This window comes from Epinephelus lanceolatus, chromosome 7, assembly GCF_041903045.1.
Source record: "Epinephelus lanceolatus isolate andai-2023 chromosome 7, ASM4190304v1, whole genome shotgun sequence".
NCBI classification, from domain to species: Eukaryota; Metazoa; Chordata; class Actinopteri; order Perciformes; family Serranidae; genus Epinephelus; species Epinephelus lanceolatus.
Window position 1 is genome coordinate 18,897,593 of NC_135740.1, and position 58,967 is coordinate 18,956,559.

Consider the following 58,967-nt stretch of genomic DNA (forward strand, 5'->3'; position numbering starts at 1 on the left):
ATGTATAGTTTGGAAAACAGTTTACAATAGCTGATTTTTAACAAGCTGCCTGCAGACAGATTTAAAAACACATGCAATCGTAATTAATGCCCTAAAAAAGCCAGCGCAGGACTCCCCGTCGCCCTGTTTGAGCCTCGCATCCTGAGCATTTCCATTACGCACTCCTGTGCGCTCACATGCCTTCTGGACGAGCCCTCCTGGCATTATGGAGCAGCGCGCAGGAAGAGCCTTGGTGACTCATGAGGACCACACTGAGGACGGCAATGAAACACGAGCTTCTGGCATCTTTATCACCTTTGGAAATTAACTTCTTAGGTTACATAAATCTATTAATAATCTAATTATCATGGCAAGGATCGCGTCTTCCTCCCACTACTCCACAGGCGGAGCAGGAGTATCAAAAAGTTCAAGACTCCCTCCAGTGAAGTCCTTTTAAATTTCTTCTAGTCTGTAGATATTTTTTCCCCCAACATTGGAGCATTCCCACCATGGCCGCTGCACCCTGAGGGGAGATGGATTTAGAGGTGAAGGATGAGAACGGGTCGAGCTGTTTGTCCCGCAACGAGAGTGACCGCGGACTGAGCGCTTCCTCCGCCGGAGTGTCCACTGCGCTGGCCAGCGTGCTGATCTTCACCATCGTGGTAGACATCCTGGGCAATGTCCTCGTCATCCTGTCCGTGTACAGGAACAAAAAGCTCAGGAATGCAGGTGAGATGAGGAGACGATGAAGGTTTTGCCATAAAGCCAAATAAATGTGCTGATGGAAACAGCAGCTTAAATGGTCAAGATATAAGAGACGTGTCTGCGTAACAAATTCTGTCAAAATTGATGTGAAAGAATTTGTTTAATTGTGTCATAAAATCGGTTTCAGAGCTGAGTGTCTCATCAATTACATCTCATCAAAGCCGAAAGGAAAGATGTCTGTCTCCATACAGTTTTTGAGATGCCCTGCTTCCCTCTCTTCATTCATAACTATAATTATGTAATATAGTGTAGCGTGTGACCTCTGTGCTTAACAATCAGGCTACTATCTTATGCGAGCCTCCAGTCTCAGTGTGTTGGAGTTTCCACAGCTTTGCCTGCCTGCCCTCATATTTCTTCATAAATAATAACATCCCTTTCCCCCCAACTGGCTTTATCCTTGGTTCTTCATCCCAGATAAATCACATTACATCAGGACCGGTAGTGTCCCATGAGCAGCCAAGGTGAGAGGTGCCTTTGTGTGGCTTCAGTGCCCTTTTGTGCAGGTTTTATGTTGAACACAACCTCGTATTTTGTTGTGTTGACATTTGGAAGTGTCCAGGCAGCAGTGTGAAGGTGAAGAAGATATTTATTATGGTCACTTTAGTGCCATTTTTCTTACTTAGCAAATGTGCCATCATCATTCAGCTGGCTCCTTTACACTGAGGCATGTAGGTGTCTCAAATAGCCTCTAAGTCAGGTCAAGCCATTTCCAGTTCATTTGGGAATTAGTACCTCAGTTATTTCTTTAAGTCTGGCTCTACAAACTAAGGGAGTGTGTGAAAGTGTAAGGTATGGAGGGGGTCAGAAAAGTTGGAAGGCATTGTACATTTTCTTTTGGCTAAAGGACGGAGAGAAGGATTTTCTGATCTATTTCTAACCCCAGATTTATATGTTATTTCAGCCTTTGCTTCCAATGTACTTTGGCCCTGTCTACACAAATAGATATTTTTGAATACTGATTCTTTTCCCCTCCATAAAAAAAAAAAATCTGTCCACTCAACTTTGGTTTTCAAAACATCGACTGGAGGTCTCATCACTGCTGATTCCACTTCAGTTCAAGGATGCACATGCTTTCCTTCCTATTCTCATCGACAACAATCCCACTCTGCAGCGTCCGAATTTGCTGGTCTGACCGGGTCTGATCCAAATCTGCCAGACTTTACACCCCTGACACTGAGGGGAAACAAAAACACTGGGTGCAGCCGATGCCTTTGTTTGTCTGTGAAGTGTTAAGCAGTCATTAGACCTCACAGTGCTAACAAAAGCATCAGCTATAGTTGTTATTTCTCGCATAAGCTCATCACACAAAGCTACAAAAGGCATGCACCAACTGAGAAGATTACATCATCATTTCTCTATCGCTCTGTTTTACACGTCAACACAGATTAACAGTGACCACAGTTTTGAAAAATCTGCACTTTTTAACTTTTATAAAATCTTTGTTTTGGTGACAAGTGGACAAGAGGTCAAAACAAGCAGGAAAATATCAGTTTAGAAAAAGATCTGTGCACGTGTAGACGAGGCCGTAGTTACACAAATAGTTGTAGTGTAGATTTCAGGGGGCACGCAGGGGACATATCCCTCTCAATATTTAGAACACGTGCGTTTGTCCCCTCACCCAATAAAAACATAAAAGTAGCAGAGGACTTTTATTTTGAAAAATATAAGACTTTTACACCATAAAATTGTGCAGACAATTGGTGCATAAAAAATCATCAGAATTTGAAGTGTTTGATGCTCAAAATTTTCTTGCCGTTGTTTCATATGCGTTCCCCCAGTGATGAAATGAAACTTACACCCATGCAAATAGTTATATAAAAAAGACAGCTTTCATGTGTGAAACAGAAGAATATCAAGGTTTTATTTTTGTCATCATATTCGACTAGCAGGTGATGTGACGTAGCTAAGTCCCTGAGCCACTATCTCAGTTTTCAGGAAACACTGAATACACTCTGTTTTGGTATATAGCCAGCACAGTGGTGCAGTGGTTAGCATTGTCACCTCACAGCAAGAGGGTTTGCTTTGAGCCCAGGGTGGTGGAGCCCTTCTGTGCAGAGTCTGCATGCTCTCCCTGTGTCAGCGTGGCTTTTCTCCGCGTGCTCCGTCTTCCTCCCACAGTCCAAAGACATGATGGTGCGGTAATTGGTGACTAAACTGTCCACAGGTGTGATTGGAAGCATGAATAGTTGCCTGTCTCTGTCAGTCCTGTGATTGTCCGGGAACCTGTCCAGGGTGTACCCTGCCTCTTGCCCAGTGTCAGCTGGGAAAAGCTCCAGCACCCCCTTGACCCCCAACAGCATAAGCAGTCACAGAAAAATAAAAGCAATACCACGTTTTTCCTTTCACAAGCAATAAAATGCTGGCTCAGTTCATCACACTCAGATAATTTGCTGCTTCAGTCTTATTTGTCCTGGAATGACTGGTGGCTTTTTTTGGCACCTGCAAGCAAATATTAGTGAACTTGAAGTACTGAGTCAAGTCAGTAAATGTCTAACTCCTCTCTATTTGCACTTTGTACAGACAAACCTTCCAACAGTTTTATCAAAAGCAAATCGGGCAGTAAACACAGCACGGTGCAAAGTTCCACAGTTTCACTTTAAAAAATGTGATTTGACACCGAGATATTATTCTAGCTGTTAGTGGGGGTGAGGATGTTGCACTTACTTTCTCTGGTCCACTTGCACTTGCTTTCCATGGTTTAAAAAACAGCCCCAGTAATTTTTAGTACAATCCCTAAACGAAGGCACTTGTGTGTGTTAGTGTCCATTTCCACATATAAAAAGCCCAGATAACATCTTTACAGTCTGAGTTTATTGTCTGGCATGAAAAAACTGAGTAGCAATTAAAGAAAAGAACCAAAGAAAAAGTCACAAGACACTCAGACAGCAATTAACATAATATATCGAAGCACTTAAGGGTTTATGACATCAGAAGCAGTCATAAAAAGACAACTCCAATTTTATTCTCCCGTTACAAGAGTGATAGAAAAGCACCTTTTGCTTTAACTGGACAAATTACACAAGCTCACCTCATGATTATGTTTGCCAAAAACAACTGAGCAGAATACAGAGATGTGTCTTCCACAACAAAGAGATGCACAAATAAAATGTCTATTTGATGTTGTGCAGCTTTCATTGTTAAGGTTCGGGAGATCAAGCACCGTGCATCATTATACCCAGCAAATCTTTAGCTGAAAGCAAAGTCAGGAAAGCCTACCGCTGAGGCAAAAGACTAAACTCAGTAATCACAACATGATGCTAATGAGTACATGCGAATCAGGCAGCGGGATTAGGTCAGCGACTGTTTGGAATAATGAGCTTTTAATTACAATTTCAAATACATTACATAACAGATCCAATGTGTTCCTGTGCATACCAGCCTAAAGCGGTTTGGCCAGGAGTTTAGGAGCCCGGGGAATAATTTGATTATCTGGTTTGCAAAAAAATGCCACAGTCGACTGGTCTCAAACAAGAGGGCAGGAGTAAATGGCCTGTTCAAAAGTCTTCGCCATGCTGGCAGACTACGGCCTGTGCGCTGATTACTGGCCTCATGTCACCATTCTCCCACTCTAATTGGACTGACTGACTGGTTCAGTCTCACGAGAGTCCTCACGAGAGTCCTCACCAGTGTCATGGCGTCTTTTTCGGTTTGCATGCGTGAGCAGAAACCTGCAACTCCAGCAGAGCAGTTTTGTTTTTAAGTGTCCTTAGGTGACTGAAATTGTAACTGCTGTTAGCCTATCATCAATCTGCTCCCTGTGCTTAACGAGCTATTTATAGGTTTGGCTCACTTTGTATGAATGTTTAATTGTACAGACTTTCGGAAAGGAAAGCACGGACGCAGCTGAAGAACAGCAAACAGCTGTAGAGAGATGTGTCCGCTATAAAAATCAGTATCTGTGATAGATGGCTGTTTTGTGAAGGTGCAGTATAAACACAATAACACCTCCTGGGCTGCAGACTGACTCATGTGTGAGGTCTAACGTATGATTTACAGTGGGTAAAGACTCAGACGTATATATTTTTGTGGAATTCAGTGTGTCAGGCACACTGCTGCAAACATCCCCTCTCTCCATTACACACTATTCAGACTGCTGGTTTGCTTCCTAACACTCTGCAGCAGGACCTTTCCGCTCTGCTTCACTTCAACAATACTCGCCTTGCCTCCGTATATCCCTCCGCTGCCCACCACTCACCACAAAAACCACATGCATGTGCGCACATTTGGTAGATAGTGGTACATCATCTGAGTGATGTATATTTGTCCCCATTATCTCCGTGTGTGAGGAGAACTGGTGCCATATGTTCAATTTTTGTTTAAAGGTTTACAGGTTCTCTCAAGTGCGTAAATGTAACAGGATCTATCCAGTGACTCTTCAAAGGGTAGAGCATGGCACCATAGGACTGCCAATGGGGTGTTAACACTAGAGTTTCCCACTGGGGTTAACCATACTAAAAATACACTCTGAAAATGCACTCATGAGAAAGGGAGGGAGAGGGACAGAGAACGATGAGCAGATGGAGGAAATAACGAGAGGACAAGCTCGGCTGTGTGTTTGTGCGCAGCTTGCACCTCCGTGGCAGGAGCTGTGGGTTGTGGGGTGTGTAAGGATGGGAGATTGAATTTTGATAAATCATGCACCGCATCCCCTCAGTCAGTCACTCTGCAGTCATGAATAAAACCTAAAACCTGGAGTGTCCAGAGGGGGGTTAATTGAGTCAGTGGACTTAGTGAGTCAAACCAGAAGCCAATTTAAATTGACAGCTCAGATCCACGGGGAATATCACTTAGCACACTACATTAAACATGTCTCCTTTTCCTGACAACAAAACAGTAGATGACATTTAGTTCTGTAATGTGGTCAGCATGGAGGTTGGATGTTATCAGATTAGGATTATTTGACTAAACCAAGCCGAGATAAGGTAAATGCACTGTTATGTTTACATTACATCCGGTATCTCTTTCTAATGCAGGAGGCTGCTTTCTTTCACATTTGCATAATCCACTATGGGTCCTTGTGTTTCCGGGATTGCGCCTCACGAGTGAGACGCCGTTGGAACCAGACGCTGCTTGTGTCCCGGTGGCCTGATTTCTCTTAGGGCCAGTGAGCCTTATTTACTCAGACATAGGGGATCTGATTGGTGGATGGCCTTTTGATGATGACGATGATGTTTTTGGCCGGGCTCATGGCGGGATGCATCACCAAAAGGCAGCTTGTGTCAGTTTAATGTGAAACTTCTTCGGAAAAATTCTCTGGCCCCTTGAACATGAGTTCACGAAGTAGTCACTACTAATTCATTAGCGCTAATGCCCTTGCCGAAAGGTTATTGTTGCTTATTTATGATAACATGTCTGACTAAGTCCAGTGTAATCTAATTTGGGATATGCACTTGTAGTAATATGCCTTGCTGACGTTGAGCTGGATCCAAGCAAAGACAAACCTCCTACACGTTTCTATGAATTCACCCGTCTTTCAAAAGGTGTATAAATATAGCCGGGTGAATCAAAGCGTAGTATATCACGTTTCCTGTATGAGTGGTGAGAGTGATGGGACGGTGGGTTTGACAGAGGGAAACATAAGCCCCTGAGATTCACGTGTGCACACAGCCATGCAAGTTGTCAGACTGAAGAAGCCAGGCATTCTTTTGTTTTGTCTTTTGGTTTGTTTATCACTTGCACCTACGCCTTCATTATGTACCTATTCTTGCTCCAGCACAACTCCTTTTTTATTTGACCTTGTTGTTTTTTTATTTCTTATTCAGAGCTATTCAGCTGGAATGAAGCAATGTGCCATAAATAAGTTGTATATGGAGCCTATTTTAAAACAGGTTTATATGCTGGGTGGGAGGCAGTTTTTTTGTTTAATATATTTTTGAATATGCTGCAGCCTGGGTGCGTGCCGGATGATTCTGGTGACAAATATCCTGTTCCACTCACGCAGAGCTCAATGGTTCCCTGCCGTAACGTTTTTGATTTATGTTTCATGCGCCACGAAATGTCGTGTGACAGACAATGAGAGGGAGATACACGGGGAATTCATGGGGTGGTCGCTCAGCTCTCAGGAGGGAGACGCTTTAAAGCAAGGATCAGTTGATTTGATGCAACATTTCACTTGGTCGACAGTTTTTGAGAGAGCGTGCAGTGGGATCAGATAATTACAGAGCCAATGTTGTCAGAGACGTTAAAGGCATGCTGTCCCCGTAGGCCTGCAACCAATCAGCATTCAGGTTAAGCTCTATTCAACCCACACTCGTTGGTAATAATAGCTCCAAAAGATGTCAGTGGACACTTTACTCTGGTGTTCAGGCGTGAGAATATTGTTGTTGGTCGTTTTTCTTACACCAAAACAATAATCGTTTTGAGTACTGTGAGTTTGGGCGTGATGAGCAAGTTGGTTAATTAAACAGCGAGAGGTACTGCTTGGTCCAGTGTTTTAATAATGGATGCCAACAAAACAAAGACAGTCATCTGGCCACTTCGCAGCAATCCTCTCAGTGGTGTTTTAGCACTTACCTCATCCTCTTGACGATAAGGGGGAGAGAGGGTTCAGCCAGACAGAGCTGTAAGGCTGCAGCGTGCCCCTGTCCAGCCAGCGCACATGATAACACTGAGCCGCATGATGTCAGCGAGGAATAAAAACCTCTGCACAATGACAAATGCACACAGCGAGCACTGTGAGCGTCACAAATATAATCTGACAGATTTGCCCACTGAGCTGACTCGAGGACGAGGAACAAATGCTTTTATTTTTATCTCGGCAGGCTTAAGAGATGGCTCGTGCTGTTTTAGTAACTTGGAAATTGACTGTGTCTGAATACCTGTGGCAGGCCTGTGGTGAGACATGCGACTGACACCTGATTTTCTTCTCCTTCTGAAAAACAAAACTCAAAAAAGTCCCCAAAGTTAGCAAAGTTTACAGGAATAAAATGACATTGTGTTTCATATTGTTATTTTCTTTATTACCACATTTGATGAATCAAGTTCAAGTGATTAAAATGAAATTAGACATACTGTAGTTGTGTTGTCTCCGGGGTGCAGGGGTTGTAACACGCTTTGAACGCAGGATTGATGGCCAACATGTGTTTTAAATCCGCTCCCTTCATATCTGCCAATCAACGCTGTTGTTTCAGCTGTTGTCTGAGTGAGCGAGAGCCTCACGCCTCCACATTTCAACTTCAGAAGGTGGTTTGTTATATCAACCCTGGAATCAACCCAGCGTCTGACACCAAATGTTGTTGAAGTGAGGCACATTATATATAATCCTTTACAGATTATTTACAGAGAGCATAAATGTTTATATCGGTCCAGTGATGTCATGGTGCATGAGAAGCTGGATAAATAATGACGAGCAGTATGTAATTATGTTTTTGGACTAGTTTACATGGAGCAATAATGATATAATAAGGACCTTCATCTTTAAAAAGCTGAACTGTATTTAACGCTGAGTTTATTTCTACTTCGTCACAAGTTTTGACTTCTAAAATGTGTAGCTCACACACACAATAGACCTTTTTATTGCCCATCTGCTCCAAACTTAAGGGAAGCTAATGCATCCTTTGCAAAACACCAATTCAATTGCACTGTGGCTGCGCTGCACTGTATGTTCTTGTTATCTATCATGTTATCTGACACATTACAGTTTGATTTATTGTTTTATTCTCCCCCACCCAGAGCAGCTTCACTATAACAATATCAGACGTCATTTTCTACAATTCATGTCTTCTGAGGAGATCCAGTGTCACACTACCATCAGCTCGGACCTTAGGAGGACAGGAACTTGATTGGAATCAATCGGAAACCATTTACGTCCTGGGTTTTATATGTTTAAGCTCAGTGTTCGACAGTCTATTCCCAGGGGCAGAGAAGCTTTATAACAAGAACAGCCTGATTTGAGCATTTTTTCAGAGAGGACCTGCCAGATATATCAGTGTACAACAACTCTGTTGTTTCCTGTGATGGTGTGTTGGGAAAGTAATTCATGAGTCTAAAAACAAGTCTACAACCATGCTAGCGGCTCTGTGAGGCTGTAGTCAGGCGCTGAGGTGCTCTGAGCTAAATGCTAACATCACAATGCTAACCTGTCACGTGTCGATTTTTAGCAGGTTTAATGTTGTCCATGTTTAACATCTTAGTTTAGCGTGTTCTCGTGTTGATATTTGCTTATCAGCACAGAACACCAAGTATGGAAAGCCAGAGGATCACCAGAACTATTACAGTTCATCCTGCAGGGGACGTGGATGTCAATAAATCATGGCTGCCAGACCCGGGTCTATGAGAGTGCAAAAACATGCATTGCACCCTCAATTTAATATTTTGCACCCTAAGTTGAAAACGGTATACAAAATAATTTAATAAATAACACTTAATGATGATAATGTCACAAAAAAAGTAATAATGAAAATGATCTAATTCACCAAACAGTACTTACCGTAAAACTTCAATTAAATGCCCAGTCCCTTTAATAAAACAGTTGTTTTGTTTTTTTTTTAATTTTTAATTCCCGAGGGGAAATTCAATTTTTTCACTCTTGTTATCAATTACACACAGGTCTGAACACACACATGCACAAACAGGACCTATACATGCACAAAGTGGAGAGATGTCAGAGTGAGGGGGCTGCCTTGGTCAGGCGCCCCGAGTGGTTGGGGGGTTCGGTCTTGCTCACGGGCACCTCGGTAGTGCCCAAGAGGTGAACTGACACCTCTCCAGCTCCCAGTCCACGCTCCATATTTGGTACGGACGGGGACTTGAACAGGTCCCAATGGACTGAGCTACTGCACTCAGGTTGTTGGTTACCCACTTGAGCAGTGTTAGTTAACTGCTTAGATCGCACATACAAATATAAATGTTTAAACTTTTGTCAATATGAAGATGCTACACATTGTTAGCTCAGTTGGATTCTCCACAATTCAACTGTTTAGGTCATTATACTGAAACCATGAGCGACGGAGAAGACCGAATTAATTCAGATTTACAAGCATGACGAAGAAACAAGTGGTGACTCCCTTCCCCTAAAGCCATCATAAAGTCAGAATATATGTCCATTCCTTGATTAAGCTTTAAGTTATTTATATTCCTTTAGTCTGTAAGGGTCCGCCAATCAAAAGAATCAAAGGGTTTTTCATAAAAATTAATCCATGCTTCAAATATTGTTTTAACAGGATAAAGTGGTGTTGTGTCAGGATGCCATAACTCTCTTGGATGCCCTGTTTGTCAGAGCTACTAAATAAATAAGTTAAATTTGATATGTTATTTGTTGCCTAATTTTTATACAAGTAATATTCATACTGGCTTCATAAACAATCTGATGTGTTTCCCATCTTTGTTGAGCAACAGTTTTGTGTAAAAGGAATTAGAGGCCTGTCCCATATAGGCCGGTTGAGTTCAGTGATTTAAGGAAATAATAGCCCGGGCTGAAGCCCGTATTGAAGTTTGACGGTAAATTACCTATGTGCATCAGTCGTATTTGTCGCAAACTGTGATGGCACAACATCGTGGCAGAAGTCATGCTGGGGACCAGAGATGGAGGGTGCAGTTCTGACTCATAAAACAAACTGTTGTAGGAAAAGAATAACATGCTGTAGACATAAGCTGTTTTGTTCATTTATTGCTGTTGCTGGCCCGCACTGTGGCTAGTAGTGCATGCACACTTATTTTAGATACACCCTAGGTCATTTTGTTCTGGAACTGGGCCTGATGGAAATGTATCCAAGAAATACTTCAAAACTATAAATGGGAATCTAATGGTTGCACTTAAGAAAAAAATCAGGGATCACCAATGTCACTTGGGGAAAACTTCATCCTCTGGGCACCATGAATATCTGTACCATGTTTAAATCCACCAGTAGTTGTTGAGAAATTTTACGATTGCTATTTGTAGAAATAAAATGAATAAAAATGTTGTTCGTTTTAAAGCAGTTACAGTGGGGAACAAAGGGGGCTGCAACACTGACAGAGCTGTGATGATAAAGCATCTGCCTCGGCTCAGATCAGTGCAGCAGAGAGTAAATGGTAAAAGCCCAAATGAGCCACAGAGGGCACAGTGAAGCGACTCTTTTATGATAGTAAATCACAGTCGTACCTCCTGTGACCCAGTTTATTTTAACCCGGAGCAGGAAGAGAAAAGGGAGTGCTGTATGCTTTTTAATAATACACAAACCTCTTCTGTTTCTCCAGGCAACATCTTCGTGGTGAGTTTGTCCGTAGCGGACCTGGTGGTTGCGTTGTACCCTTACCCTCTGGTCCTGACAGCCATCTTCTACGATGACTGGACCATGGGTGACCTGCACTGCCAGGCCAGCGGCTTCATCATGGGCATAAGTGTCATCGGCTCCATCTTCAACATCACTGCCATCGCCATCAACCGGTACTGCTACATCTGCCACAGCCTCCACTACGACCGCCTGTACAGCCTGAGGAACACCTGCTGCTACCTGGGGCTCACCTGGCTCCTCACCGCGATTGCCACGGTGCCCAACTTCTTTGTTGGCTCGCTGCAGTACGACCCCCGCATCTACTCCTGCACCTTCACCCAGACGGTCAGCTCATACTACACCATCTCAGTGGTGATCATTCACTTTCTGATCCCGCTGCTGGTGGTGTCCTACTGCTACATGAGGATATGGGTGCTGGTGATTCAAGTGAAACATCGGGTTAAACCGGAGCAAAGGACCAAACTGAAACCTAGTGATGTGAGGAACTTCCTCACTATGTTTATGGTGTTTGTTTTGTTTGCAGTGTGCTGGGCTCCACTTAACCTCATAGGCCTGGCTGTAGCTATAAACCCTGTACAAGTTGCACCCAACATACCTGAGTGGCTCTTTGTCACGAGCTACTTCATGGCTTACTTCAACAGCTGCCTCAACGCCGTCATATATGGACTACTAAACCAAAACTTCCGTAAAGAATACAAAACGATCCTCCTTGCAGTTTGCATCCCACGTTTGCTCCTCATGGAGACCTCCAGGTGCGCCACAGAGGGCCTGAAGAGCAAGCCCTCGCCGGCTGCGACGAACAACAATGTAGCAGAATTAAATGTATAGACTTGATGTTTTGCCTGGATTAAGTTTCTGTGGAGCGTCATTGCGGATGTGTGCCATGATTCACCCAGTGCCTTTTTGTAGGTTGTGTTTCATTTACCAGTTGTAAAGATTTAATCGTGTTTGGAGAGGACACTGCTGTCATCGTATTCCTTTCAGCCATGCCAGACACTGTTCCCTCATGTCGAGAGGGAAACAATCAACCTAATTGTCGGTGCATTACGATCTGTTTTGACACGACACTCTTGACAAACTGGTTAACAAGCAAGAAAAAAAGTCCAGGTAACTAGTAAGTATTCACCAAAATACATTTGGACAGTGAGTCAATACAGAATAGCTTATTATTTGGATGGGAGTCTTCACTTCTCAGGCAACATCCTAGCATGTGTATGTCATATGCACGAGATCGGCTCACTGCATCTTTTGCACAGAACGATTTTGAGTGTGTCAGCGACCTCGTGAAAAGAAAATAAATGTATTTTTTATTCCCACTGTGTACTCGCACTTTTAAATACATCACTTTTAATGATGGAAAACTTGAAGGCTGGTTGTTTTCCTTCAAAGTAATCCGTAATCCAATCTCAGATTTCAATTGAAGCCTTTTTATTCAATGCTCGACTCAATTTTAAAGGCTCTGGTTTGCAAGTTGTCATCTTATATTTTATCCTGAGTGTGTGTGAGTATCTCAGGCTCCTTCTCACTGGGACTGTAGCCTGTTTTAATTCATCATGATGCTGGTTCACCCTCAGGCTTGTCTTCTGAACAACGGTGCCCTCACAAAACACACTGGGTTTAATTCAAGAAAAAGGAACATCTGAATGGGCTTTGTGTGTTAATGGAAAGAAGTTGTGCCTTGTTGTTAGGAAAATTGAGTTCCCTCACAGTTTCAGTCAATTCCTCTGCTAAACAAAACTGTCTTTTCACTGCCTCAACTATCGCGTGGATCAATTTACCGAACTCGAATGTTCAAAGTCCCCTGGTGTCCCCTCTCAGATCTTGAATGATTGAGTAATCGCGGAAATTTTGAAAAGGGGAAAAGCAGATGATAAACAAAACAAGCTTTCTTGTTTATTAAATGCCTGGGGGACATGATACGCATCAGGAGCCAGAGATATAATTTCGTGTTAGAGCAAGTGTGCCTGAGCTCATGTCACCCTAGCCGAGATGAGCTCTGACAGCCTCCCAGCATAACTTTAACCCAGCAAACAAACTATGAGCGGTTCACCTCAAAGGGAGCCTCCAGGATGTCAATGTGACACATTCCTGATACGATGCACTGTTACTGGAATATTGAGGAGATTACAAATTCACAATGTCCAATTCAAAGGATTCATAAATATGTTCAGCATATTTTTACTTTCAGACCCGTTTTCAGATTTTTGTATTCTGCTGTGCTCTGCTGCAGCTGAGCTTGGATCGGCTGCCTGATGTAAATTAAACCCTCAGCTGACGATTACAGATGCAGGAATAGTAATTAGGAATCCCTGATCAGGTGCTATCAAGTTGCAGAGCAGCAGAAAGGCACAACATTATTCAGTCCTGCTCGCAATCTCACAAGACAGCAGCTCTGATGTGGAAGAAAGAAGCAGCCCACATGCCAGTGCAAGGTCAGCTACAGATGAGTGGTTAAAGGGGCTCGAGGGAAGATGACAGAGTCGGCTCGACCACACCACCGAGTCACAGACTAATGGCAGGGTCATCCTTCTTCTTTCTCCTCTCACCTTGCACTCTTAATTCTCTCATTTTCCTGTTCTTTTTTCACCTGAATTTATTCATCCATCTCTCTCCCAGGGAATAGTTTGGCATTTTGGGAAATATGTAGGGGTGTAGTGTTGCTGGAGCACAGAATGCCAAGAACTACACTTTTCCACTGCTTTCTCCAAGTGAGGAAATATAATATTTACAGCTCAGATAATCTATTTTTTAAGTGCTTGGAGATCCAATGATCACTAAAGCATATGTCATGCAAGACAGACAATAAAAATCTAATTGAATTGTCAAAGTTGTCATATTGACATTTAAAGGTCTCGTGCGTAGGATTTACTGCCATCTACTGGTGAGGGTGCAGAACTGAAACTTATTTTGTGTGCCAAGTGTGCAGGTAAACTACAGTTGCCAAGTCGTGACAACGCAACTTACTCCATATGCAGATACAAACGGCTCATTCTCAGGTTATAACATAACGATTCACATTTTCAGGGTGACTATAAACTAATGACAACATAGCTATAAAGGTATATCCCATTTTTGCTGATAACTCATGCACGCTGGTCCTTACAGGTATGTTGATTGATTCATAACTTCAACTTGTGCACTGAGTAACATGTAAGAAAACATTCCACCTTAAAAGTTGCCAGTAGCTGCCGACAGTAGTCTCTCAGCAGCACAGTGAATTTAATTATTTTTTTCTCAGTCTATAGTTAGTTAACTGTCATTCTCAGAACCCATCGGCTGTATTCGGCGTCTGACTTCCGGCGGACGGCGAATACAGCCTCTGGGGGCAGACCCCTGATTTTCTGGCATTCCGGTTTGATTTGGGCGGAGGAGGCGAATTTCCGTTTCCGACTTCCGTTTATATATAAGTAAATATGCTGAACCATTGTGATGGATTCAGAGTTTGCAGTGACGCCAATTATGTTCCGCCTTGTTAGTTCACCACATGGACCATTTAACCTGGCAACAACTGCAGCCGGCTCAAACGTGATTGGTCAATATCACACGGACTACAAACAGCCTACAACCGGAAACCAGGGCTCTTCCGCTCTTCTTCCGGAGGCAAGATCTCCGGGGTTTGCCTACAGACTCTACATTCACTGAATGTTGAGTAGACTACATTCACTGAATGTAGAGTCTGTATATAGAGACTAGTTAACTGTTAACTAGTAGAGATAAAAAGGCAGCAAAACATCATTTCATTTTATAGTAATAAACCCTTTTACAGCTGACGTCACAATGACGTTATTCTATTAGCTGAAAACAAAACAACTTGCCAACAAAAACACAGACAACTATGGTTAAATGCGATAACATGAAAGGACTGGACGGAGGCAATCATCAAAAATGCTCACGTGAGCAGTGCACACTTGATATCAGGTTAGGGTCAAAGTATTTACTGTTGCAGGGATGAGTAGCCTAACGTTACGTGTATTAAGTGTTATCATGTCCACCTAATCAGAAATTGGGGAGGTATTAAGAGGAATATTGGATTTCACTGTAATGCTATTTTTTTAGCGCATTAGCTAACGTTAGCTTTGATAGCAAAACAAACTGGAGGAAACCATTCAAGTTTCGTCCTCCTTTGTGAGATTGCCATAGTAATTAACCACAAAGCTTCAGCAATCCCATCACATCATCCATCCACTGAGTGAGAGCATACAGGTCGGCCAGTCTGGTCCCGTTTTGGGCCCGGAGAGTGAGTGGATAAATGAACAGTAAATTCCACTCCGGCAGTGGGAATGAGTATTTCTGAATGCACCACTCGCCTCATCTTCCTCCATTGTCTAAAACAAGTCAACAGTACTTGCTAACAGAGCCAGCTAATGTCTGTGGAGAATTGTTTTGCCTGCAGCTAGGCCCTGCTCACCCAAAAACGTCATACTGTTTACAAACAGTAAAAGGATCTACAGTGCACTAATTTATTTTAATTTCAATTATGAAGCCCAACGTCACAAATCACAATTTGCCTCAGAGGGCTCTACAGCATACCACATTCCTCTGTCCTTGGACGCTCCCAGCAGATAACCCAAAAAAACATTTAATGGGGAAAACCTCAGGAAGAGCTATTGAGGAGGGATCACTCTTTCAGGATGGACAGGAGAGGGATGCACAGCAACAACAGTAGTGACAATAGCTACAATGACATTAATTATGGTAATAGTATTATAATAATAATAGCAGTAGTAATTTGATTATTGATTGATTGATTTATATGTCATAGGTATTTATTATTAAATGATATGTATGAGACAATAGTAATCATGTGTATAATAATAGCAGTTGTATTAGTAGTAGACATGGAGTTATCGATATGCAGTTAATAGGACATGAATGTTAGCAAATGAAAAGGGAGAGAGAGAAGGGGCTCAGTGTATCATACGAGGTTCCCGGCAGACTAGGCCTATATCAGTCTAACTAGGGGCTGGTCCAAGGCAAGCCTGAGCCAGCCCTAACTATAAGCTTAATCAAAGAGGAAAGTCTAGTCTTAAATGTGGAGATGTGTCTGCCTCCCAGACCAAAACAGGAAGATGGTTCCACAGAAGAGGAACCTGATAGCTGAAGGCTCTGGCTCCCGTTCTACTTTTGGAGACTTTAGGAGCCACGAGTAACCCTGCATTCTCAGAGCACAGTGTTCTGGTGGCTTAATAGGACACTATGAGCTCTCTTATGTTGGAGCCTGATCATTTAAAGCTTTGTATGTTAGGAGTAGGATTTTAAATTCAATTCTGGATTTTACAGGGAGCCAATGCAGAGAAGCTAAAACAGGAGAAATATATATTTTTGTGTGTGTGTGTGTGTGTGTTCCTCATCAGTACATGTGCCACAGCATTCTGGATCAGCTGAAGAGCAATCTGATGATAAGAAATTGCAATAATCTTGCCTAGAGGTACCAAATGCGTGCACCAGTTTTTTTGTTTGTCCTTCAAGTTTGCCCTTGAAGTTTGTTTTATATGGAAGTTAAAGGACAAATCTTGATCAAATATTACTCCAAGGTTCCTTACAGTTGTGCTAGAGGCCAGAGCAATGCCATCTAGAGAAACTATATATTTAGATAGAGAGTTTCCGGGGTGTTTGGGGCCAAGAACAGTAACTTCAGTTTTGTCTGAATTTAACATCAGGATATTGGAGCTTATCTCCGTTTTTATGTCCTTAAGATATTTTTGAAGTTTGGTTAACTGATTCATTTCTTCTGGTTTGATCGGTAGATGTAATTGTGTATCATCTGCATAACAATAAAAATTTACGAGGGATTTCTAAACATGTTGCCTAAGGGAAGCATATATAACGTGAATAGAATTGGTCCGAGCACAGAACCTTGTGGAACTCTGTAACTAACTTTAGTATGCATGGATGATTCATCATTAACATGAACAAACTGAAACTGATCAGATAAACAGGATTTAAACCTGCTAAGTGCAGAAATTGTGTCAAATGCTGCACTGAGATCTAATAAAACAAGTACAGAAACAAGTTCTTTGTCTGAAGCAAGCAGAAGATCATTTGTAATTTTCACCAGCGCTATCTCTGTGCTAAATCCTGACAGAAAATTCGTTCTCAAGGATCTGTGAAAGAAAGGAGAGATTAGATACTGGTCTATAGTTGGCTAACACCTCTGGATCGAGGGTGGGCTTTTTAAGAAGAGGTTTAATTACAGCCTCTTTAAAGAATTGCAGTACATAGTCTGCTGATAAAGACGTGTTGATCATGTCCAATGAAGAAGTGTTAACTAAGGGTAAAGCTTCTAAAAGTAGTCTAGTTGGGGTGGGGTCTAAGAGACAAGGTGATGGTTTTGATAAGGAAATTGTTGAGGTTAGTTGTTGAAGGTTGGTGGGAGCAAAGCAATCCAAATACATATCAGGTCTTAAAGCCTAATGTAGCCTATGTAAACTACATAACAATCAAATAGAGCCACATCTTCACCATGCGCATGCAGTACTTAAACAAATAGCACAATAGTTTTTTGGCTTGAGTAAGATAAGAGGATTAATTACCACTCCCTTATTTGTCTGTTAAGTATAAAGCTACAGCCAGGAAACAGTTAGCTTATCTTATCTTAGCTTATCTTAGCTTAGCATAACGATAGGAATCAGAGAGAAAAAGCTAGCCTGGTTCTGTCTCATATAACATGTCATATCTTGTTTGTTTAATCCATGCAGAAAGGAACAAGTTGTAGCAAAATCAAGATTGAGACCACAACTTGTCATTTTAACACTTCAGTTTTTGTATCTGATCTTGAATATTTAGCAAAAGTTAGGAGTGGGCAGATCAACACTTTAATATCAATGCTATAGATACTATGTTTTCTTTTTGATATTAAGCTTTAGCATAAAAAGGACTAATACCAAAAAAGGGATCTATTCCTCTTTTCTACATTGTACAAATTTGTATCTCAAGATGAAATTGTCTAAACAATGTTTCATTGTTGTGAGCACATCTGGTGGATGTACTCTTTGAGTTTCCACTGCTGCTGTCATGTTGTGTGCACTTCAACATACTGTACATGTGGTTGCGTCCGACACATGATGGCAGTGATGGCTGAACGAAGGAGGAAAAAACGAGAGAAGAGAACGTGGAGCTGCAACAGAAAAGAAGGAAGGAGGGAAATGCCTCAGCTTACAAACCCCTGACACAGAGCAAGAGTATACTGGCAGAGACCTTTCAGAGAGGCTCAGGAGAGGAAAGTCCAGGTATATAGCCTAGTAGTGAAATCAATATTTAATGGTCAAATCATAAATTCAGTTTCAGTTAAGGTTACATTTTCATCATTAGCTGTTACTTTAGAAGAGGGGTTACTCAGCTCAAAAATCATGACACAATGCTCTTGGGTATAAATAAGCTGCTTCTAATAATGAAAAAGAAAATCTGTATTGATATTGATTTCTATGCTATGCTATCAGCTTTTCTGGCCCAACTTAATTTTGTGATATTGCCCACCCCTGTTAGAGATGCTGGGAGGAAATTTTCATGCTACTGAAAATATCCACTCCGACATAAACCGCAGTATAATGCAGGCTTTGTTTAGCATATAAATGTGTTGGATCCACACTGGGTAACTCGTGACCCTGGATTTCCAAGATACTATATTCAGTGTCTTTGTAAAAATGGGAGTTGGCCTTTTTATACTAAAAATATTGATAGAAAACACAGTGACACAACTCATAGTGCTCGGCGGATAAATCAGAGATACAAACCTGAGTTCAGGATGGATAGCTGAAATGACTAGTCTATCCACCCACACTGTCTGTCATTTTGCCTGTGATTGAATATGAAGGGCGATTGCTTGTGGATACATTTTTCTTTGGGTATGTTCAAGGACAGCATCATCTATCCATGCTGCCCTACGCTATAAGATTCATCATAACTCATGACTTTATTCTGCCAATTTCACATGTGACACTCTGTCTCTCTGTGACTTAAACTGTCTCCTGGGTTTCTCTGTAATATCATCTTCTTTTTTTTTTTGCTTTCACTTCGTTACTTTGTGTCTCAGGTAAGCTTTCTACAGCCAAGTCACACCATAAATCCCTATGTACTGTCATTTGGAGATATGTCAGAATTTAATACCATAAATAATGTCATTCTGCTGCCAAATATCAGATACAAAGCAGATATCCTTGTCTTTTTTTTTTCTTCAATAAATGAGAGATCTGCAACATCCACTTAATGGCAGTGAGGATTTATTGCCCGAACTGGAACAAGCACAAGGGGAGCCAGGCGTGAACTTGAATTTGTCTGAGGACATGATACTCTACCCCCTCCACAGCCATGTTTTTTTTTTGCATGCTTATGTCTCTCTCCTCCTCGGTGTTATGTGAGCATTTGTGGGAGCTAAAGATCATTTCCCAACACACAATGGAAAAGGAGTGAGGCATTATATGGCCCGACGCGCGCACGACATGATGGTTTTTCGCCCCGCTGGATGAAGCCGGTCCTAGCTCCCCTCGCTGCACAGAGGAATTTCTACAGCACTTGCACATCATTGCGTTTTACAGTGGTGGGGTCTCACAGTGGGCCTGCTGCCCCAAAAGCAAGTCTCCTAATGGATTTGTGCATCGGGTTTAGCACTGCCTGTGTTCTCATGCATATGATGCGTTCCTCCATGTCCCGATGGGCTGTGGGTCACAATACTACCAGGAGGTTTTAGGTGTCGTGGGGCTAAGGAAGCCAATGAGAGCAGGAAATGGGGATGATGGTGATTATTTGCATCAGATTTCTTGACTTTATTTTTAGACTGAATAGTATACAGCACAGCGGATTATGGATGAATTGGATGTAAATGTTTAATTATTTTTACTTGACAAAATGTTCCCATGCTCCTTGTTTGTTGATAGTAACCTCTGGTGTGCCATGGTACCAGCGGTGGGAGAAGTACACAGACTCTCTTAAGTAAAAGTATGACTACAAAATACCACAAAATAACAGTGTTTTCATCTACTTAAAGTTTCCAAAACAAAAGCACTAGATGGCACCTGAATAGAATTAGCCTACATTACTGATTTGTTAATATTAAAGCAACAGTGTGTGCAGTAAGTAGTTTCACTGCTGCACTTAGTCAAGGTGGAGCTAGTTTTAACTACCTTATGTACAGTTCAGCTGTTTATCCCAACCTGGAGGTCAGGCTCCCTCCAAAGGGTCACAAGATTAATCTGGGGGTTAGGAGAAGATTAACAGAGAAGGAAAGAAAAAAAAAGTTCTGCTATACTAATTTGTATCTACTTTTCATATCGACTTTCATTGAGTCTTTGTTTAATTGGGAAATATTGGATAATTTTAACTCGTTGTGCCATGTATAATACTTTTTCATTTCATTTTAGAAGTTAAGAATCTCTTTTTGGTGGAACATGCTGGAAAAATAAGCTTATTTGTGTTCTTGGCCAGAGATACATGAGAAAACAAAGTCTTAAAATGATTTTGAGTGATGAGTTAGGTTGGACTATTTCTCAATTGTGACCAGTGACTGTATATAAAGATGAACGTCATGACAGCCCCCCCCCCAAAAAAACCCAAACATCTCAAAACTCCACCTGATGACTGGCTGCAGTCTAGGTCATAAACTCTGCCCCTCTCCATGTTAGGATGGTAGGCCAAACTAAAAAATGTTCCCACAGATGGTTTCTGATATTTCAGGCAGTTGTTATCACGCTGGTGAGTGTCAAGTGTGTGTTTGGTTTTCATCATAGTAATCTGATGCTAGAAAAAAGGGGGGTGACGTCGTGATTGACAGCTGTGTGTTTTGATCAGTGTGCTCAGGATCAATGGCGCAGTTCGCGATTGGGTCAGGTAGATGTAAGGGCGGGAACTCAATACCACAGAGATTGTCACTGTGGCAACACATTCTCTGTCCGACTTTGTTACATATCGATGTTTGGTCATGGACCTTCCACGTCCTCATACGCCGTGAAAGGTCCCCTAGGTGCATTGGTTGTTGATGTTCTAGGACGCCATGTCAAGTTCTGCCTGTTACATGCATTGCTTTCTTTCAAAATACATTTTCGTATTCACAGGAAATTACAGATAACATAGAGTCTCTTTCAAAATAAACGCACTACGTCAGTACAACAATGTGACTTGACGTTTGTTTTCCTCTAACAACTAACACTGGGACGGCTTTTTTCGTCAAGCACCAGATTTCAACAACTTCGGAGTGAGACCGGGTTGACTGTGCAGACATCACCAAATTGTCTAGGATATTTTGTCTTCATTTTTTGTACTGAGTGAGGTAGTGAAGACACGTCGTCCGTCTTTGTGACCAGTAACTTCCCGGAGTCTCTGCTGGCTGCCAGGCAACTGGTCATGACCAAGAAAAAGTCTGACACCCCTCAATAAAGCAGATTAAAGAAACAAGATTCATTGTTAGAATTAATAACTTTAAGAGGTATTGGCTGGCAGATTTTGTTATGTTTGCAGAGAGCCAGACTATCTGTATCTGGTCATGGTGCTAAGCTAAGTTAGCCTAAGCATATAAACATAAGAGCAGTATCAATCTTCTCATCTAATTCTTAGTAAGAAAGCGACTAAGAGTATTTCTTATTATGTTGAACTCTTTCTTTCATGGTGCATTGTATTTTCTGAACTTATCATCTTAATCTGAAAGGCACGTAGTAACTTCAGTTGTTAAATAAAGGCAGTGGCCCTGAAAGGTAACATAAGCCCAGTACTTGAATAAATGTTGCCTGCCAGCATTGTATGGTCCAAGAGGGAAATACGAGCACATAAAACACATGTGAATACCAATCATCTCATCATTAACAACTGTTGTAAATGCAGCAAATGACAAAGCTATGAATAGCATGTAACTATTTTGAAAGTGCTTTTTTTATTCTTACCCTACTTTCAATTGGAAACTTCAATACCAGTGACAGTTACAAAGCTTTGACACTGTCTCGTTTGGTCAAAACAACAGGTGTGGAGTGTGGACTGCTTCATGTTTGACATAGAGGACTGGTGACACATGGAAAAGCCTAGCTAGTGGAGTGCAGATAGAGAGAGCCATGGGAAATACTTAAAGGAAGGTCAGAGGTCAAACTCTATTAGGAAGGACAATTCCGTATTGAACTTGAAACAGATGACCCCCTGACCAGAGCTTCACACTGTTATTCCACTGAGAATCCAACTTCTGTCGAGCTTCAATTTTAGATGCGGTTGTTTTATTAAAGTTCCTAATCCCACTGTAACGGGGTGAACATGCCTTCTGTGGTTTGTGGTCTATTCCCAAAGCTCGCTGCAATAAACCGTCTAATTAATTTTTAGTTTTGTGTCCGTTTCCAGAGAAAATAAAAGCCTGGTGTATTGGGAGGATGTAATTTTGATCTGGAATAATTTTTGATGACCTGTTTATGAAAAGAGGTCACTGTTTATTTTAGAATCATTGCCAGCTCTGATGCTGATTGAGATATTATGAAGATAGTTTTCTCTACAAGTAGAAAACATACTGGGAAATGTGCCTTAGCATCTGTACAAACAGGTGTTTGTTCTGAATCAATATCTTGTTTTAAAAACAGTTAAGTGAGGTGCTTTTGCATGTGGGTAATGTGATCTTTTAATAAATACTGTCACTCTCGGTGATGGAAAGTAATTAAGTAGCCTATATCTGTTATGATATTATTTCATCAATTAGACTTAGAAAATATACCTTATTTAAATAAAATAATAAAGTAAAAATGGTGCCACATTTATCGGTAATTGCAATCTACTTATATATAATATATATTATTCTGATATGGGCCATTCTGCTTAATGAGTACCTTTATTTTTGGCACTTAAATATATCTTGATGCTAGCACTTCTGTACTTTTACTTCAGTAACATTTTCATTGTACCAATACTCTTATAACAAAGTCTTTCAACAGTGCGGTGTGGTATTACTACTTTTACTTCAGTAAAAGATCTGAGTACGTCTTTCACCACTGATGACATTTATAAATATTAATGATTCATAATACATTCATTTTTAATTGCATGCTAAATAGGAAGATAATCCAGGCACCAAAAAAATAAAATAAAATAAAATAAAATCAACAGGGAACGGCTAAGGGAAAGGTTATTTAAAAGCCTTTACTATAGTGGCTAAATCATTAAAAAAGCCAAAATGTTTTGACCACTGTCTTTAGCAGGGGCTTTTAAGAAAGACAGGATGAATTATTGCATGCATTCATAAAAACAACAACAAAAAAAGTCAATTTCTAATCTGACTTTATCGTCTTTTTAGGTGCAAGTATGATTAGGTTTAAGGTTTTAGCAGCAAAGCCTATTAAGAATAATATCAATACTAATACTCTTAAGCCTTTATTGAACACCAGAGGGGAAATTTGGGTGTTGCAGCGGCACAAAGACAGAAATAAGTACAGATAAATAAGTACAAGAACTATACAGCAGCAATTACACAGACAGAGTGACAAGTTACAAGATAAAGGGACATGTAACATGTGTACTCATGATGTCTGCACATGTTGCTGATCAGTATATAAAGATATGTGTTTGGTTTTACACACAGGCCTTTCCACACAATCTGTGGGTCGCTGTATAAATGAGGGAAGGTTTGAGGGACTCTGCTGAACCTCTCTCCTCTGTGCTTCCTGTGTCGCTCCAAAGTGCAACATCTAAAAAATCAGTAGATAATTATTTAAAATTGCACATGGTGGTTCATCCAGCAACATATCTGAGAATAATATGATTCACTGTGACAGTCCTCTGAGTCTCCAGAGCCAGTGCCGTCTTGTTGTTTTTTTGCTGTGAGTGAAATTACCACAGACAGCATACTGATTATTGTGAACACACATCACTGGATTGTTCTTAGTGGTTTCGGCTGGTCCCTTTTGTGAGTCAAATGAAACGTGTTTTAGGGGAACCTGCTGAGCGTGGCACCGGTGAGCGCAAAGCCAATTGGAGCAGAAACTGCACTCCTTGACGCAGCGAGACTCAAACTAGAAGCACAGCCAGCACACGACACTGAATGTATACCGTTGGCACGAAATGGACTAAATGGCTCTCTGTCACATCTGCAATTAAACAGGTCGTGTTTTACGGTGTTGAATTATTCAGGAACACAGGCTGAACAAGCACATGACATGACACAGGGCTTCCATAAATGATCTTTGAGTGATGAACCTACAAGTTTACATCCATCATTCCTTTGCCTCTATTTTTAGAGCCTGGTGATGGGAATGGAAAAAAAATAACAGAGATGTCAGGATGTGAATGGACAGCTGTGAGACATTAATATGGAAGGAAACATGTTTTAATTGTTGAAAAGTGTTTTATGATGTGTTTCATTTCAAGGAAAAATGTGATAAATATCTGATTTAGAAATTGATTTCTAAAAGCTATATATGTCTTTCTGAAAATAAATGTATCAGTTATTATGCTGATTTGACCATTGCTGGTAAATGAGAATGATTCTGCTACATTTGGAAAAAGTACACCACCTACCTTGAATCCAGGTTGATTAAAATTCCTCAACAGGGCAGGCTTGTGTCTGTGGCTGTTTTCACCCCTCACAATCGATCATCTATTTTAAAAAAGAGTGCAGTGATCAATTCTAAGAGTCCAAAGAACTCTGCCCTAAAGCTTTCCTGTAAACAGATATTTTGAATAAATAGACCAGACAAGATGATTCAAATTGCATTTCTCCTCTCCCCCAAGGCCAGAGACGACACTTTATGACTCTGAGCGAGACACTCCAATTATACCACAGGTCAGTTTGGACAAAAGAGTCTGCGAAATGAATGTAAGCCTAATGTAGCGTAAAACAAATAGGTTATAAAAAGGCTTCAAGTTACACTGAATTGCAGTCTACTTTAATCCATTTTAAATACGCAAGGCAACAGGAAAACAAGTTATCTAAAAGCAGTACACAACCTTGATTTACCCGCACAAATAAGATCTCTTCTCAGGACTGTGTGAACGTGAAAAGACTGTGCTCAACTGATATCTCCTAATTAGCATGTATTTATTAAAAAAGGTGACATTTGAATTCTTTACAGATGACAAGAATGTCCTTTCTGTATTCTGTATAAGTTATATTGAATTTAAAACCCTTAATTAAAGCCAGTTTGTTTTGCTTGAACCTTCACACATCAAAATATTCTATATATTTTTAAAATGATTGCAGAACAACATAACAAAGTAAAATAAATCAGTGACACCCGAATAAAAAGAAAGTCAAGTGTTGCTTTGTGTACGTTCAATTGGAGTGAGAAACCAAAGAAATAAAATTTGAAAGTCGGTTCGATGACCCACCTGCACATGGGCTACAATGTATGATCGAAAATGAATAACAGTTGAAAGTATTCGAAATGTCCTTCCCCGTCTAGCTATGATGCTAGTTAGCCAACTTTGGCTAAAGCTTACCTGTCGAGGAGAAGAGTAGCCACTTAGACATCCGATTTCAAATTCTTCTCTGCTTTCAACCATCTCCACCATTCAAAAGCATCTCCTATATAGACCCTCGCTTTGCCTTGAGTTTTGTCTTGGTGTTTTTGGGAATCATAACGAGGTCGTTTGTGTTTAGTGCACCATCAGCCATTGTAGCTCAGTCGTAACTGTAACTGATGCTGAGACTCTACTGACTGCGTGACTGGTAGATGGCAATGGGTGGCGCAACAGGCCAAAACACAAATTCAAAACATAAACATGATTTGCAGACCGTAATTTTTTTTTTTTTAAATGCGAATATTCTGGCTGTACTATTGTTGTCGGTGTTATATTAACATTAATCCTTACTCTCTGTGACATATTAGGATGATTTTACAACTATTTGCTTTAGATATCTTACATATAGCTCCTTTAAACCTTATAGGCTACTTTAGTAATGCAATTCATTATTTATCTTAAATGATTGTGGATAGAAAATTTACTTCTTCAGGTTGTAGTACAGTTTCATAAGAATCTCACAAGTGTTAAAAGTTAAATTCTAATTGCTTAAGTATTACTGTTTTATGTTACTTTGTACCTCTATTCCACTAAATTACAGAGGCAAATGTTGTATTTTTTTTACACCACTTTCTTTACCTGCAAGGTTTAGTTACTTTGCACATTACGGTTTACATACAAAACATATGATTATTTTAAAAAACTAGAGACCATTTCATAATGGGATCACAGCTGCAAAACAGCAGCCCACGATGTAAGACAAATGTGGGCCAGGGGTGTGAAATGGAGGGGCAATGGCCCTTTCCCTACATCCTATCCCCCTACTTCTGGCCCCCTTGCTTGGACCACTTTGACCGTGGCCTTCATTTTGATCTTAATTACACACCTGTAAAGTTTCATGACTCTATCTTGTATGGTTGCTCCCCTATTTTGTTGACAAAATCTGTCCAAAGACAGATAGCTAGACTCAAAACAGCGTCTGTGGTAGTTCCCACAATAGGTGTCACCAGGACGACAAATTGCAAATTGACCATACCAACCATTGCAACAGTGGTCTGGTAATGAGATGGATTATTACAAATAAAAATATTTGACAGAATATAAAACAAATTACCCAATTTTAATGACCAAGAGCAGTAGTTCCCAACGGTGCAGCCACTGGGTCCAGATTTCTCTTAAGTCATTAGTTCAAGGTCCACACAGTTAGTACATCAGCATCATACTTGCGTTTGGCCATGCCATCGAGCTAGTTTGCTGTCTCTGTCAATGAGCTGTCCGTTATTCACACACTACAGCAGAAAACAGCACTTCAAAATATAAGCTCTGTGCCAGAAGATCACAGAAAATTGACACATTAATGAGTCACTTGCGATCCATTCAGAATGGACCCACCCACTTTTGGAACAGGACCCACCAGTTGGGAACCATTGACCTAGAGTACATTAGAATAGCCTAATTTCCTACTCATTTGTGTATCACTGATATGCTAATAATTCATTATAGGGCTACAACAACAATATATCTCTGAATTGGACTGATGCATAATAGTTATGTGTGGACTTTTTGACTGCAAAGATTTAGCACATTTTACTTAAAAAATCATTTCCCCTCTGAATAATTATAAAATTCTTCTTCTTGAATGCTTAAAGTTCTTGAATGTCGTTAATTAGAGCCATATTTCGTGTAAATAAACTCATATATTATCCAGAATACTCTTAAGGACATGAACCAGCTTGGACGTGAACTCTAGTCTCGCGAGACTTCTGGTCATGTGACGGCCCCATGATCATATGCGGAAGGAAGGATCTCAAACAACACAACACAACACAGTCAGGGGGATAACGCTAACATTTTACAGAGTTTATTTCCCGTTTTTAATCTTTACCTCGCCTCCTGTCAACCCAGCAATGGACGGATCTGTAAGAGCAACGTCAGACGCCGCAGCCGGACCGCAGCCTTATTACAGAGGGTGAGAAATTAATCAGTTGCTTTAAATGAACGGCTAACCTTAGCTAGCTAGCCTGTTAGCTTAGCTGACAGTTAGCCTCGCTGTCTGTAGAGTGACGCCCGCCCCCCTCTTTGCTGCTTGAGGTTAAACATGCGCCAAAGTTTACAAAAGACTTGTATTTGATGTGGCATTACCGTTGAACGGATAATAAATTATCGCCAAGGGACACCCCCACATCAGTCGTTAGCATGCTGGCGTCCCAGTGCTCCTCAACAGTAAGGTCGTTGTCTTGTTATACCTCTGCTGACTGTTGAACTTGTGTTCCTCTGCAGAAATGAAAGCTCCCTGGTTTCAGCCCTCAAGACACTGCTGTTCTTCACTATCCTGATGGTCACGCTGCCCATTGGGCTTTACTTCGCAACAAAGGCGTATATCTTTGAGGGTGAGCTTCTTAACACTCCCTTGTTTGTGTTTGCATGTCAGTCTTTAAACGTTTGTCTGGTTTCAATGTTAACTTAGATGAAAAGAAGTCACTACCACAGATGTCCTCTTCACCTTGTTGCGTGTCTTTTCATTGCACCACATGAAAGCTTTGCATAGTAACCACAGTCTGACTGATACTGGAGTCTTTGAGCCGATACAGAGAGAGTTTAAAAATCCAATTATTGTATTTCAGCTGGTATTTTTTTTTTATATAATCACATGAAAAATAATACAGAAGTGTTTTGTGGTGTAGTGCAGGAGTATTTAATTCAAATGCAAAGAGTTCCAGTTACTAAAATTTCCTTCTAGCAAAGGTCTGAATCTCCTACTAACTAAATCATGGGTGCCAAACATACGGCCCGTGGGCCAGAAGCAACCCGCCAAAGGGTCCAATAGGGCCCACTAGATGACTAGACATAGAGGTACCAAGTTTCAGGAGCAAATTAAACAATGCATTGCCTACTCCATCTAAAATTCAGCCTCAGAGGCTCTCCCACCCTGACCAGACTACAGCTCTGTGATATATCAATGAATTCTTACTGTGATAGTGTTTAAATATATTTAGTCTCACTCACCAGACCTTTCTTTTCTTGAAAAGGGCCGACTCTCACTTTAAGATTGGAGAAAAAAACGCCCCGGCTGCTTGTACTTCTTTCAACCAATCACAGTCGTTCTGGGCAGTGCCACAGCAACAGTGCGCTTGCAAAAATACTGCCGGGGGGAAACAGGTTTTGGTGTAACATACCCACAAAAATATCGCCTACAGGACGCGAACCATGGCAGAAAAATGGCTACATCCCCACAAGATCAAACACCACAAAAGTTAGTAAAGGACGTGTTGAAAACGGTTGAAAACTGCTACACAACCAGAGGTGGTAGGGCAGGACTTCAGCGGGTGGCTCGTTCCGCCCAATGAGAGGCTGATCTATGCAGCGAACTTCCGCCCACTCAGACTAAAATATATTAAACATTGTGTAAAATATTGTCAATCAGCAGCTTCAGTTCAAATCAGACTGTATCACACCTGAATCAGGAAATAAGTGCATAAGTGCACATGTAATGACAGTGAGAAGTAGACTAACTCAATGTGGAAAAATGTGTACTCAATATAATTCTTTACACAGATCAGTGAAAACACTGGAACTAATGCAACATATAGGTTATTGTGCAATGGTTTTATTGGTCCGGCCCATCTGAGATCAAATAGGGCTGTAAAATGAGTTTGACACCCCTGGTCTAAATTATGTCCTGTACCCTACATCTATCAAATAAAATCAACCACGTGCATTTCTGTATCACTTCAACAATACTGTTAATTTTCAAAGTAGGATACTTTTCACACATACAGACATATTGAACTTGTATGAAATACAAGCACTGGCTCTACAGTACTTTTACCATGAATAAAATTAGTCCGAGCGCAATAAACTCAAAGCCTACATTTCAAGTAAAAGCCTGTGACTGCCCTGCCGGTAGTCTGAATCTTGGCGTGGATTCAGCGCCATTCCCATGCACATGTGTAAGTGTTCAGTGATGAGCCTGGAACAGCACTTGGTTTTAGTAATGTCCATTGCTGAGAAAGCTGACTCACAGCTTTAAGTCGACCCAAATATGGCCGTGGTGTGTAGGGCTACTTTGGTTAGACCAGAGAAAAGAGTCTTAGACACAGTCAGTAGCCAGAATCTGGTGGAGTCAGTTGCTTCATGCTCCACGTTGTCATCTCTCTCATGTCAATGATTTGATTAGCTTAATTGAGCTATTGCCCTGTTAACAGAATGAAATGCACCCACAGCCTCAAACCACAACCAAAAATAAAACGCTCCATTAAGATTACATTTCATGCTTATTAATCTGTCAGACACTGGTCATGGGTCCAGTAGAACTGTCACCCAGTCCAGGTCTGGACTGCTGTCCACCATTTGGTGATGCCCGTTATAATGGCATCACTGTCTGTAAACAATCACAAACAATTTCCCATATCTCTCTCCCTTCTTTTCCATTCATATCTCCTTTGCTTACTCTAATAAAGGCAACACATGCCCTAGAAATACTTTAACAGATATTTTACTTGCCAACCATATCATCACATAGAAGGAAGGGTGCGTGCAAAATTGCTAATGTTACAGCTCAGTTGAGGAGGACGCTAATAATGTTTACATCATGCGCTGTCACGAGCATGAGCCGCTCATCCATGAGTAGATGCATGCTTCCTTCTGTGCTGTGATACAGTTGGCCAGTGAAAGAAAGAAAATAGTTCCGACATGAAACTGCTCACAACAAGGTCCGTGGATTATTACCAGGTCATGATTTCTGGAAAGAGACACTGCTGTTGAGTTCTCAAATGTATTTTAAGCCAAGTGCTGTCGAGCATTACATCCAAGAGAAGGCAGACATCTCTACGGTGATATCTTCAATACTCGGCAACTCACACCAAAACTATCTAGGCTGATAAATAGCACTGTGGGTTAGAGATAAAATATGTATCTTTGACTTTTGGGTGAACTGTCCCTTTAAATCTAAGCTTATGAAAGTTGTGTGCATCCTGATTACGTTTGACATAAAATACGATTTAAAGAACAGGCACTGTAATGCAGCTGCTGGTCGTCGTCACTGTTAACTGTTCTCCATCTCATTTCCCAGGTTCCATGAAAATGTCAAGCTCTGACAGCTACTTCTATGCAGCCATTGTAGCAGTGCTTGCCGTGCATGTGGTTTTGGCCTTGTTTGTTTATGTGGCCTGGAACGAAGGCACGCCTAAAGGGAAGGGCAAACACGATTAAGGCATGTCCTTATCAGCTCATAAGACCGGAGGAGACGGACAGAGACGGGCATGGATCCGCAGCGCCCCCCACCACCGCCCCACCCCACCCCTCCACCATGGGCTCCAGCACTAAACACGGCACCATCTACCAACCAGACAGTTAGAGGATCTGGTTTGCGCTTAGGCTTTAACGCAAGGTTAAAGCATGAAACTTCCGTATAATTCCCCGGCATGGGGGGAGTGGAGGCTGTTGGGTGTGTTTATTTTCACCAGCCTCAGCAGGTCCGCTTTTTGACTTTTTGTTGTCTGAAAATGTTACTTTTGTCAACAGAGGGCCGCCCCTATTTTTAAGAGGCTTTGTTATAAGCTGCCATTTGGTTAAGTGCTCTAAGTCCCTTCACAGTCAGAGAGTTTTTCGTGTGAGAAAACATCTTGGGTTTTGGATGATGCGTGTGCACACTCTGTATGTGCTTGTAATGTGTATGTATGAAGGATTTGATTTCCAGAATGCTCGACATCCATTCTGTGAATATTTGTGCTACTGAATTAATCATCCTGTTCTCAAATTTCAGTTCTTATCTGGATACATCTAAAGATGACTCTTAACTTCTGTAACCCATAATGTGCTTAACACTCATGCTGTATTTTGGATCAAAATCTTCTTAATGTCTTGTCTTTCAAAATTATCACACTTATCTGTTTGTCCTCGTAAACAAGTGTTTTTTCTTTCTGTTTTTAAGTGTGTGTACTGTAGCTCAGTGATGTTTTGGAACTTTGAATTAGGAAATTATTGCAAGATCAAGTTGTATTTAAAAAAAAAAAGTTTTGTATTGAAGATGTTTGATGATTTGAGGATGTCAGTGAGGTTGTGATGCAGATGAGAAGCTTGACCTGTTCAAATAAACTGGAAAGACTGTATCTTTTTAGTTGCTTCACATATTTGTACGTGTCAAATTGAGCATAACACTTATTCGTTTGGTACTACTGATGTTCCCTTCAAAGAATACTGTACGCCAGTGATACAAAATGAGATGTTAAAAGTCTATTTTTATGTAGACGTGATGGTTCTCAGGGTTTTTATAGGTTTATAGTGAAACTGGGGCTTAAGCCTGTCATGTATGAAATATAGCTGTGGTCTCATAAAATCGTTCTTATCTTTGAGAAGATGCAGTGATGGAATCTAGGATATTCATTTTTTATAAATGAGGTCTGTGCGCGTGATAAACAAGCTGTGCCACACAAGAGGCCATGACTTCCCCTACCATCTGTTGTGTAAGCCACACCAAACCAAAGTGTGTGCACAGAGGCGTGCGTGTGTGTGTACTTTATTTACTTAGAGAATTTTTATTTTCTGAGGAATGTCAGCTTAGCTTTATTTATGCAAAGTCAAAATCAGCGCTTCCATTGAAAACAAACAGCATTTGTATGCAAATAAACAGTCTTTGTGTGGCTGTCTTTGTCACAGATGGATAGGTTTGTTATAGTGTTTATCCCAGAAGCAAATTTAACTGTCACAAGCAACAAGCCTGACATGGTAAAACAAAACGCTGCAGTGAAACCTATTAAAATTGATTGCCTAATTCATCCTCTTTCAAAGCAGAATGCACATAAAGGCCTTTTATTGTGATAAATATTTTACATTGCGTGCACAGACATGAAAATATTCCACTTTCTAAATTGGTTACCCTGATTTTTTCTTTCCAAGGATTATAGAATCAAGTCGCCATAAAATCACAAGCTTTCTCTGAAGTCTGCTGAGACACTAGTTCATGAGCTACCTTATTGACTTCTGCAGAGAGTCTCAGCTGTCACATGGTGGCAGCAAACAGTTAGCCTGTCCCCACAGACACCACAATATGAAGGCCAAGACAAGAAGTGACAGACGCCGAGCCATAATGACGTTTTCTGCCTCAGAAACCATGTCAGCAGCTGATTTCTGTTGATTATTTGTCCGCGCTGTGTGAGTCTCTTCTCCTAACAGCGCATTTAGTAGAGCTCCTACACTGTATTCTGCAGAGTTTGGTATTGTTGGAGCTGTGCGGTCTGCGTTTAGTTTAACAAGGCTGGTGTTGGTGATGAGGTGACAGGCCTGCAAGCAATCAGACTGATTCAGTCAGCAAACATCAGAAGCCTCGTTTTCCTTTTGGCTGATATTTCATAAGCTTATCCTTGCAGCGACGCAAAGTTGGTGCAAGGGCAGGCTTTGCTGCTGGCTCTTTGTCATTTATCACACATTAGCAGGTTTGGTGTGTAGTGTGAGTGTGATGGAAAACAGGCCAGAGAGCGCAAAACACTTATTTGAGTCAGAGATGACATGAACACTGCAACATTTTGATGATTATATTCTGTGCCTCCTACTTCTCCTACAATGCAACTGTACTGTCTCTTTGTATACATCCTTATTGAAGAGATTAAACTGATTATATAGAAACACATCATAATTAATGCTCGCTATTTAATGCATTCAGTCATTTACCATTACAAAATAGGTGTCTCTGTTTTTCCTTTGCCCAGCAGATGGCGTGCCCAGCAGACACAGCCCTCACATGAACAGCATGTCAGTGTTTTAGTGAAAGCAAAGGGAGAGGGCAGCAGAGTACTGTGATAAAGTAGGTGGAAAATGATATGAAGCATTGCACCCCAGGGAGCAAAACAGAATAAAGTGATAGAATAACTCATCTGGACACATAAAATTATATCCACCATTACACATAACCAGGGCGGTGCTTTTATGGTGTGAGCCTGTGCTGTTATTTCCCATGAAACTCTGCTCAGGTGCTTTTGAGAGAAAGTTACAAGCTTCAGCACAGAGGAAACAACAATGTGACTTATTTATCCCAAACATGTGAAAAAAATGACAGTATATGAAGGTTTATAAAAATCCACAATGTATGTAATTATTGTGCAGCTGTTTATAAAGATCTGCAGAAATCTAAAGTGTCCCCAGTCTTGACACTCCTGATTGGGCTACAATTAAAAATACTACACTAAAATATCCTCAGTCGAGCCCCACAGACTTTATAAATTTGCTGAAATTGAATTTTGTAGGTTTTTGTTGAATTCAACTTTATACTGTGTTGTGTGTGTGTGTGTGTGTGTGTGTGTGTGTGGTATTTTTAAATATCTATCTAAATACTATCTAAATAGCACAGCATCTCTAACTAGTAAGGTAAGCTAAATAAGCAGCCACTACACAATGACTGAGTGACATCTAGACCTTTGTAGCCATTTTACCCTCACTAGTCTTTAGGGACTGTACACAAATTTTAAGAGGGGGGGTTAAAGGGGGAGGGTTATGTGTGTAAGGAGGCAAGGTACTGTTGTTTTTCTCTCCTGAAGAGAAGGTAGAGCAAGTATCTTTCAGCAGCTCCCACCTTAATTTATTCTGCATCTTAACAAGAAGCAAAAAAATAAAATGTGTCCAAAAATGTAAATGTGTGACACAAAGTGAGAGTGATAGCTGTTAAATTAAACATTCAGTAAAAGGAGGCAATGCCTTGTTATTTTCCCCTATAATCTATGCAGTTGCTAATTCCATCTTTATTGTGCCATTTGATGGCCATATGACAATTATTATTTCATTAAGGGTCCATACACATGCCAGGTTTTTTGTGCACTTAGATCCATTGTTGTCAATTTAGACGTGTAGAAGGTATTTTCCAAGGCTTGACGGCTGTGCCCTGAGATAACCAAAGTACGACTTTTGGAGTGCAAGAAAACACGGCCCATATCATGTGACGAAGAACAACCAATCAGCAACCAGCCAGCTTGTTTTGGAGTTGCATATTTTTAATTTTGTATTTTTGCTCTATGATGTGTCTGAAACTTTCTGTTGCTGCCTGTCTTGGCAAGGACCCTCTTGAAAAAGAACTTTTTAATCTCAAGAGGTTTTTCTAGTTATGAAAGGTGACTGAAAAAATTTGAGCCTCAAGGAAACAAAACAAGATATAGATTTTCCAGTGCTTTTATTTTTCAACATAATCCCTGTCAAGGGCGACACACTTGCTCCAGTGGTGCTGCTGAAGCGCTTTTATCCCAGTGGAAAAGAACTCTTCAGGTTGGGGCCCTACACACTCTCCCCGCCACGCTTAAATTCCTGTACCTATCATTCGACTGTGGTATATGAATGGGCATTGTCATGTAAGGTATTGAGCATATCTTAGTGGATTTCAGATGGTGACATCTTTTGAGATGAAGATATCTGATCACTCCAATATCTCCATTTTCAACAAATCACTGACAATTCACCTCAACAATCTGCAAAAATAAAATAAAAAGAGTTTGACTACTCATTTACTAGGTCACCCCCATAACTAAAGGTTAAATTTAAAAAACAAAACAAAAAAACAACAGACAGCAGACATCTCTTCTCCTCCGGAAATATCAGTCTATGCTAACTGGAGGAGAAGCTCATCATTTTAGTGTATGGCTACCCAGAGCTGGAGGACCTCACATACTTTAATAGCCTACACACTTGAAAACAATGAAGATCAGCTCTGATCTTGAGTTTCTGATAAGCAGGCTATGATATGGTGCTGGTTACGGTCGCTCAGCAACGTCAGGCACACACCTTTAAAGCTGGAAGTAGGTACAAGTGTAGCACCCAGCGCCTGACCTCGCATTCTCCAGGTGGTAAAAGGCACAGCATGAGTCCCAGCCCTAAGATATTAAAGTTTAAAATTAAGGTACACACCTTAAATTATTTTATTAATGATAAGATGAATTGAATCAGTCCAACAGTGTTATATTACTTAACTGCAAAATGTGAGGAGAGTGTTGCAATTGTTGTGTTAGTCAAGGGGAGGACGGACTCCAAAGAAAATATTGATAACATTGGCGAGGTCCTTGCTTTTTGAAAACACAATGTTCAGCCCGACTCCCCACCCAAGTAATTTTTGTACATTCCCTTGGATGAACTGCATTGAAATCACCATTCTCGTGTAGTCATGAGTGTCAGAGGTGATCATGCTGCTATTAATTCCACTCGCGGAGCTACAAAATACAAAAGCCACCATTGATCAAAGTCATGGCAGTTATGTACAAAAAAAACCCGACTCCGTGTCATCCAGTGTTAACAAATCACAGACTTTTATTACGTGATTCAGTCAAACTCGAAACCTTTAGATTACAATGCTCTGATGCAACTACAATTTCAAATGTTGGCCTTACACTAAAAGGATTTCATTTCAAAGTGCTGGATATCCATCTATATTCATAAACTCCTCTATTCATCTGTCAGCGTTTCAGAAACACACAAGCCTTTTTCTCCGAGATGATCACTTTATTACATCTGAAGATGATGTATGTCTTAAAACAACTGCGACTAACCTTCGTGTTTTATTCTCATTTGTAAAAGTAGATGTGACATGTTTCAGAATCAAACACTATTCTAGTTTACTCACTGATTTATGGAGTCATACGTTACAAATAATTCTCCTGACTGTTTTGTCTGGAAGGTCTGAAACACATTGTTTCTGGCAGCACAACACACTAAACTAAAGAAGGGTATGCCCAGACTACACTCCATCATATGTCAACATGTCAAGAATTCTTTTTTAGAAATTGTACTCTTTTGTTTTAACATATTTAAGTTAAAAAACCTTCCTCCCTTGACACATAAAGCACTGACAGAAAATGATGAATGTACAAGTCCAAAACTATGAGGCAACATCCTCGTCATGAACATGCTATGTCGTTAATTTCAAGGTTTCCATACCAGGGGTGCCTGCGTGGTGCGCTTTCCTGGCAGACATGAGTGCAAGATGTGCATGTGTTGGATACGCAGACAGCAAAGACTTTACACATGACATGTTTATTCCCGCTCCAGCACGTCAGTTTTGGACAGGTTGAAATGTTTGTGGGTGCATGCTGATGACTCAAACTACACCTGGTGGATCCTCACTTCACAGATTCATTGTGTCCAAAATCAAAAAACAAAGGCTCAGTGTGTCTGCAGAGCTTTCATGTACTAAATGTCGGAGCTACAGTGTTTAGAAACTGATTACCAATATTATAGTGTCTCCTCCTGAGTTGATTTATGTGTTTCAGGGATATAAAACAACAGTTGCAACACGTGTCCCAGTGAAATGATTCCCCCCTTTTTCCCTGCTCAAGACTTGAGATTATAAATGCACTGCTAGCTTTGCAAATTTAAGACAGATTTATTTCAAGCAGTTTTACAAATATGGTTGTCACCAAGTGCTTTACAGAAAACAAACGGCACAAACACAGATATAAACAAGGATAAACAAAACAATGTGCTTATAATTATGTACTTGCTGGCTGTCGCAAAAAAAGAAAAAAAAAATGAGGCAGCACAAATGTGGGAACTCCTGAGACCAGTGCAATTTATTTATTTTTGAGGCGTGTCCTGGAATTAGGTACAGTATTTCCAGTGTCCAATGTGTTGTCAGATATTGCACAACTTCTCACTTCAAGTCTAAGCAAGTGAACTATGCTAAATGGTGACCTCAAAACGGTTAAAGGAAGTTAAATTTAACTATTCGCCCTATCTGATTTCCTCAAATGAGGTCAGGCCAGTGCTGAACAAGTTTCTGCCCTGGATTCTGTTCCCAAAGTTTGAGCAATTTCATACACGGAGGTGCATTTTTTGGGCTCATTTACATTCATGTAAAACCTGAGCAGACTGCGTTTTTTTTGTTGATTTTGTTAGGTTCTCAGTAACAGTGAATAGTGGAGAAATTCATACCCTACACAAATCAATAAAAAAAACTCTAATGTTTTATCCAATTACGTTTTTTGAAAGAAAAAAGGGCTGGGACACTTCTCAGTGGAGCACAACTTCCTTGAAATGTGATTATTGACCCACATCAGTCTTCACACATCCCTGTACACCTGCAGCTTCTCCGTGTGCCCTGTAAATGTCACTCCCATCTAAGCTGGAATGAGTCAAACCTGTGCCCTCTTAAAGAAGGGGGAGTCAGTACAGCATGTATGAATGCTTCCAAACAACATGTGATCCCCCTCGCAGCAATTTAAGACACCCTCAGAGAAACATAAACCTCCTCATATCTGCAGATCGTCTATTCTAGTCTTGTTGTTGCTGTGTTTGGCACTGCGGCCGGGCCTGGCCTGCGTAGGTGACCCAGGGGCTGATCCTGCTCCCTTCTTTCCTTTCAGGTCACATTCCTCTGGCTTGCTGCTGCTCCTTTCTACTGCCAAGTTGTCCTTGTTCTGCTTGTAGGCCGCCTTGCTGTGGTAGGGGTGGAAGGACGAGTCCGTGCCCTCGGAGAGAGGGGAGAGGTTGTAGCCGGGGACGGGCGGGTAGGCCGGCTGGACTTGGTGGAAGTAGTCTTCGAAGCTCGGCGCGTACGGCACCGCGGCCTCGCTGGGCTCCTTGGAGAGACTCACAGGGGACTCATCACCTCTCCTGAAGGTGATGCCCTGGCGACACTTGGTGAAGCCCAGGTGGTAGATCTCTATGAGGTTGAGGAACAGAGAGACACTGGCCACTCCCAGCATGAAGATGATGAAGATGGTTTTCTCTGTGGGACGGGATATGTAGCAGTTCACCACGTTGGGGCAGGGCGGTCTGTCACATGTGTACATGGGCCTCAGCTCGAAGCCATACAAGAGGTACTGAGCCACAATGAAGCCGACCTCAAACAGAGTTTTAAAAACCACGTTAAAGACATATGTGCGCAAGAGCTCCCCCTGCAGGCGCACACGTCCCTTGTCGTCCCTCACCAGAGCCTTTTTTTGGTCGTGCTTTTCTAAATGATGTGCATTGTGCTTGTCCTTGTCCTTCTGCTTTTCCTCCATCCGCACCAGGTGGAGGATGTGTCCCAGGTAGATCAGCGTAGGCGTGGACACAAAGATGATCTGCAGTACCCAAAAACGAACGTGGGAGATGGGGAAAGTGATGTCATAGCACACGTTCTCACAACCGGGCTGCTTGGTGTCGCAGGTGAAGCCCGACTGCTCGTCGCCCCACACCTTCTCTGTTGCGGCGCTCAGGATCAGGATGCGGAAGATGAACAGGACGGTGAGCCACACCTTCCCCACCACAGTGGAGTGCTCCTGCGCTTTTTCTAAAAGCTTTCCAAGCAGGTTCCAGTCCCCCATGGCTGCGTGAGCTCAGATCTGGGAGTGGAGGTACAAAAAACAGTCAAAAATAGTTTGCTCAGTTTGATTTGTGAGACATACAATAATTCTAATCCAGTGGGCAAAGTAAGCGTCAGTGTTACTGATGACTACAACGTCTCCTGAACGTCTTCAAGCAGAGCTCAGACTAAATAAGTCTCCAGGGGAGCCAAGCTGCTAACCGAGTGTACAACTGAGAGACTCTGCTCCTGAGCAGGTAGTGGCCTTTTCCACGTGGACGCAGACAGGTTTATATTTACTTTAGGAGGGTATATATTTGGCAAGTGCGGACAGGGGGGCAGACAGGTTCCAGTCATGACTCTGCGGCTCCCGGCCTTCATGGCCCGAGCAACGGGAACCTGATCCACAGACGCGGTGTAATCAAACACCAGGCAGATGTGGTGGAAGTGAGAAACAGTTGAGTAACGTCGCTACTGTCAGCTCCCGTAACCCATTATGTTATAAATATATTCCACTTCTGATAAACGTACTGTACAGTAGCGGGACAGCACATTCAGGGTCCGCTACTGCGAGACAGAACTCATTCTGATAACTGCTGAACTGTGGCAGGTGATGTTTGGCAGCCACCATAAATAAACCTAGCTAATGTTTTAGCAACTTTAAACAAATTCACCCCACAGACTATGTAATCCTCCACGATAAAAGATAATACATAATATGATCAACATTGTTAAAAAAAATTGCAGACGTGTGGACAGCTTCTAACATTGAGTTCAACATTTAAATTGTCTTAACTCCCAAAAGTACGTCAATCCACACAGGTTTAACTCTACAAATAATCACAGAAAATCCACATTTACTGGATAAACCCACCTTGTCAGCTCATGCATCTCCTGCGGTGAAGCCCTGCACGTCTTCGAAGGTCCATGAGGCCGCCTGCTTGGCTGACAGGCCTCAGTGCAGAGCTGCTGTTCGGGCCCCGGCAATGCCCTTGAATGGACAGGAAAAGTGGGCTCCCGCTGGCCACCACCTCCGTTCCACACCGACAAACCCACCGACTCAAGTCTTCTGTTTTCAAACACAGCTCAGGCAGGAATCAGGATCCAGGCCTCGGGGTCTTCCACTGACCACAACACACACACATAACCTGCTGGACACACTCTCAACCATGTCTGGCCTGCCCTCCCTCAACAGAGCCCCCCTCCCCTACCCTCTGTGGTTAAATTTGGCACAGGGTTCACTCTCTAATGTAAACTATTAAAGCCCCTCTACTCGCCTGTAACAGTGAGTGACGGGGTAGCTGGCCAATGAGGATGTCCGCTAAGTCTGTCTGGCCACAAGTGCTCTAAATTTAGCACGAGGGTCTCTCCTATCATGGGGGGCACGGTTTGGAGATGAGTAGCCATTTGCATCCTCAAGTTACAAATCACAGTGAGAGGAGGGAGAAAAGTTCAGTTTTGACATAGTCAGGTGTCAGTATTTTTACCCATTTAGTAAAACTTTTTGAAACAAACTCAAATGTTGTGTGTTTGCTAAATAACTTCAAATACCGTCAAATTATCAGGCAGTTTATTTCTTTATATTACATAATGTACACAAATAGTTTCAACCCATATTATCTATTAACCGGATTGTTTACCTGGGTGTAAAGTCCTTTATGCAGGTATAAATGTCAACATCAGGGTTTGTGTATGAACTACAGTTTGTATAACTTTATAAACAGATACCAGCTTATGGGACATGACATTTTCAGGACCAGAGAGATGCTAAATAATATTATACAGGGTCATATTAAATAAAGCAAGAGCAACTGTCTGTAATAAAGTAGGACAACCATAAACATTTTTCAGAAACCAAGAAAAAAAAGAAGCTACAATGAATTAAGTAGGCAGTATTTACAATTAAATACAAAGATATACAAAGATATATGTACAGTACTGGGATATTACAAGGTTTATTGACATACACTTTTGCTCTGTGCACTGTTCTGACTACTCTGACGAGACAACACATATTACTAATAGGTCAGTACTTAAGATATGTTTGTGGAAAACTGTTTTTAATCACTTGCTTAACAATGTTATCTAGAGACAGTCGTCCATATCTGGACAGTATTTTGAAACTTTCTTTGGTTCTCTAGCACCAATAATTCTAATGTTTCCATATCAGTATGCTTAGTTACACAATAGTTACAGCTGTGTGCAGTTTATTAAAGTCAAATAACTTAAAATGTCTTATAAAATCTACCACTGTTGGCTGAGTGGGCTGTTACTGACATTTAATGGCATTTACTCACATAACTGCCCTAAAGCAGTGGTTCCCAACTGGTGGGTCGCGGTCCAAAAGTGGGTCGCGGGTCCATTCTGAATGGACCACATGAAAGAAACACGCTATATTTTTAAGTACACTGAATTTTCAGCGCAGAGGTTTTATTTTGAAGTGCCGTTTCCTGCTGTAGAGTGATAGAATAACGAACAGTTACTTAACAGAGACAGCAAACTAGCTTGAGACATGGCCAAACGCAAGTAGGACACTGAATATATTAAACACCTAACCTGATCTAAGGTCAAAAGAGAAATCTGGACCCTGTGGCCGAACCAGTTGGGAACCACTGCCCTAAACCGTCATAATCTAGCTTTGACTCGGACTGGAAATAAATGTGGTACCTATAAACAACAATTCTGATGTAAATAAAAAGTTCACTTTCTATCCAGCATTTAAATTCTACTGTAATTTCTGCATCTTTAAAGGACCATGCCAGTGATTTTGCAAATCTTGGCTGATTTACCAATTGTCCTATATTACTACTAAGCTAATTTTATTTCACGTATGTCTTAGGAACCTTCTATTTTTTGTGCCGAAGCTACATTATCGTTGCACGAGAAAGCCTCTGAGATGTGGCTGAATGAAATATCAAAAATCTACTGGTTGGTACATTCATTCGCGAGTTATAAACTGACATCCAAGAATTAAGTTTTGAGAAACTTTTTTGATGTGAAATCCCAAATACTCATGTTATCTTTTTCAGAACAATGTTTGCTTGATTAGCTTAATTTTCATGAATCATAGCTTGTAAATACGACTGGTGGTTTCTAACCTGTGCACCAACCACCCACACCTGCAGGATTTTCAAACAAATCCATAATTTAATGTGTTAACAGCGACAATGACAAGCATGGTTTCTTCAACTCAAGAACTTTACAGCTTGGCAAGTTGCTTCACATATTGTTTTTTGGATAAAACCACCAAAATCTGACAAAAACATTTGAGTTTTTGGCAAATTTTTGACACCAACTTCAGCTATGCATGATTTGCAATAACACTGGTATGGTCCTTTAACCTTCACTTCTGGCTCCAAGTAGTTAAGAAGAGCTTCAACAGCAACTAACATTTGTGTCAGTAAAACTGAGCAAAGAAAAACAGATGACTTAAAAAAGCGATTGACTGAATGACACATAAATAAATGGCCTATATACAAAATATGTAACAACACTGAGCAACATGCTCCATGGACGTGTGATTACTGCTGATTAGTTCAAAGGGAGCAGGAGAAGAAGAGTCTCAGAAAGCAGAACACCTTTCACCCTTCTCGGTCGGGCTCTTTTTGGTCACAGCGAACTTAGACTTGAGAGAATGATCTGCTATCAGCTGATTGATTTCATTTTGCCTATAAGAAGACAATCTTTGACTTATCCAAGCTACTTTGGACTCGTCCTCAGGGCCTTGAAAACTCTGTTTGCAGGCCCTGCCTATGAGGTATACCACCTCGGCCAGGTTAAGCAGCACACACACCCCAGACACTGCCAGCATGAACACAGTGAATATGGTCTTTTCTGTCGGTCTGGAGACGAAACAGTCCACTGTGTTGGGGCATGGGTATGAGTCACACTTCACCAAACGCACCATCTTAAAGTCAGGATAGATCAAGTAGAAGATGTAGAGAAAAGCCACCTCAAAGATGATTCTGAAGATGATACTGATCATGTAAGTCCACCACAGAGCTCCGGTGATCTGAAACTTCTGGTTCTTGATGTGTTCCAGTTCCTTGGGGCTGCCACGGCCCGACCTCTTCAGAATCTTCTTGTCAATGTGGCGTCGGTGGGCCACATGCATGGCCACCAGCAGAGCGGGGGTAGAGACCAGAATGAGCTGGAGCGCCCACAGGCGGATGTGCGAGATGGGGAAGAACTGGTCGTAGCATACGCTGTTGCAGCCAGGCTGCTGGGTGTTGCAGGTGAAGCCGGACTTCTCATCTCCCCAAACGCTCTCAGCGGCGACCACCAGGACCAGGATGCGGAAGATGAAGATGACAGAGAGCCAAACTCGTCCAATGCCGGTTGAGTGCCTGTTTACGCCGCTGATCACGGCATAAAAGGTCCCCCAGTTCATTTTCGACTCCAGGACTGCAAAAAATGAAGGTTTTCAGTCAAGGTTACACTGATGTGAGCCAAGGCTTGAAGTTAACTTTTATTACCATGTTATTAATGTGAAATAATATAAAGTAAAGGAATTTTATCAAAATGTCTCTCGAATTTCTTAAAAAACACCATTTAGCCCTTCGTATTGAATAAAACTCACATTTGTAGCAACGAGTTATCAGTTTAAATAACTCAAAATTATTGTTGTCGTCCACAACAAATTTAGTAAAAGTCTAACTGTAACTCTGACTGTAACAGAAGTTTTTAGAGGTTTACCAGGCTCAGCCAGCGGTGCAAGCGGCGTAAGCAGCGCCGGGTCCAAAGATGACCATCTTGAGGTGTGGTCTGAGCATCAAGCTGGCAGAGTGAGGAACAACAGAAAAGAATTGCCAAGTAGCAAGTTGGCCGTATAAAAGCAGGGGTGATGGCCTCCCGCCGTGCGCCGTCACAAGACGCAACAGGACGAGGCCAATTGCGAAACATTCGCAGAGCCACGTGATGTGCTCACCCTGTATTAATACTGTACTCCCAAACTGACCTACAGCCCAGTTGCAGACAGACTGACAGACTGCCAGCAAATTTCTCCAAGGAACCGGCAAGACATCCATCTCATTATGAGAGTTTTTTTTTTTTAAGACAACTGAGAGACCTCTGTTGTTTGTGAGAACGGCTACAGACTTCATGAGATTTACCAAAAAATAAACTTAAAATGATCACACTGACACAGCTGATTCATTCAAACAATGTTACTATAAAAGGTTATGATAATTTAAACAACATGGCAAGTGTTTGTCGAGTCGAAGCAATGGAGCATGTCAGTCACCCCTCACATAAAATCTGACCTCACTGCACACTGTTAGTAGAAAACAGAATGAAATGATGGAGCATTTTACCTTCAGCTGTGGTGGTACACAAAAATGTGTACAAAGAAGAAATGAATTAAAATATTGTGTTTTTTTAGCGAGCCAGAAGGCTGGATTGAGAACACCATGCGTTTGGAAAATGCTAATCATTCCTCCGCCACTAGCCAGTGCCCTGCACCGTAGCAGTCATATGCTCTTATATAAACTATTTACATACAATGGCGGCCTTTATTGGGCTGCAACAAGACTCTTTAGAATTCAGATCAAACGCCTCGATTTCCGCCTACCCCGGGCAAAAGAAGGAATCTGTGTGGACACAAAAGGCCTCAGCCTGCCACATTATTTATTGTGCTTGGCAGGGCAGGGAAGTGAAGGAAGCTTTTGACCTGAGGCACTGTCATTGAGAGCACACAGTCACTAACAGGTCTGCGGATTCATCCGGAAAATACACGAGCTGTTTAAATAATGCAAAACACTAATGTGGCAGAAAATGAAAGCCAGTCTTAAGGAAAAGATCATTTATATACAAGATATAATTAAAACCATTCGTCTCATTTGTTCAAAGCGATTTTTGCAATGTAACCATGTCACAAATGTAAATGCTGCAGTACTGCAAATTAAGCAAATAAATTCTAGTTCTGAAAATTAAATTAACTTTGTTTTGTGCCAGGTGCTGTTCTTACTGATGTTTTTAACAGGGTGACTCATTATCTTTGCCTAAACTTCTTATGACCAATAATTACTTTTGTATACAGCATGGGTCATCAACAGGGGGCTCGCGACCTCAGAGATACTGCAGGGGGCTGCCAAATTATTGTTTCTAATTGGTTTTTTTTATTATTAAAATATGTCTGAATATAGACATTAATATTAATCCAAAATATTATTAGCAAAGATAAATCCCAACCTATCTAATTTACAGTACACAACACTGATGACTATGAATCCTTGTCAGATGAATCCATAAGAATCTATCAATAATTGTTATATTAACAGTTTAGTATTGTATGTTTATACATGGCATTTGAGGCCGCCCTACATGTTTAATATGCAACTTACAATATACACATAGTGGGGGTTCCTTGCTCCATCTCTCTTTAAGCAAAGGGGTCTTTGGCCTGAAAAACATTGAGGACTCCTGGTATAAAGTATTATTCCACTGTTTTGATAATAGCCTTCTGGGAGAATATGACATATTTAATCACACAAATTGTACACAAATTGAGATAAATATCCAGTCATTTGGGTTAAGGGTTGCTTTGCAGTAATGTCTAGAAAACACAAGTTAGCTGAGGCATTGGTTCCCAACCTGGGGGTCATCAAAACTTCACGGGAGGGTCACGAAGCCTTCTTGATTTTAAGGGGTGCTTTCAGACCTAGAGTTGTCTTGCTTTGGTCTGAATCAGGGACTTATTTTGTCACAAAGTTGCATAATTGCCTAGAGTTGGTTCGTGTTCTCACGGCAGCATTTACAAGCGGACCAGATCAAATGCCTTGCGTGAGAAAGCTGCTGTTAATTGGTCAGAATTTCCATGTCGGAAAAATCCAGGAAGTAAACAAAACGTTGAGAGGAGTACACTTTCAAGATAAATGCAACACTTTCTAATGTCACAATGGAGGGACAACTACGCAGGTTGATTTTAGCGCTGGTCATCGTGGACTATATTGCTGTAAGTGTTCATTTTAGTCAAACCATACAGTTTGAAAACGAGGCGCGGCTCCAGCTAGAAAACAATGTTTTGACGCATTGGATGTGCTGAATGTGAATATTAAGGCAGTACAGGAGGAGGTGCACATTAATAATCCTCCAGGACTGTAACATGCTCATGTTTAACCCAAACAATGTGTCATGTGACTGCAGCTGGTTCGGATCGAGGTCGGGACACATTCTCACCACAAACGAACCACACCAGAGTTCGTTTGTAACTGGACCAAGACCACCTTTTCAAGAAGGTCTCGGTCTGGTTGTTTTGGTGGGGACCCGAGTGCGATTGCTGTGTTCACACCTGCCCAAACGAACCACACTTAGGGGGCAAACGAACTTGAGTTCAATTGAACCGAACCAAACAGGGCAGGTGTGAAAGCACTCTAAGAAACTTAAAAATATATATATAGTTGACTTACATTTCAGCATTTTAATCATTTCTGTGAAGAAAACTAAATCAAATTGTTACTTTTAAAGTTCAGATGATTCAAGATATAGAGTTTTAAAAAAATCTCACGGGGCATGATGAAGATCTGAACACAAGCTATATTCTCATTGCCTTCACCTTCTGCTAAACAGCCTCATCCTGCTTTAGAAAAGCACAGTTAAAACAACCAAAGGACTAACAGAGAAATGACCAAGCAAATGCCAGTGTTAAAAATAATAATTAAAAAAATACATAATACAGAGAATCCTATAAAAAGCAGTAAGACTCATTTATAATTCAGCATTCACAAAAAATAACTTGCTCAGTATTCAACAAAATTACTCATTTCACAAAAATTTTGTGCAATTACTGCGTTCCCTGTTCGGGTTTGCGTACTGTACAGCTTATCCATTGTTCTGTACTGTTATTGTTATGCATTGAATGCCACATGAAATATCCATAAAATGTCACTTGGTCAGAGGTCATCAGTTAAGTCAATAATAATCCTTATGGGGTCCCTTAAGAAAAACGGTTGGGAACCACTGACACACGTGAATAAACTATAATTCCTTTTACCAGTATCAACTAAGATTGCTCACTTTGTTCTCGTCAAATTCCTCCCTACAACAGTGAAACAATAATTTACAGTAGCGACAAACTGAATGCAACTGAAAACACAATGTGGTCATTTGTCATGTACTATCAGATGACCTACAGCGGTTCACTGTGCCATGAGCGTTTCTGCGTCACGTATGACAAACGTAGTGGGTGGGTTTGGGAGGCCTGGTAATTCTTTGAATGAACTCGACCTCATTTACATTCCCTCTATAGACGATACAGTACTCCACAATATAGAGACAGAGAACGTACAGTTGTAGGTAACGGGTTTATTATGAGAGCAGAGATATATACAGTGTACATTCAAAATAATAGATCTGCCATTGTATAAGAACTCAACATCAACGAAGGCAACATGGCTCTGATAATGAATATGAAATGAAAGCGATACATAAACAATTAAATAACATTAGACCTACTGCATGTGGCACACAGACAAATCAAGCATCACTTAATAGATGGCGGGTTATCTGACTGAACTGGCACCGCCTAGTGGCTGGAATAACCTCGTCATGGTTAAAGGAAAAGTATGAAATAAAAAGGGGAAATGTTCTAAATAAAACACAATGCACCACAATTAGGTATTTATGTCCCCATACATTATACATACTTAAAAAAAATCTTTCACACTATTCTATCAATGCTTTAAAGACAATAGTCACAACTTGTCTGACTCTAAAAAAATAGAATCTGAGTAAACAAAAAAAGAAAATCTTGAGTTCCAGTGATGTGACAGAGAACACAATGTTAAGACCTAAAAATACACAAGGAAGCTGATACATGCTCCTTATTGTGTACTAATCCAGTCAATGCCTTTCATTTTATTTTATTAATATTCATTTTATTGTTTATTTAAATATCCTTGATTTGTCCACGTACTGCAAAGTGCCAGTCGCAGCAGCTTGTCGATATGTAACCTGAAAGTCCACTGTATGTACAGATGGTCGACTGAAACTGGATGATTTATGTCTCATTTAAGAATCATTGAATATTTCAGTGTTTAAATTTGCGTGCACAATGGCAGGGCTGCCATTTGTGTTTTACATTTCACACCGGTTTGCTGTCGGACAAGCCGGACACCAGCAAAACTACACACATTCCCTGCTGTCTGAGTTACTTCCTATTCTGAGTATAGCACGAGATGAGGTACTTCTCCCACTCTGAGTCCTGTCTCATCTTCAGTTGAACAGTGCCTAAAAAGCAGAACACAAGACAGAGTGAAAATGAGTGCTGCTCTGGTCACACACAGACTATACTGCCACCTACTGTAGATACACAACCAGGGGTAAACAAACTGTGACTCTTACTGTTTTTCATGAGGCCGACATTCTTCAGTTTGTTATGTTTCGCATGTCCGTTCTGGGCCAGCCTCAAAGACAGTGATGCACCCCTCCTGAGATGAAGATAACACCATTGTGCAGTTATTGTGCAGCTATTGGCTCTGAAACCTTACAGTATACACACATAATAAGGTCAACATATGCATGTATTAAGTCACTGTGCAATTTGAATTCGGAAAAATACACAACTTGTGCAGTTATGGCTGGTGAAATAAAACCAAAGGGCATACCTGTTGGCAGGGACATCTGATACATCAATTAATTTTAGTAACAGCTTTTTCACCTTTAACAATTCTAAATTTACAATTTACAATAAACTGAGTGTTTCATCCTTAAGTACCTCATAGCTCCGAGCTTTCCCTTTTCCAAGTACAGCTCAACCGTAACTTTGGGCCCCTGTGGGTAAAGTCTGGCATACAGCGTTCTGTTGTGCACCATTGCTCTGAACCAGCCCACTGCCTCCTCGGACCAATCACTCCCATTCACGGGCGTCACCTAAGGGGGAGGAAACAAACAAAAAATAACCATGAACTGAGATAATTCATTTCCTTTATCACTGTAATAGATAAGGCTGTGACTAATCATGTGGACAAGTGCCAACTGTCTTGAGTCTACACTCTTGCAGCAAAGCAAAGCATGTTAACCATTTCCATGTATGCAAATCCTGAGAGGGATAATCTGCACGCCTGTCGCTGGGAATCTTAACGTGTTCATCAGTGAGTGCTTCATGTGGTACTCTAGATACATGTGAATCATGGTATCTGTAGGGAGCCACTCACATTTGCCAGTGAGACCTGTACAGCCTGAAGAGGAAGGACGGTCATTTCTGGGGTCAGCTCCTTGATGTTCGACAGCAACAGGCAGGTGGTGTCACCGTAGTCCAGCCTCTTCACCTCCACCTTGATGGATGTCTCACCCCCAGTACCATCAGTGACATTTTTATCTGGCATCCAAAAGATAGAGGTGAGGTTAGACTGAAGGAAAAAAAAAAATCCAGAAAGGAACTCCCAAGTGGCTACTGGCAAGCAAAGTGACACTGCTACCATCTAGAGGTATGCATTTGCAAAACCATTCCAATACATAACACTGAACCCACCTCTGCTCACTCCACATATCTTCGTCACCTGAGCCCTGCACCATTGTTCTTGCTTCGGGAACCAACCCATTACTTGGGTTCCAATGTCTGGAATGCAGTTCTGCTCCGCATATGAACTACTGGCTTTCCAGCTGCTGCAAATGAGAAAAAAATAATGACAACCAGAAACATGTGGATTATTAAAAAAGCAGAAAAAAAAATCTACAAAGAAAGCAGTAATGAACAAAAAAAAGGATAAGTGGCTCTTTAAGTTCTGTAAATGTGATCAGAGAATCAGTGAGGGCTGAGAAAAGCTGAGAAAAAGCAGACAAGCGATTAGAATCCATGCTGAACGACTTACTCTGTGACAAGGGCCTGCAGCCTCGTGGTGGAGTCTGCCTGCTGGACGTAGAAGTTGCCTGGGCTGACAATATGAGACACCACAACCTCAGTCTCTTCAAACCTCCGAATATGGAACTCAGGGATGGTAATACCATTGGTTACTGGGGTTTTTGCATCAGCAGAAATGCTCTCATGCTTTGGATCTGTTTGGGTTTCCCACTGGACGTTTAGACAGGAGTGCTCCACTTGAGATGATATACTCTGACAGTCTTTATCTTCCAAGGGGCTAGCATCAAGGTCTCCCTGTCCCATCACTGCGAAGATGTCTCCGATATCCCACAATTCAGTCTTTGTTGCAATCACACAAGTATAGGTCAGAGAGCCACTTGATTCAACTCTTTTTACTCTGAAGATTGGGGCTTGGTTTTCTATGTCTGCACATAATGTTTTCGGTGCAAGTGCATTGATCAGATCATCTGTCTCATCATGTCTAAATTGGTAGCTTTGTGTTTTGATGGTAGGACTCTGCAGCAAACTTTTACTCCACTCCATGACCTCCAGTGCACCCATGTTCTTAGCTTTTGCCCTGAGGAAGTGGAGCAGCTGAGAGGATGTTTGTTTTTGGTGTTGCACCTGGACATCATCCTCACATCCCCATCTAATTAGCGGTGTTATTTTCATTGGTTTAGGGTTACTGTTCTCTGGGAGTACAGCTTGTATGGGAGGTAGCAGTACTGGTGGTGGTCTCTCTGGGTTAATCCCGGGTCCCTCAGTGATCGCAGGTGGAAGAATCACAGCATCTGATGGGCGTTCCTCTTCTTTAGCCGCTAAGTGAGAGGATGAGCTTGTGGTCGCAACGGCGCTGTTGTAGCTGGATGAGATGCTGCATATCATGTCATCCTGCTGGACCGCTGCAGGCTGGGAGATGAGGAAATGTTTCAATTGCTGGAGGGACAGCGTGGCTCCAAGCACCTGGACTGCTTTGGCTATGGAGCTTGCCATGAGCGAGTTCTGCAACATGGGCCCAAACTTGACAACGTGTGTCATTAGGATCCCTTTGTCTCGGAGTGGCTGAAGCAGATTTGTTCTCAATCCGTTTTTGACAGAGGGCTCGACACAGAGTTGTTGCTCTGTAAAGATTAGAAAAGCAGGAAGAGAGAGTGTTTGGTAAAATGAAGGAGCAGACTGAATACTTGATTAATGATGGTGATGGATAAATAGTTTTGAGAAGTTACTTTTGAAATGTAATCCAAACAGATCAATACTTAAAAATATAAAATTACCAGGCATAAAACAAACACAAAAGAAGCAGGTCCTGTTTGCAGTGGTGGAATGCAACTGAGTACATTTGCTCAAGTGCTGTACTTAGGTGCAAATTTGCTTATTATTAGTTATGCTACTAAATACTTCTACTCCACTACATCTCAGAGGTAAATACTGTACTTCTTTATTCCGCTGCATTTGTCTGACAGCTTTTCATTTCCTTCCCATGCAGTGAAAACCAAAAACCTCCAGGGGCTGTATTCACAAACTTTCTGAGAACACTCTGCGAGAGCTCTTAACTTAGCACAAATATTATGAGCAAGGAGTCCTAGCCTCAGATGGATTTGGGAAAATTCTCAGAGCAAATCTGAACAAAGAAGGGACAGAAACTTTTACCTTAGTGAGGAGGTGTTGTTGACCCTATTACTAGGTATGATGCATTCTTTTGAAAGATGAGATTGTTTGCCCATTTGTGAGCCTGCAAGTGTGGACATCCAGTGGAAATTAAATTAACTGCATCACAATGAGACTGTGGATGCGCTGTCATTGTTTGTGTGATCATTCTGCTGGTGGAAGGTCGAGACAGACTGAAGTCATCACAGCAGCACCGTTACGTTTTACAAGTTGCCGAATATCTTAGTGTTGTGATGACTTATTTCTGGTGTTACAATGTTACTATGTTGGGTAGGAGATTGAATGAGATCAACCACAAACCTTATCTCTGCATGATCTAATGTGTAGCGTTACATTAACTCACTGTCATTCTGCGTTTGGAGAACATTTCTTCCTTTGCTTAAGAAACTCTTAAGCACCCTAAAAGTCCTCATTTAAACTGCTAACAGTTTTTCACCTTTGGAGCTGGAGATGTTGTGTGAATAACTTTGATCTTTACGAGGATCTAGTCTGAACTGTGAGGGCAAATTCTAAGAAAACATCGTAAATCTAAAAATTTTATTAGAATTTTGTCACAAGGAGCAACTCTTCATACCAGGAAGCTTTGCGAACACAGCCCCATATGTGTGCCAATTGTTAATGTTTTGGTAAACTAAGGGATGAAATGTTGCTTTGTGCTATGTCTTAAGCTTAATAAACTCTTTAAAAACCACTTGAATCGGCTGGAAAAGGCATCATAACCAAGCCATAAACAGGGCTGTTTTTATGAGCACGTGAAAAGTTGACTTATTAGAGATTGTGGTTCTCACAGGACAGCGACTCTACGAACATATGATGACCTATGTTGCAGTGCCCTAGATTAAGCTGTCCAGCTGTATATAAAGGTGTTAAAAAACATACTATTACCTTTAACATCTACAGCAGCAAAATGCAACACACACATTAATGCAGCAGTAATATTATTCCAAAAACATCATATATAACAGTAAAACACAGACAGGGAACATTTCACTGCACAATGAATACTTCTATTTCAGGAGCTCTGACTTTTATTTTGCTTATAAAACTACTTCCATACTTTTACTTAAGTAAGGTTTTCAATGCAGGACTTCTACCTGCAGTGAAGTGTTTTCACAGTGTGGTATTAGTACTTCTAAAGTACCTGAATACTTCTTCCACCACTACCAATCTGTGGATTAAGTGTGGCAAAAGCTGCAGCCAGATTGCTTTGATGTTGTTAACATAATAACAAAGACGATCTCTTCTCACAACCTTTTCTGTGAGGCACCACTTCTCAGTAAATTTACTTTTAACTGTGCGTCTACCATGTTGATCTACCCCAGCAATATGCCACCGCATACTTGAAGACTCTCTTTGCAGTTGGTGCGAAATTCTCCTGTGTGAAACCCGACCAGTACCACTGGTAATCGAGCCAAGTAGCGAGTTAGATAAAGCAAGCATAAGCTTGGCAATGGTGGACAGCGAGAGTCAATTAAAGAACTTCAATACAATTAATGACAGTCATACCTTTCACTCTGCAAAATGCATTTTTGAGTTTGTATCGAAGTAGGCTTTTTTCAGCAACCCACAAATGGCAGCTGACCTAAATTATTTTATTGGCCAATGTAAATTTTTATTTACATTTTGCAAGTGCTGGGTGTTAATTTTGGACCCTGAAAGAAGGGCGTCATTGTCTTGCAACATGGCCTTGGGGTGGTAGGCTGGTCACAGCACTGCATGGCACAATAAGGTTGCTTGGAGCAATGTGCATTGATTTGATTGACAGACGAGAGGCAGTGCAATTTCAGTCAAGAGAACCAGTCAGAAACAACACTCAAAATTTGAGCGCATACTGCAGTATGAATAAAGCCTGTCTGGATGTAGAGATAATGCCTTGTAAGCCATCTTACCCTTGATGGTGTTACACTCAAATTTGTCCCAATGACTTTGCTGACCTGCGTTGTCCAGATACATGCCAAAAGAGGGCATTCCTGCATGATAAAGAGATGCAAAGCAATGCAATTCATGTTATTTCCTATATATAAGCTTTTAACATAAAACACTATACTGATCACCAACATTTTGATTGATTATAATTAAATTTATTCTGTAATTTAATGCCGTAATGCTGTTACATGTAACAAGTTACTCCCCACAAATCATTTATATTATATCAAGAAATGTGGTACGTTTGTCTCACACATGAATATGTGCAATGTCACATCAGCAGCTAAAATTGCATGATTAATTCTTGACTTACCAACTGTGATGTCTTTCAATAAAGCTGAGAGCTTGTCCATGGCTTGACATTTTGTATCCAAAGCCTTTGTGAGATCACTGAAAACACTCGTGGGGAAAGATGAATTCAAGAAACCTTGAACCTCTTCATAGGCCTGAGGAAAAAGGGAGGCAAGCTGACGTCATGTTGACAGCAAGAAAGGTTGTTTGTTTATTCAAAAATATAAATAAAATATTCTTATTTATATATTCTTATGTATTGTGTTATTGCCTATATTGAAATGTTAGCACAATACATATTTGATCTTGTATACTTATGCACTTCTTTTGCAATTTCCTATCATTTCTTCATAACAATATACAGTTTATGAACAACTTACGAACAGCATGTTTAGTTAATTAGCTAAAAAAAATGTTAATTAACATTGGAAAATATTCATTGTTTGCAGCTCTGGCAACAATTACATGCAATTTTCGACATTTTTTTCTTAATTAAAACTTAGCAATCCCAGCCAACTAAGTTAACATAGCTAACATTACCCAACTTAATAATAATTTAATAATTTATCTGTGTGGAGTAACAGTAATGTTAGCATGTAGCCTGTTAGCTAGCTTGCTAAACCCATTTACAGCTAATTTCACCATGACATGTGACGATGCGAAAGTGGCGCTACCATTAACGTTACGTTACCTTCTTGGTGAGGTTGTGAAGTTCTTGTTCAAGTGTATTCCGGGCATTTTCCAGCAGAAATAGTTTTAAAGTTAGCTGCACTCTCTGGGTGATGATGGAGGGATGTTGCTGAAAGTGGTTGACCTGCTGCAGCTGCTGCTGAGGAGGAGTCATGGTCGCTTGGGACGAACCGAAGTCCGCAGCCGGGCTCACACGACACGTCTGATAACTAACGTAAGCTAACTAGCAGGTGTGTAGATAAAAAGCGTCAATACAGCTGCTCTGTATTACCCGTTTAGACGACGCTCTTTGGTCACATCGTCAGGTTTCTGGTTCCGGATGCGTCTTTTCTGCTTGTCCTCTTTAATGATGTCTTCCTCCACCCTGCAGTCGGTGAAATGTATCCTGCTCTTTCTTCAGCTACCGACAGATGGGATACAATGAGGAGCCAGAAGCGCCGCCCGCCATGTTGAAAACGCCCGTTAAGTGACTGAAGCTAACGCAGTTAGCACATTTGAAGGTGTGGTAGCATTTAAGCTAGTGGGTGTCCTGCTCTTTCTTCAGCTTACATGTCACCGGAGCCAACCTTTTATATGGTTATTTTTCTTCTTGTATAATGACGATTAGCAAACAGCTTAAGGTGTGTTACCGCCACAAAAGCTACAAGGACAAAAATAGATAACTGGGCAGTGGCCTCTTCCAGGTACAGTGGGCTGCCAGATCTGTGCCAACAATCAGTAAAAATACAATGTAATGCAGACTATCATATCCTCCTGAGACCCTGACTTTTGTTTGGTATGCATTTCCAAAATTTCCTAGCTATTTGAGATTAGCAGGACCTGATAAGTATAAAAAAACTAAACATCATCAACAAATAAATAAATAAATAAAGTCCCACTATCCTCAAAGGAGATGAGGGAAAAAAATCCCAATGTCTACAAACAAGTACTTTCTTAATAGTGTCTTAGCTTGTTACTGTTGCTAAAATTGGTGAATTTAGTGTGGCAAATCAAACTAGAAATGTTATGAATCATAAATAAACAAGTTTCAGCCATTAAATTTGATCAGGTTTTGGGCCTTCTCCACTTTTGTGTCGGGATTGGCTGCAGACTGACTTGGCAGAGATGGCTGCCATCTTGTTTTTACATGGATTAGTGTATTGTGGTCTTACTACTACTACATGACACAAAAAAGTGTCCACAAATGAGAACTGGAGGTCTGAGTTAAGCAGAATTATGTATAAGGTCCAGTAAACCCAAAATGTCTCAGGAGGATATCTATTTATATGTGAGTTCACAAATCAAATCCTCCAGATTATTCAGTCTGACCATGTAAAATTAAAGTGTAGCACTTAAATTAGATCAACATATTTGATGAAGATGATGTACTTACGTGATGACATTTTTTGTAGGTATTTTTGGGGCAGTACATGCTTGGTTCAGTGCACCTTTTGCAAGTTTTGGAGAAAGGCTTCAGTTGCATAAAATGTAATATTATGTCTTGAGGTTGCAATTACAACTGCTTACTACAATGATAGATTCTTGGGTGTATCTTCATCAGGGACCTCTGTGGTCAATGATGGATTACTGTACCGGCCTACCAGGTGCAGGCACAGGGACCCATAGGAATGAGAGGCCCTTAAACCTGAGGACTGTGCATGAACATTTCTTGTTTTGAAATAGAGATGTCCCCATTACACTTTGCACTCTTTGTTTCTAAGCCCTAATCTGCCTCTACAAATTATAATGAGATATTTATCTAATCATCGACACACTCGATGGCTTAATGGATAAAACAGGCATCCCATGTACAGTACAGGCCAAAAGTTTGGAAACACCTTCTCATTCAATGCGTTTTCTTTATTTTCATGACTATTTACATTGTAGATTCTCACTGAAGGCATCAAAACTATGAATGAACACATGTGGAGTTATGTACTTAACAAAAAAAGGTGAAATAACTGAAAACATGTTTTATATTCTAGTTTCTTCAAAATAGCCACCCTTTGCTCTGATTACTGCTTTGCACACTCTTGGCATTCTCTCGATGAGCTTCAAGAGGTAGTCACCTGAAATGGTTTTCCAACAGTCTTGAAGGAGTTCCCAGAGGTGTTTAGCACTTGTTGGCCCCTTTGCCTTCACTCTGCGGTCCAGCTCACCCCAAACCATCTGGATTGGGTTCAGGTCCGGTGACTGTGGAGGCCAGGTCATCTGCCGCAGCACTCCATCACTCTCCTTCTTGGTCAAATAGCCCTTACACAGCCTGGAGGTGTGTTTGGGGTCATTGTCCTGTTGAAAAATAAATGATCGTCCAACTAAACGCAAACCGGATGGGATGGCATGTCGCTGCAGGATGCTGTGGTAGCCATGCTGGTTCAGTGTGCCTTCAATTTTGAATAAATCCCCAACAGTGTCACCAGCAAAACACCCCCACACCATCACACCTCCTCCTCCATGCTTCACAGCGGGAACCAGGCATGTGGAATCCATCCGTTCACCTTTTCTGCGTCTCACAAAGACACGGCGGTTGGAACCAAAGATCTCAAATTTGGATTCATCAGACCAAAGCACAGATTTCCACTGGTCTAATGTCCATTCCTTGTGTTTCTTGGCCCAAACAAATCTCTTCTGCTTGTCGCCTCTCCTTAGCAGTGGTTTCCTAGCAGCTATTTGACCATGAAGGCCTGATTGGCGCAGTCTCCTCTTAACAGTTGTTCTAGAGATGGGTCTGCTGCTAGAACTCTGTGTGGCATTCATCTGGTCTCTGATCTGAGCTGCTGTTAACTTGTGATTTCTGAGGCTGGTGACTTGGATGAACTTATCTTCAGAAGCAGAGGTGACTCTTGGTCTTCCTTTCCTGGGTCGGTCCTCATGTGTGCCAGTTTCGTTGTAGCGCTTGATGGTTTTTGCGACTCCACTTGGGGACACATTTAAAGTTCTTGCAATTTTCCGGACTGACTGACCTTCATTTCTTAAAGTAATGATGGCCACTCGTTTTTCTTTAGTTAGCTGATTGGTTCTTGCCATAATATGAATTTTAACAGTTGTCCAATAGGGCTGTCGGCTGTGTATTAACCTGACTTCTGCACAACACAACTGATGGTCCCAACCCCATTGATAAAGCAAGAAATTCCACTAATTAACCCTGATAAGGCACACCTGTGAAGTGGAAACCATTTCAGGTGACTACCTCTTGAAGCTCATCGAGAGAATGCCAAGAGTGTGCAAAGCAGTAATCAGAGCAAAGGGTGGCTATTTTGAAGAAACTAGAATATAAAACATGTTTTCAGTTATTTCACCTTTTTTTGTTAAGTACATAACTCCACATGTGTTCATTCATAGTTTTGATGCCTTCAGTGAGAATCTACAATGTAAATAGTCATGAAAATAAAGAAAACGCATTGAATGAGAAGGTGTGTCCAAACTTTTGGCCTGTACTGTACGTTGGCAAGGTCCTTGCACAGCGGCTGGGACCCCCCTCCCCCCACACTTAGACTATCCTATCCAATAAAAGGCTAAAAATCCCAAAAATAATCTAGAAAAAAAGATATTCATCCATCCATTCATTTTCATCCACTTATCCGGAGCTGGGACGTGGAGGCAGCAGGCTGAGCACAGTACTCCAGACATCCCTCTCCCCAGCAACACTCTCCAGCTCCCCCTGGGGGATGGCGGTCCCAGGCCAGATGAGATATATGATCCCTCCAATGTTTTCTAGGGCCTCCTACCAGTTGGACATGCCCTGAACACCTCTAGCGCCCAGGAGGCATCCTTATCAGATTCCTGAATCACCTCAACTGGCCCTTTTAGACACAAAGGAGCAGCAGCTCTACTCCGAGCTCCCTCCACATGCTTGAGCTGAGATATTTATTCTATATGAATATATTTTTCCTAAATAATACAGCTATTGCTGAGCCAGACCCTATGTGACTACAAGTGGAGGCAGGGAGAACGGCACACCATCAAGGGGAGTGGGGTGGACATGTAACCAGCTTTAGGTTCCTCTGTGTCCACAGCAGAGAGGAAGTGAGGATATTGCCACACAGATGCCATGACAAAGACAAAGGCTTATTCCTGTACTGAGGAGGTTCAACATGGACTCCAGTCCAAGATACTCTGCAGCTTTTACAGGTGCACCGTTAAAAGTACCCTGACCATTTGCATCTCTGCTTGTTGCACTGCCCCCAACTGTACAGCATAACAGAGGGTGGTGAAAACGGCTCAACACATCACCAGTGCAGAGCTGCCATCCATGGAGGACCTCTTTTTTTGCTACTGTAATAGTTGTGTATTTGATTATAAGTAGCTTGAAACTTTAAGTGTGTACTAATAATTCATAGAAGTTGCATGTCTGCTAAATCTCCCGTTTCCGTTGAGGAGAAAGAGAAAAATCAGATGAAGATATGTATCATCAAAGTACTGTAAATAACATTGTTATGAGGATTTCTGTATTATGGAAGAAGGGAAGTGCTATTTATAGTAAGAGTGTGTTGGAAAAGGGAGCACAATGCATTTGTAGAATATTCTAATTTCAGGTCAACGAATTTCTAAATACGCAAAAAAATGAGAGCACAACAAACAGCTAGATGCGGAGACAGAAAATGTGTCAAGATCTGATAGAACAGATTTAACTGCCATTTAAATAAGATATGCACAACATTAATGCCATGGACTTGTGCTACATTTGATGCAAGATAAAATTATCTTTACAAAGAGATACTTCCTCATTGTCAGGTTTACCTGGGCAAGCAGTGCCCTCATTTGCAAGGGTTCATTGAAAATACAGTTAGCCTAAAGGTAGAGACTGCCAGTGATACAAGATTTCAATTCTTGCTCTAATGTGCTAACAAACAAGCTGGTGCTAATGTCTAAATGCCAGCTACTATTACCCACCAACTAGAAGAATGAATGCAATTTGCTACTTGCATTCCTATGGTTTTACACCCAATACTATCCACACAGTGTTCTTTTCTTCCAGTGCTCTTTGCTT

General features: G+C 41.2%; 3 protein-coding genes and 1 pseudogene across 4 annotated transcripts; 2 read left to right on the forward strand and 2 right to left on the reverse strand.

The window, feature by feature from the left end:
* Positions 1-384: 384 nt before the first annotated feature.
* On the forward strand, positions 385-12,345 carry mtnr1c (melatonin receptor 1C). The gene is made up of 2 exons (XM_033632808.2): positions 385-708; positions 10,921-12,345. Exons 1-2 carry the CDS (start codon positions 513-515, stop codon positions 11,784-11,786), a joined length of 1,062 nt encoding a protein of 353 aa, XP_033488699.1. The 5' UTR covers positions 385-512; the 3' UTR covers positions 11,787-12,345.
* A 14,806-nt stretch (positions 12,346-27,151) lies between these two features.
* On the forward strand, positions 27,152-31,480 carry vma21 (vacuolar ATPase assembly factor VMA21). Its single transcript, XM_033632707.2, has 3 exons — positions 27,152-27,339; positions 27,651-27,760; positions 30,442-31,480. Exons 1-3 carry the CDS (start codon positions 27,161-27,163, stop codon positions 30,579-30,581), a joined length of 429 nt encoding a protein of 142 aa, XP_033488598.2. The 5' UTR covers positions 27,152-27,160; the 3' UTR covers positions 30,582-31,480.
* Positions 31,481-35,626: 4,146 nt separating this feature from the next.
* On the reverse strand, positions 35,627-39,837 carry LOC117260477 (gap junction alpha-3 protein-like). The gene is made up of 2 exons (XM_033632423.2): positions 39,500-39,837; positions 35,627-38,665 (listed from the first exon to the last, which is right to left on the reverse strand). Exon 2 carries the CDS (start codon positions 38,645-38,647, stop codon positions 37,589-37,591), a length of 1,059 nt encoding a protein of 352 aa, XP_033488314.1. The 5' UTR covers positions 38,648-38,665; positions 39,500-39,837; the 3' UTR covers positions 35,627-37,588.
* Positions 39,838-40,178: 341 nt separating this feature from the next.
* On the reverse strand, positions 40,179-54,746 carry LOC117260674 (uncharacterized; annotated as a pseudogene). The gene is made up of 12 exons (XR_013491791.1): positions 54,000-54,746; positions 53,331-53,463; positions 52,981-53,061; positions 49,434-50,544; positions 49,094-49,227; positions 48,777-48,940; positions 48,338-48,492; positions 47,965-48,050; positions 47,750-47,850; positions 45,044-45,045; positions 44,195-44,333; positions 40,179-43,029 (listed from the first exon to the last, which is right to left on the reverse strand). The product of XR_013491791.1 is annotated as an uncharacterized LOC117260674 (transcript).
* Positions 54,747-58,967: the final 4,221 nt, after the last annotated feature.

Coding starts and splice junctions, on each gene's coding strand:
- mtnr1c (XM_033632808.2), top strand. CDS start 513: ATGGATTTAGAGGTGAAGGATGAGAACGGGTCGAGCTGTTTGTCCCGC. Junction 709..10,920: donor CAAAAAGCTCAGGAATGCAG/GTGAGATGAGGA, acceptor CTGTTTCTCCAG/GCAACATCTTCGTGGTGAGT.
- vma21 (XM_033632707.2), top strand. CDS start 27,161: ATGCGGAAGGAAGGATCTCAAACAACACAACACAACACAGTCAGGGGG. Junction 27,340..27,650: donor CCGCAGCCTTATTACAGAGG/GTGAGAAATTAA, acceptor GTTCCTCTGCAG/AAATGAAAGCTCCCTGGTTT. Junction 27,761..30,441: donor AAAGGCGTATATCTTTGAGG/GTGAGCTTCTTA, acceptor CTCATTTCCCAG/GTTCCATGAAAATGTCAAGC.
- LOC117260477 (XM_033632423.2), bottom strand. CDS start 38,647: ATGGGGGACTGGAACCTGCTTGGAAAGCTTTTAGAAAAAGCGCAGGAG.